The following is a 72,089-nucleotide window of genomic DNA, read 5'->3' on the forward strand; positions in this document are numbered from 1 at the left end:
AGATGACATTTGTCTTCGAAGCACTTGCACGTGAACCTGCTCAACCATTTTTGGTTGGCTGCAGCTGCAGTCGTAAAGCTTTGATAAAATGCACCCTTCACTTCTGTCACAATATCACAAAATTTTATACATTACAAGTCCCGAAGGCCGTCAATGTCGGGCTCTACATTGTTAGCTTTATTCTGAAATATAACCATTACTATTCAAAACAAAATAACACCAAGAAATGGTACGAGCAGGCTTTGCCACCTCCGCTACAGTTTCTTTCTTATCGTATCACATAACTTTGGGTACATGTGCTATGATAAGAACTAAGTACAATCACCAAGGTGATTGAAGTTATTTTAAAGACACCCCCTGCACATTCTCACGTAGCTATACCATAGTTTTGCACCGTAAAACCTCGTACATTCTGGGTTTCATTCATGTAATGATTGATATGTGGGGTTGAACGTCCCAAAACCACCATATGATTATGAAAGATGCCGTAGTAGAAGACTCCGGAAATTTTGACCACCTGGGCTTCTTTAACGTGCGCCAAAATCTGAGCACACGGGCCTACATAATTTTCGCCTCCATCGAAAATGCAGCCTCCACAGCCGGGATTTGATCCCGCTACCTGCGGGTCAGTATCCGAGGATCTTAGCCACTGACTAGCCTGGCGGGGCAGTTTCATTAATGGAAGTGCAGTTATTAGAACTGTTGAAATTACCACACGAACTTAATATACTATTTTTGGAGGGACGGGGTTTAATGCACAGAAAACTGTTACGCTCGCACCACGCAGACCCCGCAACAGCGTTCAAGCAATATATCGATTGCTTTAAACTATTCCTACCAGATTGCACGCATGATCCGTGTAGCCCAGGTTATTCTAGAACTGACGCGAGCATCGGTGATAATGCTGTAGTCTTCTACGATTCAGGTATTAAAGTAAGCTCGTTCCGCCGGTGATCAGATTAATGACGGCCGATCACAGTATGCGCAGATATCAGTGTACAGGGCACATTTTTTTTGCAATTTCATTTTGATTCTCTGGCCACAGGGTAGCCGTATAAGCAATTTTGTAATTAACAGTTTTCCTGCACCTTTTTTCACCGTCATTACCATGTGACGTGGCCATATGCATGCCAGCTAGATATAATGTCTAAGTCGAAACTGAGGTTTATTTTGAATACAATGTATATGTAAAATGAAAGCGACGGACATTTTTTATTCACTTTGAAAAAAGTACCCACGTAGTGCTCCTGCAGTAAACATGAGCATGCTCGTGTCGGTGTCGGGTTCATTGAGGTATATGCAAAAACTGAAGGCCAACAGCTGCAAAAAAACAGAAACTTTAGACACAGATTCCGTATAAAGGCTAATGTTGTACAAATGAGCAGTGTCTACATGATGCATCTGCCTACTCGGTCTGAAAAGCTTTCGTGACCAGTTTTAAACATTTTTTAGGGGTTTGCAACTCATATGTCTTTGTGGTATACTTGTGCGGTATCCGTGCATTTATTCTGCCACCAGACACTTTCTGTACAATTCATACAAATCACCTAACAAATATCTTGAAGTTTTATTTTCTTTCGCCTTCATTTTTTCATACTATTTTATTGCACAAATGCTGCCAACAAATAAGATAGTCAGGCCGTGGATGTTATTGCCGTCCTAGAGACTGTTTGGGGTGCTATATTAATGGTATCTGGACTTTATATATAGCAAAGCTACTTTGGAGTTACAAATAGCCTGAACACGACTGAAACAAATGGGCAGAAAAAGAGCTGCGTGCCCGATTGCAGCCTCTGTAGCCCGTAGCTACACTGCTGTTCGCCGAGTCGCGAATCCGCGCTCGCCTTTCCGCCACAGCCAGCGCATTCCAGCGTCACTTCGCCAATGCGACACCGGCGCGAAACGGCAACAACTGTCGAGCGTCGAAAGGAGCCAGGCGCAGCAGTGGAGCCGCTTCGAAGGCCGCTGAATAGCGGCGGCGCACAACTCCAGGGGAGCGCCGAAAAAATGTTTCGCCGTAATCGGATTCCACTCGTCGTAAACGGCATCATTTTTTGATCAACGCGCCGGGCCTATTGCCTCGACACTCGCTGCGACGTTGTTGCGAGCTATAGAGAACGCGCTGCGCTCCCATATAGGGAGTGAGTGGTCGTGTTTTCCAACTCGCAGTAGCGTAGACAATAACTTTCTCGTGTAGGTACGTTTTGTCAACAATGTTGTTTTGTGTAATTTCATGACTGTGTACTTTATTACTTTTAGTTTGTACTTGTTTCGTTAAGATCAATTGAGCAACCCTCGCTGCCTGTCTCTCGATGAGAAACAAAGGTAGCCAACGTCACACGGAGACCAAGTGAACGCAGAAGCAAGGTGTTCTAACGTGGAGCAAAACGGGGTTATGCTCATCGACGTGCGATTACAGTTTTCTTTGTGGTTTTCATCTCTGTACGTCTATTTATATACGTTCTGTGGGAACCATTCTGTTGGATATGTTCGGGCACAAATTTAAAACGCGTCGCAGACGCGTACGAAGAAACGAGAATTGAGACCACTCTGCTAGGGAAGGTGCGTGACCGGTGGTGCTGAAGAACTCCCGTTTTTACTCCTCTGTCGTAAGCGCGCTGCTGGTCCTCGCGCGTCTCCTTAATACGCGGTCGGCCCATGCTTCAGTGGACGCCAGTTCCAACGTAGACTCAATCAACGTGGTGAAACATGTACAAACTGCTCTTTAACACTTAAATTCGTTACTTCTTCCACTGCTACCTAAGCGCATCAGGAACGACGATAGTTATAGCGCGAGAACAAAACGACGACACAGAGACTCTGTGTCGTCGTTTTGTTCTCGCGCTATAACTATCGTCATGCCATACCAGCTAGCCCAAGCTGCCACACGCATCAGGAACATTGGTTCAATATTTCGATACACACATTTGAACTGATGAAACATTTGGTGTCCTTTAAAAAATGTAGTGGAAGAACTAATGCATAAAAATTAGTTCCTTCTGTTCTCTCTGGAGGGCACTAAAAGTTATTGCACACGAACAGCTCTGCTCAAGAAAGAGGAGAGGCTATTGGTTACGACAGTGCTACTTAGTTGCATGATTCCATCAGATGCCTCCTGAATAGACAGGATGCGAAATGAAACAAAGAGGCGCGCGTTGCAAACAACGTTCGAGATACGTTTATTTACAAACACTTAACGCGACGTATAAGGCAACAGTCTTCAGGCAACAAATGTAGACCCCGCTCTACTTTAAACATTGAAGCTGTCAAACCAAACACAAGCCATTCGTTGAAATATGTTAAATAAACCGTACGTGGACAGCAAGAATGAAATATGTTGTTTTTTTTTTCAGCCGTATAGCCGTTATATGCTCGCTTTAAACATTGTAGAGCCGATTAGTTGTCAGCATGACGAACCAAACAATTCACCTGGTTAATATCTGGGTCTATTATTTGTTGTTTTCTGTCTATATTCGTATGTTGTGATGTCATTTACCTGATTTACTATTTAGTCCACGCTTTGGCTATTGTTGTGAATATTGGTTCGAATAAATGACCCTGCTTTATTTGAGAATGATTATAACTGATATACGCTCACCTTATGCTTGCGATAGCAGAAATATTTTGAAATAATATAAGCGTTTACATTGTCAATCTATACATACAAATCTGTCTCCTCGTACAAATGCAGTGTTACGTCAGCCAAACACATCAGCCTTAATATAATTAACAAAATCTTTTGTATTAGAGTCACACATTATGTAAACAAGAGTCGTTTTAACCATAGTCCGCCCTTTCCACGCCATAGAAAAAACCGGGTATTAACTGCGAACAATGTGCTTATAACGTTTCGCTCTCTTCACAGGTTATTATTTTGACACATCGGTAACTACACGCCGAGCATACGAACTCCTTTTGTTAAAGCATATAACTCGGCGCACTTCGGAGCAGTACTTGAACGCTGGCCTGATCTCCTACTTTCGAAGCCTTGCCGTGGTTCACCACAATGTTCCTAGACATCTTGTCACCCTGGTTGTTCTTTTTCTTCCACTCGCACATTTGACGCGTGCTCATGTGCGCCTTGCACATTCTCTAAGCTCGATCGCTAACGCGCCAGCTTGATGTCGGCGTACGTATATAGTTCTGGTTTGGCTGAGGTTTGTTCACTTGCAGACGCTGTCGTCCGCTCGGCACTGCCCATCCGGCTCGGACAGAAACAACACACCAGTCTGGCAGACACAAAGTTGAAACACGTTCTTGTACGGGCTCCCCGATGACGCCGGCAGCGGAGTCTTGAGGTTCTGGAACACGATGCGTTCCGAGTCTAAGAAGATCTGCAACGAAAAAGAACACACAGCAAAAGGAAGGCGCATTTTTTTTTCGCTTTTGTAATTCACATTCCCGGAAAACAAATAGGCAGTAGAATTTAAGTTACCACTTTGTGTCATCTTAGGCTTTCGCCATTGTGCATGTCCTCCTCTCTCTTTCTCTATTTCACATCTTCCTCATTCCCCTCTCCCCACCTTTAGGGTAAAAAACTGGACGTATTTTAATTAACTTACCCATGTTTCTCATAATATTTCTCTGTCTTCTGAATACATTACGAGTCGTTATTTTTTTTACTCATAACCAGGAGTTTAGAAGTGATCAACTACTGAAATTATACAATACAGCATTCGTTCCTTCTCATTCATGTGTTTTGCACTGCCAGTCACTCCTTTTTTTTCTCTACTGACACAAACACCTCTTCCCTTTCATTATTTTACACCCTTTTTTCGCCTTCGCAATCACAGGGTAGCAAAGCGGCATCTTCCTCTGATTAACGTTCTTCTTCATTTTTCTCTTTTTCTCTCTCTTATTCCTTAGCAGTTGCAAGAGTATTTATTTTTAGACACGGCTCTGCTGCACTTTTGAAGGTATACGCTACAAACATGCGCGGGGAGTGTTCTTTTGACCAAGACTTTACCGAAATGACCACACTGACATACATTGCGCCAGCCTGGATTTTTATGTACAATAAGGTTAATAATAGCGACGCTTCTCTAACGATGTGGGCATACAAACTGATTTGACCAGCTTGAAAAGCAATGGGCATTACCATAGTGCTTACCTCGCCTTGTCTTGACTGGAGAGTAAGGTTCCGGTGACAGGCGACACTGATGTCTCCGGCTTTCGACTCCACAAGAACGCCTTGCGGTGCCTCTACCTTTAGTCTTCGGGTAGGTGACTCAAGCCTAAAAAGTATGCGTTGACAGTTCTAAAATCAAACGTTTTTTTACGCTCTTTTACATGCAAAAATTACTTTGACATTTCACGAGTATGGCTTATGTCTTAAGTCTAATAATCTGATCTCTGTCAGCGACCCGTAACTTATGCTATCCATGACGTCATTTAATTGCCTCTCACGTAGGAAAACGTCAAGCAACGCAGTTACACACACACACGAAAAAAACGAACGCGTGTTTTACGTTGGTCCGCCAAAGTATATTTTCCTAGACTGTATTTCATCGCATCCCTGTTTACAGTCCAATGCTTGAAAACTTGAGTTGCCACTTTCGATCTACGCCTAGTAAATTAGATATGACGTTAGGCACATGATGTTCTCTTTTCTTGTTTATGATTGTTTGTGAACTGTACGTGAACTACAGTTGATAAGGCACTTACTTAAGCTGCTTGTATGTCTCGGAGCGAACTAATGGTGTCTGCACCGATCCGTCGAACCTTACGCCTCCAGGACCTGAAAAAGACAAGTTGAAAGGAACTGCTTAGTTCGTGGTGCATTTTCAGGAGGAACCTACGTGATAATAGCCCCCTCATAGGACAAATTAATGAAACATAATGATGTAGCGTACTTTACAGCAACGCTTTCTAGCTCGTTTGACAATGCGAAATTCTCGTTTTGATGAAGGTCAGCATTTTGGTTGACTTACTCGTTAATTTTATCGGCTTTATCTATACGCCAATCACCTTGTTGGAAATAAGGCACACATCACACAGATAACTCATAACCTAATAAGCAAAAGATGTTGTAAAATAGCGAGTCGCATGCATGGTTACAGACATCAAGTTAACATAGTGGCTTCCTGTGCGTCATTGTTACTTTCGCAAACAATGACTGATATCATACATTCATGAGGACATATTTTATTTAATGTAAAAGACATGAAACAGTGTTTTTTTTTCTTTTTTTTTAACTCGGTCGAGTGCTATGTAGTGCTTCTGTGGCAGCCACTTGCGAATAGAAGGCACAGGCTATTCACGCGGAGCTGCTTCCCATTTCATAATAAACGGCGTGGCTTATCGAGCAGAATAACAAAAAAATAGTAATCTTAGCAACGTTCATTATTTACCGAATCACAGGCATGATAAAACCTGTTTTCAAAAATGAGTGAAATGCGACAAAATTTTTGCTCTAATGCACCCTCTGTGGATGAAATTTGAACTAGAGCGGTGTCTAGATGTTTTAGTACACCTTATTTTGGTATTCCGATGCTGAATTTCTGCAGGGTATTCTTCGTTTCTATATAAGCAAGCTCTATTCTCGCTCGTAGCCCTCAGTTTGAACAAAAACCCCGAAACGCGGCCCAACTCCTATCTTTTCAAAAGAGAACAAAATAGTGCGGTAATCCTTACCAGTGACTTTTAGAGAGTCCGCTGCCACCGTAACTTCATCATCGGCAGCCCGAAATAACAGCTTTCCCCTCGAGTCACGAACTCTAAACTCGTCGGCGAAGGCTTCAACGATTGAATTTCCTGTAGTAGACACGACAGACCATACATTGTGTCACGGATTAGAAGTAATATGCCTGCAAACAAAACGCAGGTATACATATTTTTTTCTATTTTTGCTTTGCTTCCCCGAAAAATAGCCAAATAAAATAACGGGAAACGAGGACCCGAATGCACCACGTCGCGCACACTTTTGACTCCTAGCACATGTAACGCCAAACCTGGAGAGGCCACGTCCTACAGTTTAGGAGCAACGGTAATAAACATAACAGTTGCAATCGAAGGAGTTATCGCATTTACAAATGACGCAATTTCCCATTGGTGCCACTGCAAGCATAAATGAGAAAATCGCATAAAGAGATCGGTAATTCTAAAAGGACATGTTTACGACGTCTGCTCTGACGTTCTTCGCTTTACCCTTTTTTTTCATCGCTACAATCCAACTTATTTTTCATTGCAATTTTCGTTTTAACTCTTAAGAAAGTGTGCGAAGGTACTGCTTTAAAATGAGCCCATAAAGGTTCTTACGCCTGAAGATGGCATGAAACTGACACTGACAACCAATGTATATTTTCATAAGCTCAACTATAGCCTAAAATATTGGCCTTGCCGTTTTGTGACGGACACTTCGCGTCAATCATTCACTCAATCGAATTATAATGGGGCAGAAACTACTTGACGTATAAGTTCTTTGGTCGATGATTCGATACGTGCATCACGACAAATTTTGCATTATCATGGAAGCAGAAATTTGCGTGGGTTCCCGCTTAACAAACGCGTCACATGCGTGTTCATGACAGTTTCTATGGCTTTTAAATATTTTACCGTGCTGAGCATTCGCACTGGACTGATTCGCTGTTTCGTATTACTACTGTCTAGACGACGACACCACCTTAATGTTCCTACAAAACTGCGAAGTGTGGGGCAACATGGCATTCCTAAAACTGAGATATTAACGCGAATGAAGCATAATTATTCTGCTGGGCTAAATATAAAGACTAAGATTTTTTTAGAAACGATATTTTTTTCATACAGTAACTACAAAAACGCTGATGCGCAGCCTCATCTGCATGCTGACAACATTCGTTATGGATGCATGCATGTGCTCTTTCTTCATACCACGTAAAATTATCGAGTACATTAAAGAAACAAGATAGCACAATAAAATCGATTCGTAGTGTTACCGCATAATGTTGCCAACATTAAATAGTGGGTTAGATATTGAATGTGCTCACCTATAAAAAGTCTATTAGAAATCTGCCCTTGATTATTTCGGGCATTGAGCGTAATGTTCTTGGAAGACTCTATGTTGAGGGGCTGTTCCTGTAAATATAACAATCATTTGAACACATTCGTAAAAAATTTTCACGCAGAAGGAAGTTACAGAACACTTTAAAAATAACTAATATAAGACGTTCTTGACTGAAAATGTTGATCGATACCAACGTTTATGCAAAAAAAAAAAAGAAAAGCAGGGATTCATGTCGGGTTGACAGTACAATAAAGAGGCCTTCGACAAGAGAACGCGTCCAAACGTCCATTGTAGCGACATTCATTCTTTAGGAACAGTGTGCAAAGTAAAAATATACATTTAACTAGATTGCAAAAAAAAAACAAGAAAGAGAAAGGGAGCAATAACACGTAGGACACTGACCAAAACAAAAATAAAAATTAAACAAGCTAAACAAACTAAACAAACAAGCTTTTGCTTGTTTAGTTTTTATTTTTATTATTATTTTATTATTGCTTATTATTATTTATTATTATTTTTATTCAAGCTAAAACGTCAAATTTTGTTGACGTTTTCTCTTCAATGCGGAAGCTTTGTTCACTTTAATGATGCAGAGGCAAGTTGTAGGTTCTTTTGTAGTCACGTGTGCTCAGATTTGGGTGCACGTAAAAGAACCCCAGGTGGTCTAAATTTCCGGAGCCCTCCACTACGGCGTCTGTCATAATCATATAGTGATTTTGGGACGTTAAAAACCACATATCAATCAATCAGTAAGTCAATCAATCAATCAATCAATCAATCAAGTTGTAGGTTCTTATGTACTTTTCAGAACATCACGTGAGCATTGCATGTACGCTAGAAGAAGAGTTCCCCGAGCCCCGCAGCGGTGGTCTAGTGGCTAAGGTACTCGGCTGCTGACCCGCAGGTCACGGGTTCAAATCCCTGCTGTGATGGCTGCATTTTCGATGGAGGCAGAAATGTCGTAGGCCCGTGTGCTCAGATTTGGGTGCACGTTAAAGAATCCCAGGTGGTCAAAATTTCCGAAGCCCTCCACTACGGCGTCTCTCATAATCATATGGTGGTTTTGGGACGTTAAACCCCACAAATCAAATCAAATCAATCAAGGGTTCCCCGACTTCTACTGGATGTCTGATGTGTCGTTTGTGTCTCCAGCGACTTCAGATAAAGCCCCCGGAGATACAAAAGACACATCACACAATCAATAGAAGTCACGGAACCATTTTGCCATCGTACACACAATGCGTACATTATGTGCTTTTCTGAAAAGCACTTGGGCACCTGTAACTTGTTTACGCACCGTTAAAGTGAACAAGGCTTCCGTAGTGAAGTCGAAACGACTTTTAGCCCTTTCTAAGTTGCTTTCATACATTTACTTTCATACTTTTGCTTTCAACAGCGCAGTTAAGTTGACAAACTAAAAGTGTATACTCCCAACGACGTGAAGAAAGTTCTATTCCCATTCTCATCTCACGCATGCGGAGTTATCGAATTTGCTGCTTCCTGCGGCCCAAAATCTCGGCACGATGCGCGTGTTTCGAGTATGCGAGGCAGCGAATATAACACGGATGAGTTCACCTGCGTGAGTACACTTCAGAGGTTTGTTTTGTACATTCGATACTTCGTACAATTTATCTTCCACTCTCTTGTCTTTTAGTTAGTCTACTGCGCTCACTGACCTGTTCCGACATTGGCCACGAAAGAAAGTAACACAAGTTCGCGGCGGTCAACACGCTCAAACAAACCACGCGTGGGCGTGCTCTAGCAAACAGAAAACGAGACACGTGATCACCCGGATGCTTGTCGAAAGGCCTTACACTCACCGAACGCATTCCCGAAAGCAGGACCCACACCGGTCGTCGTTACCAAACAGAACATACTGGCGACATAAGAGTGCGCGCTCTCGCACAAACGCACGCACATATGCACGACCCGCAGGTTAAGGGCTTAATGAAGCTTGCGCGAGGTGCACCGTGTCGTAGGCTTAATGAGACCCCACTGATTGCGTGCCAGCCATTATTAACGGCACTGCCACACGGTGCTTTCTCTCTCCCTCTCCTACGCCCTATACCCTCTCTTTCTCTTCCACCGCTTCTCTCACACGCTCGCTACGCGCGCTTCTCTACAACAGGTAACCGGTGATGATCGCGGCATACCATTAACGCCTACGGGTCGAACCGAATGCGCGCGGTCCATGGGTGCGGGAAGACGGGGTGAGGGGGTGATGGAGGGCTTCGAAGGTGGCTTGCCGCGGAGAACCATTCGTTCCTACAGCCGTTCATGCCTTGTCGTCACGAGTGGTTTGCCCCACGGTCTATACGGCAGCCACGGTTCTTGTTAGGCGCGATTTGGAAACGTGCTCGGGGAGCGCCCTTCTCTACGCCAAGCATTCCGATATGCTAGTCCTCTTCGTTCTCTTCCTCGGGATGTAAATATACGAAATGTGCGCGGACCTCACAATCATGCGGGAAGGAGGCGGTTCGAACGAAGCGTTTTGTGCGGGCGTGTTTATCGATGGTTTCGTGCGCAGGAGACGCATTAAGTGTGTCGCTGAGAAATTGAGCTGCCGAGTTGCGGCGGCGTAAGTTTGCGTAGAGGAGAATGTGTGTGTGGGTATTTGAAGGGTATAATATAGTGGACCCAAGGAGGCATGTGAATGGGCGTTTTGTCTAAACTGACCCGCAACTCAGTTTCAATGTTCCAGAAACCACAAGTCCTAATAGGCATCCGTGTAGATTACGAGCCTGTAATTACCCTAAAATGCGACGTAATTTTAAGATCGCGCAGAAGTGTGCTACTTGTTTGAGAGACCTCTCAGGTATACAGACTGTACGCAGACTGACATAACAAAAAAAAACCACATTGGTGTCGGATATATGTATTTCTCAAAGCATCACCTAACTCTCATATATAGCAAACAAGATGGAAACGCTTACTTTGCAGCCCGGATGCGCACCTTAGATACGTCGTCATCTTTCTGTGGCTATATTCATATGAAAGACAATAAATGCTCAGGACACGCTCTTACCAAATATTTTGCCAGTAACAACCCTGATGACAACCCCCCCCCCCCCCAACATTACCATTTTTAATATTCAGCTATTTTTTCGCAAAGCATATTATCACCAAAACGCAGTGCTTTTACTGAAACCATGCCCCGATTGGAGCGAGCACACACAACCAGGAATGGCTACAAGCATCCAAAGTTAAGTCAGTGATGTGACCTTAAATTTCTCTTTCAAGGGGGTTCGTGGGCCATACATTTATTTCTAAGGTCTACGCTGGTTACAGGCCCTAGAGAAATTACATGTAAACAATGCTTAGCGAATATTGCTGTTGATTCAAACTTAGACGTGACAATGTCTCGTAACGAGGAATCGCACAGATGCGCACACTTACCCTCCTTGATCGTATTTGCGCAGCGTATAGAGAATTCAGAAACTCTGCTTCTCCCTCGAGCCGCACACCACGCTCCACTATGCGTAGTCGGCCCATGCCATCCTGACGATCAAACAGAGGCCGAGTAAACACAAGTGGGGACAACAGAACGTCGAAAATATGATTGCACTGATTAAAAAAAAAAAGCTGATGCGAACGTTTCACAACAAATCATAGCGCTGATGCGTCATGGAGACTCCACCATAAATTATATGCGTACTTTGTTCGCATTTTTCGTTACAACCTAGAGTGCAGGGGAGCACCTAGCCTTTGTATAATATGCACTCTGCCTTGAGGATGGCTCGACGCAGGCGCGAAGACTCGAGCCGAGCGCTGACATTTGACTCTGATCTATGTAATAACCGATTGTTTAACACTAATGGTTACTCCGCACTAATTGAGGGGGGATCGCATGCTCGCGATCCTGATAAGAAAACAAGCCGCATGACAGTATATAGGGTTGTATTGGAACTTTCATTCAATTCTTTCGTTTGGTTCTGGGTCATTATTATTTTAGTTTCCTGTTCTTGTTGGTATAAGGTTTGCAGTATAGCTGGCACATATCAGCTCTACTGAACTTTTGACGCAGTTTAATATACAGAGTCCTACTGTCACTTAGGCCTATCAAAGTTCAGTGAATGTTGTTCCCTCGTATACCAGTCGCACTATCATTTTTTAAGCGAATTACGTCCCCACCTCGACCATGACACGTTTGTTGCTATAGCGGGTGCTACAAAATCCCTCCAGCAGAATTTAAAAGTGCCCGTTTCAGCAAAGAGAGCACGCACTGCTCACTCACCAGGGAGAAATCAAGCACCCTGAGCACCCACACCGTCAGCGCCACGTTCATGATGACCATGGCGAACAACAGCGTGACCAGCAGGTACAGACAGCGCTTGCGCCACCCGTATATGCCCACCTGCATTCAGGATGCCACAAACAAAAAAAAACGTCATGTAATGCCCACAGGATTTATTTAGCTGGCACATCGCCGTTTGGGCCAGCCATTGTGCTACAAGACTCGATGCTGTTACACCCACATGAACACTCGTATACGGGTGACGTCAATAAATGTGCGAAGTGCGTGTGTTGCGACAACTGGATTGTAACTCTTGGATTGATTGACGATTGATATATATGTGGGGTTTAACGTCCCAAAACTACTATATGATTATGAGAGACGCCGCAGTGGAGGGCTCTGAAAATTTCGACCACCTGAAGTTTTTTTTTAACGCGCACCTAAATCTGAGCACACGAGCCTACAGCATTTTCACTTTCATTGAAAATGCAGCCACCGCAGCCGGGATTCGATCCCGCGACCTGCGGGTCAGCAGCCGAGTACCTTAGCCTTTAGAACACCACGGCGGGGCAGATTGGCACTCTAAGAGTGTAGTGCCAAAGCTTAATGTTGTAACTCTAACCAACCAGTGTTTTTTGTTTGTTTAAAGTTTCCACATTTTACTTAAATAGCTTAGGAGTTAAGATACTGGGTACGCTTTTACAAAGATTACTGAGTGTCATCGAGTCGCCGTTCAATCGAATTCATGAGCTGATATGTGTTTTCAGAAACACTTCATAAGTGATAAGGCTGCACCCACTGACTGTAACAATTATGAACAGGTTTCAGTTGTTAATCTTTTTTTTCTCGCGCAGATGTATTTATAGTTAAACTGACACCATAATCAGGCAGAACAGAGTGCAAAAATTGAAGTACAAAGGAAGACTGATCCCCAAACTGAGTTTTCGTTTTGTCAAATTATGGCAATAATACTCTAAACTATGCTCAAACTTACGCAATATTACTTCGGTGTTGAAGAATCAATTACGTTCTGCCTTCGCTCTTTCCTTAGACGTTCCTAGAAATTACAAGTTGACAGCGAGCACAATGGTAATGTACAAAGTTATTTGCTGTTTAAAAGATGTCATTGTACCATGTGATTACTTTCACAACGCTGGTGGTATAGCGCAGTAATAAATGCTTAATCACAGTATTAACCAATGTACCATAGTGCCATATGCATGGAAGCACAACATACTCCTTCTTGGGACTTTTTGCGTAAGGAGCCCGCTGCACTGGCCCAGTGGTTACGGTACTCCGCTGATAAACCGAAAATAGGGGGTTCGATCACGGCTGTGGCTGTCGTTTGTCGATTTAGGTGGAATTCTAGAGACCCGTGTGTTGTGTCATGTTATGAATGTTAAAGAACACCAGATGGTCAAAATTTTCAAACACCTCCACTGCGGCGCCTCTCAAAATCACGTCGCACTTCTAGGACGTAAAACGCCAGATATTATCGATTCGCAAACAACTGCATTTCAGCTGTTGTGATCTGATAACGGGATCATGGGCTATGCAGCGAAAGTGTTCCAATAAGTTGAATAACTTCTTTGAGAATAACGTGCACATAAAAACCTGTTTGCACAAATCCGTTTCACCCCTGTCTTTGTGGAATCAGTGTCATCTGCAGAGCAAACGAATATGATTTCCAATTAAAGTAGGTTTTGTAAACAACCTGCTATATCTCAGTCGCCCCCTCAAAATATCTTGTACATCCCGCCGGCAGCTATCAACAAACTTGTCTTATGACACCCGGGTGGGTGAATGGCATTGATGAAGACCCAAAACGTAATGGAAGCGGGTGCCGCAGTGGCGCTTGTCCGATGCGTACGACAGTTTCGTTTGGCCAGGCATCTAATTGATCATGCCAGTTATCTCCATGGATATCGGTCTATAAATTTTATTGCCATTAATTTCAACAGCCACCACACTGATAACGGCAGTCATGCAATAAACAATTTACGTTCATCCAGCGATAAATTGTTGCACCCGCCCTCACATTCTTGTTGCACCTGCCCTCACCCGTACTGCCTCAATCTACTTTGTTCTTATTTGCATGCAGCATGGTAGAACACTCAAGCGCTTGATGGAGCAGTTCTTCAACATTGCCAACGAATTTCTAACGAGAAAACGAAGCTTGGCTATCGCGTACCAACACTGATACAGAGCCCTTGCTAAGTGCGAACAACGAACTTGTATCTTGGACATTGGTTCATCTACTCACACTGCAATTCGGAAGGAGCACTCATTGAACTCCTGGGTATTTGTTCTTTTCAGTGCGGTTTTTTGTGCTTGAGGCTTACTTACATTGGTGCATATGAGGCCATTTATATTTGAAGAAAACTTGGATGACGCTTGAGCTTCGCTTTCAAGAGCGGAACGCAATAGTGCTATAGGACTTCATGCGTGTCGCCTCAGCAGTTTCTAGCGTGACTTTGGTTTTCGGTGCACGCTTCAACTATTATAACGAGCGTTCGCACACGTAACATTCGCCGTTTCAAACTATTTTACATTGCAAGTGCACTTTCGAAGAGCTTACTACGCCATATTTCTTCCTCTTGTTAATTAGGAAACAGTATACCCTTCGGTTACGCAAACGCGAATCTACAGGACTGTTTACTTTGACTGAGCGCTTATTGATGAGTGGCCCTTTTAAACACCCACTCGTTGTGCAATTCCTGTGTGTTAACGCCTGGCGTGATTGTACGCTCCTGCCAAGCAACAATATATACGTTAAAAAATCTCGTCTTATTACATGATATTGTATATTTTTTTTCGAAGCACTTTTGAAGTAATCACCTGCTTGCTACTTAAAAGGTTGGGTTCAGTTGGCACTCGATCTGCTTTTTAATATTTATCTATTTGTATTTATCTTGAATTATCACTTATAGACAGCATTATTTTTTCACTCACAACTAACAGTGCCGATGTCGACACGGGAACTTCAGCTATAGAAGCTCTTTAACAATATTGTGTTAATATCTGGAGTGCACTATTCTGACTAAGCATTTTAAGGCGGATGTAGAAAGTGCCATATGTGTCGCGCTTGTGTCACTCCGTCTATCTAAATGTAACCTGCCGGTGCCAATGTTAAATTCGTAAAATATACGTAGCGCTAAATGATCATTAAAAAATTTCTGGCTTTATTTGCCCTGGAAAGTATTCAGCACTATATTTCGATTAAAAATCCAAATATACGGTATTGTAACGACACGTTCCGATTTTCTAAATGTAACTGTAACTAGTTACTTTGAAATTCAAGGAACTTGTAACGGGAACTCGTTCCAAAATTGGGGAATAACTAGAAACGTTATTTCCATCTTGTTTTAGAGGAACGTGTAGCACACTGAATAAATGTTATACTGCCGGCTGCATTCACCTAAGATGGCTCGGACGAGAAAGCCATGGACACATAATTTCCATTCTTTGTCCCCTAGGTTTCACGTTTTGGCAGCGGCGAAATGAGCCTCCCGCGAGCACAGGTTCTTCTAAAATTTATAAATAACGCGTACGCTGCCGAGACGATGTGAACGAAGTTAATCCACAGTCATCACTCACGAAGCCACGAGTAGCGCTGGTTTACATGCTTTCTTTTCTTTTTTGTTTCGATATACGGGACAATTCGTGTTATTGCCGGTGACCTATTCCTTTTTTACATGCGAAGCAGCTGTTTGACTTGCTTGTATAACGCTGTACCTCCGTGCGTTTGCACGAACGCGCCGCAAAGTGCTCCCCTCGCCCCAGGTGCTGGAGCGGTTCCAAGTAAGTCACACGGCAGCTGTGCGTTGACGACACACTCCCCTCGAAGTGTGCGCTGACGTCACTCTCTCCCTAGCCTACCGCGCGCTCGCCGCAGTGTCCGCAGCTGCCGCCTCGTCCGTTCGCCCGCAACACCCGCAGCTACCGCCGCTCACTCCGCCACTGCGACTGCCGCACAGGAATCTCCAAGTGCTTACCGCAGCACCCGCGTTAGCGCCATTCAGCCCGTGAGGCCACCCACGCGCAACGCTGCTACTTCACACCCCATGAGGGTTTCCCTTGGGAAGATGGTGCGAATTGTTTTAGATATGTAAGGCTTCCACCTTCAGAAATGAACGGTGATGAGAAGAAACAAGAAAAAAGCGATACTCTATCTTCATTTACATATAATATGGACTTGAGCACAAAAGGGTGGGAGGGTGGGGGTGCAGAAGGGCAATGACTGTACCCGTGAAGCCTGTGTATGGATGATCGTACAAACGGAGTGCGCTTTCGTTGATTTCATGTCTTGAGGAAGCTTTGTGTGTTTTATTTTTCATTTTTATGGCTGAACACAATGACGTCTACACTTGTTTCATTGTGTCGACGGCTCAGCCTTCATCGGTAAAAAGAAAACTACAGAATTACGCCCCTAAGTAATGAAGTTCGTGATGTGTAAGAACTCAGAATTTCCACAAGCGTTACGTGTAATCGTGGAGTTTTTTTTTTTTTGTATGTGCACGTCTAGAATAACAAACAGCTGAAATAGCTGGTACGTGTACGAACTAAGAGACTGGGCATGTAAACACAAATACAAGAGAGAAATCAAGACTTTGTTAACGTCAACATTTTTTTTTTTCAGTTCCCTGTCGCGATTGTGTTTGCGCGCCCTGTAATTGAATAATGAGTAATTAGTAATTTCCGGCTGGCATAAAAAACACGCAATAAGAAAAAGGAGGGGATTGTTTTCTATTTCTATTTAAAAATATTATTTCCTGTAGTGTCTTTTTTGTGCGTCTGTTCACCAGCCAACGATCTCCATAACGCCTGGTACGAAAAAGAAAAAAAAAGGAAGAAATTCCTAATATCTGTTTTGCAACGGTATGTATCATAGTGCCTATTGTATGGTTGCAGATGGTCTAACCTATGCTATACACAGAATGCACCTGTAGAGTCTGACAGGAAAAACGAATTGAAACAAACAAACATATCCTCTTCCTTATAAATCCGTGTGCACCCCCGTAGCGATATCTGCCCAGCAAGCGGACATATAGTCACTCACCTGCTGCTTGTGTACTAAGGTAGTGACCCCAGCATCCTCGTCGTGGCAGGCGACGAGGTCTTCCGCCACCACGGCGTCGACGAAGAGGGACGAGCGGCGCTCCCACGCTGAAGGACGGCGCGGGCCTTCCCACACCGACGACCGGCGAGAGCCGGTGCCTGTTACCGACGGCGGGGTGACCGTCAGCGATGGAACCAGAGGACCCGCCACCCCGATCGCCGACCCGGACGACGACATGTTCACCAGCGGCAATCACCTGCGCAAGAAGAAGGAGGGCTCATTTTCTCAAACTACCTTCTAAAATATCTTCACACAGAATCAACTGCCTGTCTAATTATCTACCTAAATATTTTACAGCGAAATCTGTTATACCATCGCAAATAAATTCGCTTTTGGTGCCATAGCTATCCGCTGTCGGTGTCCTTAACCACTATCGCGCGACATAATAAAGAAACTAATTAATAAAAATGGCAGCATATCCACGGGGTGAATGATTGATTGTGGGGCGAAGCATCCGTCCGTCCATTCGTTCTTGCTTCCGTCCGTCCATGCGTCCGTCTGTGTGACCGTCCATGCGTCCATCCGCCCGTCCGTGCGTTCATCTGTTCGCGCGGTCGCACGTCCATCCATGCGTCCGTACCTGCGTTCGTTCATGCATCCGTCCCTGCGTCCGTCCATGCGTCCATCCGTCCGTGCAGCCATCTGTGCGTACCACCATCTCGCATCTTATCATCATATATTCCGCATATAGAAGCACCGCCATCCAGCGGACATTGCGAGGACTAAACGAGAGGTGGCACACGCACACTTTCTTACGGCTTGCGCTTCGTGTCTACTTCCCACCTTTAACCACCTCGAGTTCGTTCATGGTATATACTAGTTCACTGTATTCATGGCACTGTGGCTCAACGGTCGCTAAACCTTTCTAAAACTAAGGAGGTTACACCCAGCGAGTATAACGTAGCAACCCTTTCTTGTCAGATAGTGCTCAATGTACATGCCAATGGCTGCGAATGGAGAATGAGAGACAGGAAAATTGGGCTTGTAGTTAACAACGCACAGGAGAAATCTCCCACCGGCACCACCTTGCAGGTCAAAGCGTAAGACTGGTTACGCACTATGACTACGACGAGGGACGAACGGGTGCCGCTTTAAAGAGCTTCGCCCCTAAAAAACGCGGAGGACAGGTCGGGATTCGAGTCCGACACCCCTGCGTGCCAGCCCAGTATCCTACCGCTGAGCTACGCCGGTGCTACAAACTCCATTGCAAACTGGCCTTAGGCAGGCATCACGTCGGGTAAGAAACCGTTTTAATACGTGTAATAAAGTGTTTTAGAGTAGCAAGGGAACAACCAGGAGTAACGCAATGTGGACTGCTTAACGATTGGGTTGTCGAATGCTCCCACACATTACAAAAGCCTGCAGGCATAATTCTGCATCGTCGTCAGCCACAGCATCAACAAAATGCACATTTCTTGCAAGTTTGTAGTGGGTAGCACGCTCCTCTGAAGAGTGGCATAGTGGATACTTCCCTACTACACAAGAATTATGATGATTTATGGCGCAGTGGCTATAGCAGTTATCCAAAGAGTGTTTAAAAAGGGTTCTATAGAAAGGCCGCTCTTGTAGCTTTCACTGTGACTAGACTACGCGTTTCACGCAAAACTGGCGGTTCTTTATGTTATCATTATGACGTCACACGAGAAGTTTATTCAAGAATTCTGAAGGGGTGGTGACGTTCATTGTCCGTCTTTGCAGGGTTTAGGTTATAAGATTCAAATTGGGGCAAAGGTTATCTGATGATCTCCAACTCCGGCAGTGTAACCAACTAATCGAGGTTAACTGAACGTATGTCCATGACTCCCTCTTCAGCGCATCTGTAATCCCATGACCTCCGCGAACTCGTGCGCACGCAACCCGATCGTAGAGCCTTTGGCCTTAAACCCACCCGGCGTCATGCTGCTGGAGGAGTCACCTTTACTATGCGGAACCTGTCTTTCGCGCATGAATGATGCCAAGCTATCTAATGAGCCCAGAGACAAGTACAAGAGGTTCAATTGAAGAAATATTTTTAGAGGATGAAAAACCACGAGTTAAGTAAAGAGAATTGCGTCTTGTTTTCTTGAAGTAAGGCATTATCGGAACACTCTTGATGCACTACCGGAACAAAAATCTCGGCTGCTCACCCGCCGGTCGCCGGATCCAATCCCGGCGGCGGCAATTGCATTTTCAATGGAGGCTAAAATGCTGTAGGCCCGTGTGCTCAGATTTCGGTGCATGTTAAAAAACCCCAGGTGGCGGAAATTTCCACAACCCTCCACTACAGCGTCTCTCATAATCGTATGGTAGTTTTGGGACGTTAAACTCCACATATCAATCAGCCGAGACAAGAACGATGTTACAGAGGATGTGAATACAGAAGAAATGTCACAGGCATAATTTTGACTGGTATTTTGTAACTTACCAACAAAAAAGCGAACTAAATTGTAGGGCTTTGTTCGTTGTTTGCATTATTGGCAATCAATGGTGATCGAAAAATGCGCCATGGTATTCTGCAGTGCGCTTACATTTTTTCGTGCCATGACAAGCACCGCACGCTGGTATTTATTTTGTGGTGGTTGACTCACAATCAACAAACAGTTGTTTTCTAGTCACGTACTTAATTGCTAAGACTTGTGCCAGATTCGATTTACTTATATACCTGGCACAATAAATCTTGCGTGCTCCCTCAACTCATGCTATTAAGAGTGACATCCCGTTATCCCAGGTTACAACAAACGTACGTGACGCAAAGCATTGATTGATTGATTTGTGGGGTTTTACGTCCCAAAACCACCATATGATTATGAGAGACGCCGTAGTGGAGGGCTCCGGAAATTTCGACCACCTCGGGTTCTTTAACGTGTGCCAAAATCTGAGCACACGGGCCTACAACATTTCCGCCTCCATCGAAAATGCAGCCGCCGCAGCCGGGATTCGATACCGCGACCTGCGGGTCAGCAGCCGAGTACCTTAGCCACTAGACCACCGCGGCGGGGCGTGACGCAAAACATTAATAACTATGTACTTGTTCTTTGGTAATACGATGTTGTGGACGATTTCTTTCTGTTGGCGTGTGACTTCAGTAACATGAAAATATCATGGTCGCATGGCTGGTATAGTAATAAGAAGAAGAAAAAGAAGAATATCTGGCGTTAATACGATATGCATAGGAGGCATGCTGTGGTGAAGGATTTCCTGAATTGTCGGCCACCGGGGGTTCTTTAACGTGCATCTCAATCCATGCACACGGGCCTTAAACAAGTCGCCTCCATCGAAATGTGACCGCTGCGACAGAGATCTAAACCGCTACTTTCAGGTTAGCAGCCGGGCTCCGAAGCACTATCGATCGCCTCGACGGCTGAAGGTGTAGTGGGTAGTTAAGTATAGCGTATCGCAAACATACATGGTATTGACACTAATATATGAGCACTCTGTAGAAAATAAACGAGTTCAATTAACTCGGTTTGTCGATAAAACATTAATGAATAATTGTTTTTGCATTTCACTTATTTTCTGGACAGCTGCATATTAGGGGAATAATTGATTGCCCTATTCCAGTGATTAATATTGTATCGATCAGTAACGTAATATCACATCAAAGAAAAAAAAAAGCTACGCTTAAAAACGCATGAACTAAAAACCTTTCCTAGGGTGGTGCGCTTGTTGGGGCATACATGGCAGCGAGAGTAATGAAGAAATAGCGTATTAGGATAGAGAAGTGATTCGGTCATAATTATAGACTGCACGACGCTCATAGTAGCTCGGCATTACGGAGCATAGATGCATTCCGCGTTTCACGCATGCATAGTAAACATGTCGAACTATATATATTGTCGAACGCAGAAAATACAATCAATAAAAGCCGGTCATGGTACGAACTCGCCAATCATACAAACATAAACTGCACCACCATATCACGTATATCACTGGTTTGCAGAAAAAAAATTTTGATACAGGATTAATTTATTATTAATTTGTTCCGAGCGCTATCACAGAGCTAGAGTAGCGCTCTTTTTACGAAGACAGAGAGAAAAGAGGGGCACGACACTTCGTACGCTCGCAACGGAATCTATTTCAGAAAAACACCACCACACATGTATAAAGTGTTTTTTCTCTAAAAGAAATTAAGTTGCAAGAGCGAGTGTCGTGTCCTATTCTCTTTGTCTCCATAAAAAGAGCGCTACTTCGCCGTATTGTATAAGGATCAGTCATCAAGTAGGCCAGCTTTCAACCTTAATGTACAGAGTTTGATGTTTTTGATTGAAGCACAGAAGCTGAAATCGTAGTTTGTCTGCTCATTGGCATAAATTATAATAATATAGTGGTTGGCTGACGCGAGGAGTTACCGGCTCACCAACGGATTGACGAATTATAGTTATTTCTGTCTTCTGTGGCGCCGTTTTCCACAGCTCGATGTTCCCTATGCGGACAATTGGGCCAGTTGGTGATTCATGCTCGATACATACTACGCGGTCCGTGGACTGCGCATGGACGTGAACTGTGCTTGTTCATGTCTGCTTGTCATACGTGTCCTCTACCACGCAGTCTACATCGCGCAGCCGGAAACCCGAAGGACGTTGCGCGCTTCATGAGGAGCCGCTCAAACTGAACTCAAGATAAAGCAAAGCCTCGGGGCCCCATGTTATTACTATACGGCTGTAGGATACACCGAGCAATCGCATTTAGGCCTGCTGAAAAGGCTAAATACAGGAGCTACCATTTATGCCATAGCAAGTGCACTTGCGCTACACTTCCGCACCTGTGACAGCCATATCCTTTACCGATAAAGCGATGAGCAGGCCCCTATATGTCGACACAGTGTTGCTAGAAGAACCTCGCCTTGTAGCCGGATCAGCACCTGTCGTAAAGCCATAAACCAAGCTTGCAATGTATACCTCGAGGGACTCTGCTACGGCATCACCACAGCGCGAGATACACGGCAACAAACTTGCCCGATGGGACACAAAAAGCCTCCGCCCCAAACTGTCACCATCTTAAGGAGATTTACGAGATCGTTTTTTTTTTACTTCCCTTGCTTGGCGACAGCTGCGCCCTTCCGTTCTGCGCCATAGAATCGAATGAAGACCTCAAGAGGCGTTTGATATCCGATGTGGGCGCCCCGTTATCGAACGCGTCATTTACGACGGAACAGGAGAAGCTTTTATTCAGTCGGTTGCCAACGTTGAGTGGGAGTTTATACATGATTTGTGCGAAGACTGTAAACAGCACCAGGTCCTCGTTAATATTCGCACTCAACCACTACTCTCATAGATTGGCTGGCTAACGATTATTTCTGGTGTGGCACTCGCCGAACATTGACTTGGCTACTTCCATATGCGAACAAACAAAGAAGCTGCAGACGTCATTAGTCACAGCAAAAAGGAAAGCAAGAATGCCGATACAAAGGCTCGTTTAAATTTTTTTTCGTACCTATTTACTGCTCTTTAGATGACACAACCTTCATTAAATCCAGCAGATAGGGTTGTGTCAAAAATTAAGATTGTGTTTTATTAATGTTCTGTCAAAGAAACAAACAAAAAAAACAAGCCTTCGGAAACCCCGTTTCTTCGTTTACCCTATAGATTAGTAATCGACACGTGAGAATGGAAATACATGGCACAGGTATTTCACGGTGTCGTTAACTCTAACAAGCAAATATTAAATTGTGATGCCAATACCATCAGAGTGGTGACACACTCTTTCGTGGCATTGTTGTATGTATTCAGAACAATGCGAGCACTGTTCTAGCACGCAGACGAAGTAATACTATGGATCTTCAGTGTCTCTTCACTGTTTGAGTTGCACCTCTTCACCAAATGCACTTTTTATGTTTCGTAACGGTACAGCGGCCTCCAGAGGGCTTGAAGGAGTTTGGTTGATAAGTCAAGTGTGCTTACAATTTTCCCTTCAACTTCAAATAAAAAAATAAGAATGAGTGCATCCGTGCGCTGCCGAGTGAGTAGACAAGGGGTACCTCAAGTGTACCCAGTTCTCAATGGAGTCCACTACTGAGGACAGGGAGCCTGTCGCCACGCTGGTAACTTATAGGGGGCATCGAGATCGACCGTCGAGAGCGACTATGCTTCGGCTGTTCCTCGCAGGGCCTCGACTTCGATTGGAGGCCTCTGCATTTGGCTGTGGATCTAGATGAGTGCGTACCCGTGTCGTTTTCGAGAGCTCTACTCCGAGCTGTGGCGTAGGGCCCTCTGCGCCAGTGGAAAGAAAGGACAAACTATTAGGTGGGCATTGAGGAAAAAATCAATGCCTTTGTTTTTTTTGTTTTTTTTCTTTTTTTTTTCATTCGGCATTGACATAAAGCAGAGCGTGAAAAATAATGATGCTCAAAAATAAATGAGCTAAACTAATTTAGTATTATAAGCTAAACCATAAAACTAAGAATAAATAGAAAACGAAATAGAGATTGCGTAGAGGATGGCATGCTTCGCTTACAGTCTTTGTGCTTTCTTTGATTTTATTATTTGCGAAGCATCTTTTTTTGCGTACTGAAAAACATTTCCACCTTCGGCACGTATCAGTTGCCAAAATGTATGATCCTCTGTTAGCGTTGTTGAGTTGATCCAGGGACAGCTTCTGATGTCCCATGAGTACCAAATACTTTAAATCGTTAAACACTTTTTCTAATGACACGAACTTCTGGCGCCTATCTGATTGTTTGACGAATATGACGCGCTGGTCAGGATATGCACAACGTCACCACCCCGTCATGTACGTCAACAAACACCTCGCGTCAGACAGTGGCACATACTCAAGGACGGGTATGTGCCACTGGCATGCCGTTAAGTGCCACAGGTCAATTAGTATCTACCCAGAAACGGTGAGAACGCATGTCGGTAATTTTGTCGCGTAAGCGTTGGGAAAAATCTGACATCTGAACGTATGAATCATCAACACAAAATAAGGCCATATGGGGCCAGGACGAACCCGTACGCGAATTTGTTTTTTTTTTTGTGAAAATCATCAACGAGCGGAATGGTTTGCTGTCTGAACAAGTGTGCAGTAACAATGAAGATGTGTTTTTTCATGTTCGTAACCCACCTGCTGTAACGCCTCCGGGAAAAACGTGGTTATGTATGAATAAAGAAACAAATAAAGACATCGGTGGCGATGACCTGATGATTGCGCAGAATCAGAGTTTCAGCAGGAATCAAACCTCAGCATTCTGCATGGCAATCAAGCATTGTACCACAAAGGCACGCCAGGTCTCGGAACTACATTTAGAAATAGATCCTAGTGTTCGCGAAACGTCAATTGTGGTTTCAGCACTGGTTATCCAGGTTTAGGAACATTAAATGTGTACTTCTATGATACAGCCGTTATGTCGTCTCAACGTCCATTGTAGTTATGTGTCACGCGCAAATCTTCACCTATGTAACAGTGTTCAGGGCTACCGTACTCGCAAGCACCAGCGCTTCATATCAGCTTATCGCTTCTCTTGTTGCTAATACTCATGCGCCATTTGGCACCGTTGCGCAAAATAAACAAATGGTTATATAAACATGTGCAACTGTTCAACGTGTGTCTGTGCATGCAACATTTGTACTTATATTAAGCGTCATTTCATAACGTGTCACTCTATAAAAAATACAACACAGTCACCTTCCCTCAACATTCTTCGCATAACGTTGATTCCCAAAGCATACGTGGAGTCTGCCTAATTTTTTATACTGTTGGCTTCATGTGGTTCTGTCTAACAGAGCCGGTCTGCTCGATTCTCATACCTTATTTTGCTTTGGGGTGTCGTGTCGTGTGTATATTTACGTTCACCGAAACGCGAAGTAAGCACTCAAAGCGCACATCTTCCTCTCAGAATGCCTTTTACTTCGAATGCCTAACGGTGATTTAGTGAAGCATGTTCGTCCACTCTGAACATGTAATACTGAAGATCGAACACAGTTTTCAGGTTCTTAGATTTTTAATGTGTGCTAGAACACGTTAGGATCATGGCTGATAAAATCACCTAAAATTTCTCGCTTGCGAATGACTGAGTATCGGCGGTGATCGCTAATATATGTGCTCCTATCACGCCTTCTCTCTTTCATTCTTGCTTTCTCTATTTTGCTCCACGTTTCTCTTTCCTGGTATAGCGTCGCAAACCGGGTACAACTTGGTTAACCATGCTGCCTTTCCTTTACATTTGTCTCATCTCTTATGATGGTCTTGGGGATAGAATACTCGACGGCTGCCTCGAAGGTCACAGAATCGAATTCCGCCCACAACGGCTTCATTATCGATGGAGGCCAAATAATCTAGCCTTGTGTACTTAGATATAGGTGCTCGTTAAAAAAACGCAAATGGTCGAAATTTCTAGAGTCCTCCACTATACGAAGACTTTCATAATCATATCTTGGTTCAGGGACATAAAACCAACACCAATAATTACTAATAGTTTGCCTTTGTCTCTCTTTCTTGTAAACTGAGGTTATGATACCGCATTATATAAAGAACTAGACCACGAGTGGTCTTTGGTGTTTGCCCTAATATAAATGAACTTCCAAGGGGAAGGAAATAAGGTTACGTTACTCGATTCCGCGGCTACTCTTTCCACCTCCCATGCAAACTTTCAGCCGTCTCTTACGCCTGCCATCTCGACTTCGCGCTGTCCCATAAGCAAACGCTTCCGGAACCGGAGACCTAGTTTGGCACGGGACTTCTTTCTGCTGGCACGTAGGGTACGCAGCCACCGCACTGGCCGGATGAGTCTGTGTGTGCGCCCACCTCTTCTAGTGACGGTCGGGCTCGTCTTTCGCGAGCATCCTTTTACCTTGGCCGAACGGTGACTTCCAGTAAAAGCGTGCCGCCGTCATTTCCGAAATACGACGCCTATACTCCGCGCACTACACTACGCCGCGGGAAGTGCAGCTGATGGATCGCTTGGACGATTGTAACAGTAATCACACTGAACCAAAACGCCGCATCAGTCTTCTTCACTTTTAGCCCAGTCACCAGCCGTCCTGGAAAGGGGGGCTCATGAAGACGCGCACTTTTTTTTTAACATTACTTTTCTTCAATAGGTAGTTGTTTTCCATAAATTTCGCTGTGTGTATTTTATCAAGAAATCTCTGTGCTGTTCGTGTTTGCTTTGTTTCTTCAAGCTAAACCAAGCTTAATAGAATAAGTGTGTTGCATCTCAAGCCCAGAAGTCTTCGAGAAATTTCCGGTGTAATACTTTTCTGGCTGCCTTTAAACACCTTCGCCGTGACAAATCACGGATACATTTCGAAAACTTTAACAAATTAAGCAATCTCGTTTTGCAACTGTCCAAATGTCGCTAAAAACTTTGTCCGTGCACCTGAAGCAAAGATTTTATGCAAAGAAGGCTGCATTAAATACATAATTTTGCCAATCTTCTTCTTCAAAAAATTTTGTTCGGGTCGTGCAAATGAAGTGATGAGTTGATGCATTCGCAGCTGCCTTAAAGCTAAATGAATTCTAAATATTTCACGAAACTGCCTCGTAAGTTTCAGTCTCCTCCTCCACAAGCCACCTTTTCATCATTCATTTCATTGTCTTGAGGAAACCACGCTGCAATCTTTTGTTCGTACCCAAGTTTACCCTATTTTACTTTCTCAGTGGTTAACCTTCAACACCTAGTCGCTCACAATGGTCTTCAGAATTATTCACGTACGTCTTCTCATTGACATCCAGTTAAGTATACTTACGGTGTAGCAATATTTGAAATAAAATGTAGCGCTTGATTCGTAGTCGTGCTAACGTTCGTGCAGCGGGAACAGTTTTATCCACCCTTTTCTATTAAGCTAAGTTTGTTTCTGGCTCATAAAACGTCTCCACATGATTGGGTACAACACCTGGGACCATGAGAATACTTTAGCGAAACTTGTTATAAGAAGGCACTATATGGCTTGTCAAATTAGATAGGTGGCTGTCCACGCCGACAACATGGGTGGTACCAAAACTCGGACAACGCCATACGAGGTGCGAAGTAATGTGCTCGTGATGTCAAAGGTCACTTAAATATCCGAGCCCATGATGACCTATGACCAAGTCGCCACGGGACATCATCGCACGAAGGACTCATCCCAGAAGCATTGCAAGATGACGCCATAGGCAGAAATCTTCGGGGAGGAGGGGGAGTGCCAGTACAGTCGACTAAAGCATACAATCATGGCCTTGGAGTGTTCCTATAGGCGAATGGATAAAAGAGCCTGCAGTGATTTTATAATTAACAATAAAGTTTCTTTTTTATTATTCTTTACATAGAGATATAGTGTTGTTTATGCATATTGAATTAGACTATGTGAGAGACTTGTATTGGAAGTTATATTAGCAGGCAAATAAGAAACTTTAACTTCTATAGCTGAAACCACTTGAAGTGTATGGCGATCTCACCTGCGAAGATCAGTAGGAAGCGTCTTAAATTGCCCTTCTAAATCATGTTCTTGCTCTGCTATATCTCCTCTGTACTGAACGAAAAGTTAGTAGCTGTTCTCGAATTCTACCGGCGTGGTAAGTGCACGAATGCCTTTACGACTGCATTCTAGTCGCGTGCTCTCCACGATCTTGTGGGGGTTATTTTTGCCATTCCCGTTTTTTCTGAATGTATTGTCCAACCTCAATTTTTTACTCAAGAATAAAATTCCTGCTAAGAAGTTGTTGTTTTTTTCTTTCCGTGAGAGCTATCTTCTCGTTATATATATAACAAAGCCAAGCACGCGTTTCTTCTAACCACAGAGTTTACGCGCAGTCCACGTTCCCCGCAGTTATTCTCGTAATGAACCGGCTTTCCACGGAAACACCAAATGTGGCTGTAAATGTGTGAAACAAAACTTGCTCGTAAATGCGTGAGCCTCAGCTAACTAATCCGGACAGCTTTGAAAGGCGTACATGCCTCGTCGTGGATGCGTCTTCAAAGTGACAAACGATTTTTTTTTTTTGTGACTTGGCCTTCGAGGCCACTTTACCAGACGTTCTTTTTTTTTCTGTTAATCTGATCAGGGAAACATCTTCTTTTTTCGGTCATTCTTAAACACTGGTAGTTGTTTTTATCCCTGTTTAACAACAAGACAAATTCTCATTATTTTGGTTCCGTGCTCAGTGAAGTGCGCTGGATTTTTTCTTTTTTTGCTTCGTTAAGATTCTTTCAACGTCCACAAAAAATCAGGGAGGCAAGTGTAGACTTCAATAAGACGTAACTGCCTCGGCAGCCCATCGAATTCACGACTTCGTCTTAACTTGCACGAATTCACGGCCGGTAAGTTATCGCAGCTACTTGTAGGTCTGCCTGCCTGTAAAATGCATATCTTAAACAAGCATCGTTTATGCCCACATTGTTTTCTCCGCATCGCATATCGTTTTCCTTCACGAAAATAAGTAACATTAACGATCCCAGCAATTCACTACATTGCATCAAAATGCTTCTGACTACTGAGACCGTATCGAGACAAATGCAAATAAAAGAAACAATGAAAATGTTCCGTTCGATTGAGAATCAAAGCCAAGCTGTTTGCGTGGAAAGCACGTGTCCTACCACAGAGACACGGTGTGGCTTGAAACTGCTGCGAAAAAAAACACTATATGAACGCCATGTAATGGATGGAGTGTCCCGAGCTCCTGTAAGATTGCATGGCCTAATTCTAGTATTGAACCAGGCGTCAGAACGCGTGAGTTGTATCGAGTCAGTGTTTTAAAAGCCTCCTACCCATCTCAAAGCGCCCAGACATATGTAATTATATCGTCAGCTGCAAAGAAACCAACCAAGGAGGCATCTGCGTAAGTTTGCATGTTGTCTTACGGACGCGTTGCAGGCCATTCGCTCATTCGCGAAAGGAAGAGTTGTAGCGCAGTGGGTCCTTAACAACTGTAATTGCAATAGGCATGCTGGGATAGGTGGAAACGCCGAGTGTAGCACGCGCAGTGATTCGTTTTCTTACGGCACAGTCGAGACGTGCCAAGAACCGAATTGGCTTGCATTTGGGAAGGTGGTGCGCATGAGGTCCGATTACGATATCGCGTGCTACTGTTGATTGCGAGAAACTAGTGTCCTCCAAACTTTTCGTCTTTTTTTTCAGTTTTGGTCGAAAAGTGGCGAGTCGTGTGTCTGACCCAATTTCTGTGCCACGTACGTAGTAAGACTCTTCTGTTGAGTAGGCCACTGCTGAGTAACTATCCGAGGAGTTACGAATGACCTAGTTACGTACGGTTTCGCTGTAAAAGACATGACCCACGATAACGTGTGAGCGATCTGAAAAAAAAAAGTGGCGTGCTTTTTTTTCTCGCTTTCTGTTTATTGCACGATGGGAAGATACAAAAGCGCGCACAGCCAGCCGGGGTAAGTTTTCTCGGAGGAGCTGCTCCGAGCGGCCACTGCCCGTCGGAGCCTCGCCCTTTCTTTCTCAGACCACTCGACGCCTTCGTTGTTGCTTCGTTTACCCTTGGGACTGGACCTGGCTGATTGGTTCATTCGACCGTTCTTCAGTCGCTTACCAGCAGCCTCCCCCTTCTTTCTCTGGCGTGGCCCTCTATCTCTCACGTTTAACCTTACAGCTAAGTGTTCCCGGAGAATGTTCTCTCGATAATTTCGCGTGGGACAACCTTTTCGTTTGTTCGAGAAACTCTTCCTCTGATCTGCCTTGAAAAACGCGATTGAGGGGCTCAGAAACGAGTGGATTGTATAGCTAAGCTATAGTGACTCGGAGGCAACTTTAAAAAGGCCGTTCACAATTATTTTTGTGATTTCTAATGATTGTGTCAGCTACGACAAAGAAATTAAGGTATGATAGCATCTGAACGAGCGAAAAACGCTTAAACCACGGAAAAAAAGCACATCATGTGGTTCGTGTTATTTCATTTTGTTGCGTTATCGGATGCTCTATATGGGTCAGTACCAACAAACCCGATCCCATTGTTTGTTATATTAAGTTATTGGCTTTACGATGAAGAAAGGTGCGCACCTCTTCAGCTACTTCACGAAAATGCTTTTTTTTTTGTCACCTTGTTTTCACGTTGATAAATAGCAACTCCCTGCTGATGGTTTGAGGTTTTCATGGCCTCAATGGCTCAATGCGCGAAGCATCTAAGAGGTCTGAATAAAAAAACAGTACAACCAACAAAAGTGAAGAGGCCAGGCTGCGTTTCGTAAAATAGGACCTATTACACCATATTACCAGTGGTCGAACGCCGTTGCGTGAAGCTCTGTGACCAGAACTAAACATCTCAGCCAAAAGCACAGCCAGTGGGGCAAAGGAGTTGTTTGGGGAGAGGGGTGGGGGGGCTTAAAATTAACTCCGCCGAAATATATAAATTTTGTATCCGTATATATACACGTGCATGAACACGAGCACAGACATGCATAAAGTGTGGTTGCCCCCACCCTTTTCGAAAAGAAAGAAATTCCGGCTGTGCCTTTGGATTCATCTGAGCTACAGTTACAGCACGCTGTCTCAAGTCGCAGCGACGAGTATGCATATACCAATTCGAGGGCTCTGTTTCAACCCGTTCACGACCTCGTATAGAATCACGTGTTAAGCAATGCCAGATATGCCCAGTATACATGGTTCTACTAATTCACGACCATTCCCGCTTAGAAAAAAGATTATATCCATTTTTTTGTTTCTTTAAGGAGAAGAAATTTGCAGTTATACATTTTTCGATTAACGTACTTTCGTGCGTAGGTGCTGAGAACGTCTCTCTAGTATTCCCTATATCCCGTCAATCGAACATCCTCCCCCCTTCCTTTTTTTTTATTGCACTATCTCCTTGTATCAGGCGAGTGACTGCTGTTGGCTGACCACGGGGCATGCGAAAAATTTGTTCTTTGAAACGACGCTGCACGAAACGAGCAAAAGTCACTTCGGACGTCACCGTGGCCGCCACCGCTTTCCGCGCCCACTTTGTACGTGTCACTGCAAACGTCCTCGCTAAAATCTTGCATCCTTTTTTTGCTTGCTTCTTCCAGGCGCACCTTTCACTCATTCTTTTTGTTTCTATCGCTCGTATGCCTTTAGGGTTTCGTGGGCTACTGGAATCTCTGCCACCGGATAAGTCAGGACCGGGCGCCAGTCAACTCGACCCGACAATTGACGAGCTGCCCATCGTCCTTCTTATTGCCTGCCTGTCTGTGTTCGGAAGTGGGTGCACTTATTTTTTTTTCGTTTCCTTCACCGAAGTCGGGAGCGTCTGCAGCACGCGAACAAACCACCGTTCCCCCGGTTTGTGTGCAACGCCGTCAAAGTTCACAGTGCTTGCCGGGTTACTCTAACGTCAGCGAGAGTCATGCTATGCAGGGTGTCCCACGTTAATTTAGCCGGAGTTTAAAAATATGCCAGAGCACGTAATTACGACGCGACCAAATGCATGTTGCTCACCGTTGACTGGAGTTAGTAAGACTATTTTTTGTGTTCTCAAATACTGTTTATTTGATAAGTTTAATAAACTAACTTTTCAAAAAACGAAGATAGATAACAATTTCAATGAGAAAGTTGTAGATCGTTTTGCAAAACGTCCGATTACACAGTTTTGAACTTTATATCTGTTAGGTATTAGTGCTTTTCTGCTAATTACAAATTACCATAAAATACAAAAAATACCACGTGACAAACCCGCTCGTGCGCCAGTACTCGCAATGATTCTAGTGCTCCCTAACGTTACACGCACGAACGACCCCAGCATTTGCCCCATTGTGCTGTCTTGGCAGGGCTGTAACGATGGTGGTGGCTTTACGATGAACATGTTTTTCTATCGGCCACAAAAAATGATAACCGCTATGAGATCTCATCGCTGTCATGAACCAGTGCAAGGGAAGCGTATCGTTCGTACGTGGAACGTAGGGAGCACTAGAATCATCGTGCACAGTGACGCGTGAGTGGGTTTGTCACGTGGTATTTTCTTTGCATTTTGCGGGCCTTTGTAATTAGCAGAAAAACACTAATACTTGATAGATATAAAGTTCAAAACAATCTTTTTGGACGTCTTACAAACCGATCTTCAACTTTCTCATTGAAATTTGTAAGCCATCTTCGTTACTTCGAAAGTTAGTTAATTAAACAGATCTAATTAAACAACAAAGAGCACAAAAATAGTCTAACTTTAGGCAACAGTGAGCAACATGCATTTGGTCGCGTCGTAATTACGTGTTCCGGCATATATTAAACTCTAGCTAAAGTTACATGGGACGCCCTGTATATACTGAACGGAGCCGCTTCAGTGTGATATTTAATTAATAATTAGACATCCGTACTTAACGACTCTAGAAGGCTGGCCGTCAGTAGGTACCATATAGTCTCTCGGCGATGGTGCATAGTAAGTTTGAGTATAGTTCGCACCTAAAAATTACAGAAAGAAAAAAGTATCTGAAAGATGGGTTAAGCGTCATGCTGGCATTGTTATTTGTATTCATGAATTTTTGTCTTGATATTCTGAAGTCTAACAAGGTACCAACTAACCTATGAGAGAGTATTAATCTGCTGCAGCCTTTCTAAGCCCCTCTAATAGTAACTACGTCATGATCATCTTGCAGTAGAATGACAGAGCTCCGAGCTTCTTTCTTTCTTTCTTTCTTTCTTTCTTTCTTTCTTTCTTTCCTTCTTTCTTTCTTTCTTTCTTTCTTTTTTCTTGTGCTCGCATTTTTATTCATAACTGTGTCATTTAAATGCTACCCGCCAGTTTCTTCAGTAAGTGGCTTCAAATTGTCTTTTTTTTGACAAGCGATTCAAAGATACACCGATTGCGCAACCATACTGAAACAAGGCACTTTCTGTATAAAACATGCACATATAGAAAATTAAAATGCTCATTCAGGTGTCGTGAATCTATACAAAAAAAAGCAACGATAAATGAGAAAAAAAAAACGCGAACACTGAAAAACGCTTGTCAAACAACCTGAGAACAAATCGAGGCGAAGAAATATGCCTATTTAAAGAAACAGGGACGAAACAAAACAAAGGGTGCGTTCACACACGCGAGATGGGCGGAATTTTCTGCATACGCCCCACCTTGGGCGTACTTATTTTTCCGCTTACAGCGACCTCTCGCCGCCAGGTAAACCGGACGAGGCCTAGCGAGCGTGCACGTTGGCGGTTGCGCTTCCAATAACCCCGTGGTGCACAAGCGGCGCGGCCGCGAGGCAGCGACCGCCGGTGCTGACACCCGAGGTCGGAAGTCGCAGTGCCGTATGCTCGTGACAGGCCGCTGTCAGGGCACGTTTCCCGCCCGCAGCCGCGCCAATAGTCGTCGCGGTGATGGTGCCAGGAGCGTACGTCTTTTCCGCACAATCTATATATACTTCGCGCAAGCGTATATCCTTGCTGTTTTTGCCTCTTTATTTTTTCTCCCAACATTTTTGGCTTTTGAATAGTTTGTTTTGTCGAATTTACTTTGACAAACTCGACTTGTCGGGTGAGAAGAACGCAATTTTTAGGCTGTCACCTTAATTTGTACTGCCATTATTTGAAATGTTTTGGGCTTTGCTTGACTCGGGAATGATATCTTCTTGCGCTTTGTTCAGCGCACCGCGCTGTTATTACTCTGAACTGGTCTCGAGGATAATATTGCAGGCATAGGGAAAGAGTAGTGTCGAGCGATGTTGTGTCGTGCGACAATGAATACAAACGGGAAAAGTGAATTTCCCGTTCTGCGCGCACAAGACATCGAGAATTTTTTTTTTTCATTTAGCCTATTCTGGTCTCTATCATTGTCTTTCATTATAAGCTTTACCGAAACCGAGAAGAAGCAAAAGCGCTCCTCTCAGAAACCTATACGCATATCGCATTTATACTAAATTACAAAATTTTTACGCGCACGTCAATGGGCGCGATGCACAGAATCATGAGCCGAAGCAATTAGGATAATGTCATTTTCATCAGTAACCGATATATTAAGCGATCCCCTGGACAGCTAGCCCCATTCCGACGGAGATGAAATGTGCCTGCCAGATAATGGCGTGAACCCGGCTCAGGCTCATCGCCGGATGCCCCGCGGCGGTGTCGGTGGCAGCGTAACAAAGTGCCGAACTTTAATCAACGGCCGTCAGTGTTGTTAGACAAAACAAACGCTTGGCGCCACGGGAAACCGTCGACCTGGCTGGACCCCTTGTTCGTCCGAGGCATAGCCTGCGCTTTCTCTTGATGTATTTTTCCGCGACCACGTCCAAGACAAACACTGTCTGCTCCAGACCGTGGAGCGAAGGTCAGCGTATATAGTCGATGGAGCACCGCCGATGCCTCACAGCCGCCGCCTCGCTGTAGCATTTGTTGCCCTTTGGCGGTGACTGTGGGCACTTGCGCGCTCTGAGAACGGCTGCGTGTTATTGTACTATACTTGAGGCGCGCACGCACGTGGTGCCACCACCGCCGGTCTGTGCGCGACAAATTGAGTCCTGGCGGAACGACCAGACACTGCCGACCATCACCAACCCTGAGACGCTCGTGGCCAAGAGAGGTGGCAGCTACGGCCAGCTAAGATTCCGAGGAGTGAATGGGGTGACGGAAAGACAGTCGATTGTTTTGCGGTGTGTGTGTGTGTGTGTGTGTGTGTGTGTGTGTGTGTGTGTGTGTGTGTGTGTGTGTGTGTGTGTGTGTGTGTGTGTGTGTGTGTGTGTGTGTGTGTGTGTGTGTGTGTGTGTGTGTGTGTGTGTTTCGCTACGTGTTTACACAGCAATGTTCCATCTCCATTGTTTCCGTAAATAAGAACGCGCTACTCGCGCTATAAACTCGTCCTGTCCGATGTGGTATTGGCGAAGAAGGGAGCGAAGCAAGTACACAGGGATGACGCTTCAAGGAATTCCATCGAATCTGCGTTATGATGAGAAGACACAATGAAGGAAACTGTTATCTCAGTCCACTACAATGAAGTGATTGTTCTTTGACTTTGTAAAGCCCAGATGGCCCGCAGTAGAACAGCATGCAATATGTTTTTCCCGGTGTGGCGGCTACTCTGCGATTGATGCAAACTCTACAGTTCAATGTTCTCTGTTTCCACCCTCCTTACTCGAAGCTGTGTAGGAGTGACCAATTGTGCGTTTGGAAATGCATGTGTGTTTCTACTTACCTTTCCACATATCTCTGATTTCTTAGCTTTCTTTTCTTACCCTTTCCTCGGCACAGGGTAGCAAACGGGATCACTTATCTTTCTTTCAACCTTCCCACTTTCTGTATAGCATTTATTTCTCTCCTATCCAATCTGAGTCCATCGCACACACCGTACTTTATTGCATGCAATGTTCTCATTGTTGCTTTTTCGGGCAAACAGAACCACATGACTCATTTGGAACATGCTACAGTATACATATTTTCAATGCCGTTTACTTTGAGTGTTATGCTTGTCTTAGCATTATTGCCTTGATTCATGCACATGACATCCAGCACATTTCGTATATATGCTTAGCATGCTGGCCACGTCACTCCGAATACAGGTCGAGTGAGGTCGATATGGCTGTTCAAAACAAACGCAGGGCTTTTCCGTTGACAGGCCATAATTTATCCTTATCGTGTGATCCGGAATCTCTGACACGTGCTCAGGGTATTCAGAAAAATCCAGGAAAAGACATGAGTGGCGACGGCTGTTATAGTAGTATGAAAGGAAGAAAAGGGGATGTTGTCATCTATCCGTTTATAGCACAAAGCTATAATCGAAGATTGTCCCAAACTGGGATTCAAAGCAATTTCTTCCCAGATTCAGAACGAAAATTTCCTTCCTCCAATTTACGGGTTTATGAACTGCTGATTTGCCATGTTGTAAAGCCAGTCACACTATAGTTTTTTGGCGAAATCCAAGAAAAAAAGCAAGACTTGTTTCTGTCGTGTTTTCTCACCCTTTTTGCTTCATAAGGCATAAGACATATTCGTAAATTATGATTACCCTTTAGAACTATCTTGCAAATACTAAAGACATTGCAAAGTAATAAACTTGAAGGTAAAGATCAGCAGTTGAGCTCAGCATGTAGTGTCCTCAGCTATACAATTATGTGTCCATTATAAAGTCTCATAAAAGCAAGCCATGCGTACGAAAACTCTGCACTCTCTCGACTTGTAGTAGAGCCAAGACAAAATGAAAATGAAACCAGGAAAATGTTGGACGATACAATGTGAAAAAAAAAAAGAACATGTGGGGTTTCCGTTTGCATCGGCAAAACAGCGCCACCTGGTTCGAACTCGCTGACGCGTATCAAGATGGCAGGCACGCGAAGTCAGCACTTTTAGCTTCCCCTTTAATAAGCCACGCTTATCGCATACCTATGCAGTAACAATTTTAGCGAGAGGAACCGCTCTGCGAGCTTGTCTTCATTGTTACGGCACCGTTAACGCTTGGCACGGCGCGTTGTGCCCACCCTTCTTGAAACCGACGCAAGCACGTAAGCCAGCAGTTTCTCAGTAGTAGTGTAACGCTACGTGCTGGGACTGGGCTCACCCAGAAGGCCCAATGACACCACCCCACCGACCCTTCATCAGGGCACAGGTGTTTTGTCCCCAACCCAAGGTTCACCCCTTTCTCGTGCAAGCGAGAAGGCGGCTTAATTAAAAACTCGTTCCCGTCCCTGACCCTGCCATGAGTCGCGACCCGACTAATCATCACGCCTTGGCTGTGTGCACGTGCGTGTGTGCGTGTGTGTGTGTGTGTGTGTGTGTGTGTGTGTGTGTGTGTGTGTGTGTGTGTGTGTGTGTGTGTGTGTGTGTGTGTGTGTGTGTGTGTGTGTGTGTGTGTGTGTGTGTGTGTGTGTGTGTGTGTGTGTGTGTGTGTGTGTGTGTGTGTGTGTGTGTGTGTGTGTGTGTGTGTGTGTGTGTGTGTGTGTGTGTGTGTGTGACAAGTCCAACAGGGAAGCTGTCGCCAGAAGAGGGAGGTATGGTGTGCCAGCACCCTTGGCTACTGATATCTCTTTCAGCTCGGCAACTCACGCTCCAGTGCCTCAGGGGCAGCCAGTCTGTGGTCTAGGCACAAAAGTGCGCCCTTAGTAATAATGACTCGTCGTCGCGCTAATAATTGTGGCTCGACGGAGCGCGGAAACGTCCCGCGGCCAAGAGGCGGTCGGTTGCTTTCTCCTCAACACTCCTGGAAGAAGGCGTCACACTCGAGCGAACGTCCGTCATGGAAGCTCTGTCTTTCCCAATGCTGTTCCCTCAGAAACGGAGCAGTCGTTCGGCAGGCCGATTTCTCCGACTTCTTTCGGATCATGCGATTATGAGCTCGTTCCTACCCAGCGCGTCCGGTAATCCTTGAGAAATGATCGGGCGCGATGAGCGAGTCCAACTCCAGGCAGTCGTGCCGCACAGTGGCATACTGTGAAGCTACTTCCAGAGCACCAAAGTGTAATAAGTAAATGGGCTTCTCGCTTTGACCACTTGGAATTTATTCATTCTTATACCTTATTGCACACCGCTTAAAAGACAAAAACTTGGGAGACCGAGAGCCACACGAACACGAGCGCAATTTTTCTCAACTGAATTTATTGGACGGTTATATGACGCTTTGCACCTGTGTTCGTGTGGTTCTTCGTCTCCTAAGTATTTGTCTTTTGAGCGGTGCGCAATGACGTAACAAATTATATGTGCTTCTTGCGTAAGAGCATGCAATGCCTTATATATGTCCCGTTCATTCTTCAACTGTAGACCACAACTCATAAAATCAAATGCGCACCGCTAGAGGTCGTCTCAGACTTCCATACCTGTCTGAAGAGCATGGCTTTGTGTCCAATGTGCTCTCTGTGACCTTATAGGCGCCTGCGATAAAGAAACGATGCTTTCTCGGGACAAGAACTTTGACTTTGCTGAGATAGAGATGAACCCACCCCTTGTGATAAGTGGCGCAAGGCCTTGATCGTTGAGCGTAGTCGGCTAGTGACTGAATGACAGTGAATGCGATGCGAGGTGTCATGGTGCATTGAAGTGAACCTGCCTGGAGCTATGCGATGGGATTCGCGAGTTTTCTTTGTTCTCCTTCCTATTGCTTGAGTACATTAGTGAAAAGTACTCCCTGTGGCAGCGCATTGGCATGACTCACTGTTTGAAAATGAAGAGCCTACTTACACATAAACCAAGACGCTGCACACTTGAATTTAATATAATTTGGCGGCGCAGGAGTGAAAAGGGGCATTTTAAAGCAAAAGCTGCTTGTGTAACTGCAAATCTGCAGGACATTTATGCTAACGTGTTACTCTCGCTGGTATACTTGCATTGTACAGCCACTAAAAACCATGGAGTGGCAGCCACAACTCTAAATATCCTACGTTTAGTTCATAATTTTGAAATAAACAATTGCATGACTCCTCCATACATAGGCAAGTGAATCAAGTGTATAAGCTCCTTCTGTATAAACAGCAAAACGCGCACCAACAGCAATCGTCAATGCACCACGTCAGATAACACGTTAAAACTTCCAAGACGACTTACACGCCCATCGTCATCGCACACGGTGAGAGTACGTGGCGTACTTTGTGAATCTACAGCCATGCCAGGCTCGAGGATCGCTAACACGTTTGCAGTGATTAGGGTCAGACGTTTACGATCGCCACTACACCACTCGACGATCTCAGAAAAAATTTACCCTGGTGCTTAGCTACCTGTTTCTTTCTCTTGTTTTTGTTACCTATGCTTCTCTAATGTTTCGTCGTTATACGTCCATGCGTGGCGCTTACGCAGCGTTGAGGGGCTGCGTGTTATGGCAATTCACAACGACGCGCCTCCTAGAGCGCCCACCTGCCGGGAGAGATCGACCACTCGTTATTCATCCCCGCAGACGCGCGTATATAGCCGCTCGCTTACGACGCAGTCCGTCACGTCATAACGGGCCCCTGGCTCTCGAAAAACGCGCCGCGGTAACCAGGTCTACCGTACGTGTGCTTCCATGTACGCAAGTGCGAGCCCAGACCCCGTGGTTCTTCCCGTTCCAGGCGCGATTGCTTTCCGCAGGCGGTTCTCGCGTCGGTTGGTCTGGCAGTTACCGTTTACGACCGGAGCGAGAGAATAGTTCCAACGGTGAAGAGACCATGGCACCACAGGCGTATTTGATGCACAACAAAGCGGCGCAGCAGCTTTTTTTTTTCAGCTGTTCAAAAATAAGCAGAAAGTAGCATCGTGGGCATTCTGCCCGGACAGCCCGTATCGTGCCATGGGGAAGACGCGTTACTGCGCTGCGTTCAACACCGAATACGCGGGGAAAAGAAATAAGATCACGCCAGCTGCAATCTATGTGAGTGGTACAGGCTGTAGACGTCCAACTCAATGGCTGCTGACGTTTAACGTGAAGTTTCTTCACCATTCCGGAGGATTTTCTTAAAGAGAGACAGAGTAATGGCTGTTCCTGTGGTGGAACACCGCAAACAGTTCTCTAGAACTTGCGCGCACTAAATAAGCCCGCGTGGCGTGGCCATGGGCGTAAACAATGTGGAGTTGGACGATTCCTTCATCAAGCGCCCTAACTGCCCATCGCTTACGAACGACCCGTAAATCATGTCGTACACTATGTTCCACATTACGGTACCTTGTATACAGCTTGATGTCCTTTACACCAAACTTCCGCGCATACAATTTCTGCGCTATACTAGAATAATGGCGTAAATAGACTTTACAGACAGACAAAAGCACGCTCATTGCTATATCCCAAATGCATAGCTATGGGCATTTCAAATGCACACCTCGCACATTGCGAGGACTGGCACCAGGGACGGCTGATGTAAGCTGAGAAAAGTAGTGTACCTTCGTATTCGTAAAATATTTCACGATAAACTAACTTTTAACCCAGGCAGCTTCGACTGCTAACGGCAGCGGCCGCTTTCCAATAAAGGTGGTACCTCACGTATCACACTTTTAGAAGACATAAAAGCGCTCATCGACAGGGGGTTCCCGCTTCCTAGTATGTTACGATACTTGAGTGCAAGCGTGAAGTTCGCTGTGTCGTATCACGGTCATGACGATCACATTTAGAAACAGTCAAAATTCTGGAGGCCAATGCACCTAGATCTACGTGTACGTTAAAAAACACCAGATGGTATAAACTCCCAGAGCACTCTACTAGGGCGTCTCTGCGGTGCCCTCGCTTGAGTTACTGCGTCACTAAACCCCTTTATTTAGCCTCTTTATTCCCAACAATATCTGTCTCATAATCACATGGGGGTTTTGGCACGTGAAACCCCGACAATTATGTTTGCGACAGGGAAAAGTTCTCAGAAGGGTGGATCAGTGTGTTCTGCAACATGAATGAGTGCCATGTTTAAACATTATCCCAAAGCTTTTAGCTTACAGAGTCAGTCACAACATGCCTATTGCACTGGTTTAATTGTTGTACGCACCATCTATGAATCGCATAAAATTTCGCGCCAGAAAATGTCAAAACTTTAGCGTGACGTATCGAAAGTAAATGGCAAGTCGTTTTTGCATTTTTCGTTACCTGGAATGCCAGCGCAACACTTGTTCTGGCTCCTTAATTTTGCCGCATTTGAATGGATAACCTCCCTTCCGTCTCTATTGCCCTTCTTCGTTTATTCCTTCATTTTGCTGCAGCAGTTATTCGTGTACGACCCCTGGACATGCGTATGTGTACACGCATACCATGCGCGTAGTTTTCGGCGCAGCAATAGGTGGTGCTCAGTGCGTGGAGGGCATAGCTACATTACGCTACCTAATTGTATCACATACAGAATTTAACACCAAACGGCTACAGCATATGCTTCTTTTATATGCAGTATAATATATGTAAAAGCTATAGCTTAAATAAATAGTCAACCGCGAAAGATAATACTGACCGCATATGCTATGTATGCCTTGTACAGCATGCATTTCGGCAGTGTACATGCGGTGTATTAACGAAATATGAAGTGGTGTATTCCGACGTTGTTACAACGCACTGTAGTCATATTAACGTTGGCATTCGTCGGGAGAAAAGTGAAAATCTGGGCCCGTTGGTTCATGTTTGGATGCGAGAAGCAAAACTTTGAAACAAGGATAGAGAAGGCGCTTTCGCTCACGTGAGATTAAATGTGACTTTTTCTTAGTCCATGTCTCACTTTTTTTCCCCGCTGATTTTTCTCGCAATTATTCATCGTGAGTTGAGGCCGTCCAGAATATAATTTTTGTCAGTACACCACCTACGTCATTCGCGTAGTAGGCAGAGAGCAATAAAGCAGTTCCGAGATGACTCTTCTGACACGACTATAAACGAATAAAAAAACTTGACTTGAAACAACTGAGCCTTGTTTACAGGAGTAAAACGTCATAGCGTAATCGTACCCCGTTCTCACGGTCTTTCGCTTGCCTAGCCTCTCTCCTCTGTGGTCATCTCAGCCAGCAGGCCACGCATACGCAAACGAGAGACTTCGCCTCCGCACTGTTCTACACCAACTAGACGAAAGTGATTTCACTCTCGAGAAGGTATTGGGACCATAGGGCCACCCATCTCACGGTTGCGTAAAAACAACGAAAGCGCTGTTGCGTTTTCTCAAGGACACCAATCTGATTCGTCGTTAGTGTCGTCAAACGTGAAACTGCTACGCGTCGGCTTCATCAGTTTCTGTTCTCTTTTCTTCAATAACTTTCTTTCCACCTTGCCCAGTGCAACGTAGCCTACCGCGCTCAGCCCTGGTTACCTTCCCAGCCTTCCTTCTTATTCTCTCTCCGTCTCTCAACTAGGCTACGAGAAAATGTACATCAGTGCGCGCAACATCGGCCGTTTGAAACTGTCCTACGATGCACGCTTTATGCATTCGCAGTTGTGAAGCGCCCACTACGCCACAATTCATCATTATGAGAATCAGTGCCCCTACGTATCAGTAAGGCAATAATTGTGGCTGCACACCTAATTAATTTTGTTGCTGATGATAATGAGTAGTCATCACACAGTTCTTTGTATTGTGTGTGCCTTCAAACGACCCGCTCGTTATGCTATTCACACCGTGTCATGTCTGGTGCAGTTCTATCCATCTGCCACGCATCACAGTCGTTAATGGGCCTCATCACACTACATGACGCCCCTGAAGCCCTTTTATTTTTCGAAATGGTTTGGACTAGTCGCAGGGCTCTGTGAAAAAATTCCTGTTAGGGTAGCAAACCGAAGCCTTCTTCTGGTTAACCTCCCTGTATTTCCTTTATTTGTCTCTCTGTTTACCACATAGAATACCGAAGTTAGAATTTTACTCGTGATAAGGATTGTTTTTATTTGAATCTATTTGAATATTTCGCCCACGGACAAGCCGATTTCGTGCTCACAACCAATGACGCCAACGCCAACACCAGAATTATTACGAAACGCACACTTTAACGTGCGCTCTCGTGTTATAATATCGTCCTTGCAGCAGTTCCGGTTGCAGCAACGCGAAGCTAGTAGCCTTGAGCAATCGTAGCGTTAGTTAAAAAAACGAATAAAAGCATGAGCAGTGATCCCGGATTGGAGCGCGATATCAACAATTTTAGTTTAGCTATTAGTATGGGCAATCGCTCGAGTTAACAGCGCCACGGCATCACCAATCTAGTCACCAAAGATCATGTTCTGATGTAAGCGTTCGAGCAGAAATGACGCCATTGTGACGTGAACTGAATACGGTGAAAAGGAAAGTCGCACATGCATTCTTAGCCCTAGATTGACGGTCTTCAATGCGTGGACATTTACATGGCGAGTGTGTGTACCTTCGTTCGTGCATATGTGCACGAGTTGTAAGTGTGAACTGTGACTCAGTCGTTTACGACGCACTGTCTATGAGAAGCGTACCCGGGATGCGTTCCCTCGACTTCACACTCCTGCTTCTTTCTCTGAAACAAGCATCTCGCGGCGGGAAGAGCCACAAAGAGATAAGAATGTTACAAGCTTCTACGGACAGCCAGCGAACGTGGTCGTTTTTTCTACAATGGCTTGTTTGGGTATGCTCAACACCACCTAGATAAGTTCATCTAGGTGGTGTTGGTATGCTGCGCAGCCGACCGGCCTCGTAAGTCTTGACAAGAATGATTAAGTCGCTTAATCCTTTGCTAGCCTTCTGGGGAGATACGGCAGTAAGCTACCCATCCGTCAATTTGGCCCCGTTATGGATTCTTCCCCCCCACCTTAGTGTCCATGATCGGAGGAACATTACGTAAGTGAGTGCAACGACTCATCGGTGACCATATGTGTTATTGGCTGATGCTATGGCGGGTGGTGTCGTGTGTGTGATTGCTTTTCAATCAACAAGGAGCAGCTCTACTGAGGAACTAAAGGGACAATGAAGAGTGAAAGAAGTCGCTCTGGACCATGGGTTGATGGTCCATGCACCACGCTCGTGGCTCACTGAACTTTTACCATCTTATGCTGTAAATAGTTGCACAAAAAGTGCCAGTAAATCTTTTTTTTTAGCTTTTCCAACATTCCAGAATCGTTTCCTAAACACGGAGACTCTCCACGCTACCAAACGGAGGCCGCGTTCACTGCAGTTCTGGCATCTCGGCAGCTCACGTCTGCGGGGAGGCGTCGGTAAACAAGACGCATGATGTCCATGCGTACGCTTGTTTCACTTGATTAGCCATCTTGCAAATTCCGATAAGTATTTGACTTCATAATCAATCCAAGCAAGGTGGAGTGTTTGCGTGTTCCACGAGTATACATAAAGTCAAAGGAATGTTAGTCATCATATTTCGTTCAATATAGTTCAGATGTTTTTAAACAGCAACTTACTGCTCTTACATAGCGCAATTTGAGAGCATGGCCAGTTGTGTTTGTCTTTATATGTTCGGGCAGTATTCGCTTTCACGTAAATCAATGTAGAATTACAACATATTGAATGTTTAAGTACGTAAATTGAGCCAATAAATTGTGCATTGCTCATAATGGCGTATAAAATCAGCGATTCGTTACAACCATAGGCAGTGCAATAGAATGGTATAACGAAAATGTCGAACACAGGCATATTACTCGCATATGTTTGTCTGAATTTCTTTTGTTCCCTTTCGTTTGGCTATTATTGATACATTTATTATCTAAATACCGACTGGCCTATCATTCGCAGGTATCAAAGTTATGTCGCAAGCTCACGCACGCGAATCAAAATCATTTACAACGTGTCACTAATCAAACCAATCTAGGTATGGTTAACGCTTCAATATGCCGATGATTCAAGTTACCTTTACGAATGTTTTGGAAACTTTACAGTGCCGCAGATGAGCAATCAATAGGCACGATCGGGAATGTGTTTCTGTGATGTTTTTTACTCTACAAACGCGCGATGTAGATGAATAGAGAGAGAGAGAAAAGTCGAGTGAAAAGAAGAGAGGTTAGCCAGAAGAAAATTTCTTGTTCGCTGACCTGCATTGGGGAAGGTAAAGTGGGTAGAACAGAAATAAAATTTAAAAAGGGAAAGAAGAATCGTTTGATGAAAGAAGCCCAAGCAACGTGCTTCGCAGTCCACTTTCTTCATTAGTAAGTCCCATTTCAATCAAAATGTGATTGATTTATTGATTGATTGAGTGATTTTATAATGAAAGGAGGGAAATAGCGGAGATACAGTAAAAAAGTACGAAAGGCAGCCGAAAACATAGCGTAGCGTGCACCTTTTTACACGCCGCATACCGCGATAGCATCATCGCTTGCGGGATCGCTGCGGCTTCTGGCTGTGCGAGCGGCAGAGGCGAAACAGCTACGGCAGCCTCCCCTGGCAAGTCGCCGAAGATCGGCGGTAAGCCCGAGCTGGCAGTCTTCGTCGGCCGGCACAACGCGCCACCCTTAGGAACAGGAGCCCCCAAACACACACAAACACAGCCCGCGCCAGCTGTCTCAACCGACGCCCATTTCCGCTTGCCCACAGCCCCGTCTGAGCCGCGGCAAATGTGCTCTTGAGTGTACGCAAAGTGTGGCGTTTGTTTACGATTTACGATATCGCTGTTCCATCAACTAGAGCACGCCATCCTCGGCCACGGCCCTTTCTCTCGCTCTTTCTCTTGCTCTTTCTGCTTGCCTGCCTTACTGGCCACCCGCGGGGAGCGCGTTATTTTTGAACGGCCGTCAGGCTCTGCGCTTCTCGTGACGCTGTCGGCGCACCAAAATACGTGGAGCCCACGAAAATATTCGTCGCTCTCTGCGGCCAGCTATAGCAACCGATACGCGTGCTTATAGGTGGCACCAACTTTCTATGCAGATGAGCCAGCGCTTGTTGCGCAGATAATGAGCTCTCCTTGCAGTTATGGCCAACAAACATTTGCAGCCGCAGAACAGACCTATTTGTGTCTTGTTACCTTCCAACTATTGAGGACTCATATGCGAGGTTCAAAACGCTGCTTAAAATATTCATTCTTTAATGTGGAACCCATTGAAAAAGGACCATGCAAAGAACGAAACAAAGCGAGCACGAACTTACATCTTCTTTTTTAGAAACAAGACTGACCCTTAAAAGCACCACTGCCACAAGCATGTCTGGTGGTAACTAAACACGTGGTCGTTTTTGAAACGCCGTGATTCGATATCAAACTGACGTCCATGTGGTCAACAAAAAGCAGTGCCCAACAATTGGTCGCGATTCCGCTCTGCGAATATGAATTAGCGGCGAAGCTGTATCAATACGCAGATGATACAAGCGCGTCGTCTACGTGCTTCTTTTCCCTGTGTGCCGTATTTTCGTGCCCCTCTATTTATCATGAAACAACAACGATTTGCCCAACTTTTTACTTCGCCACGCTTGTGACAGATGGCGGCATCCCCAGAACTCGCTTAGAAATACTGTATATGCTACCTTGAGGTAGCATAAATCGCGGTGTTCTGGCGTATAGGAAAAGCCCCAATTGATTTTCCGTTAATTTGTTGTTTCTCAAATGGTTGTCTTCGTCCTTGTTTAGTGTTGCGCATAGAATGATGAATGAGCACCAACACGCCAAATTGTTCATTTTTTGCTTCTACTATATTAATATGTTTATAATATAGTATAGTCACCTGCTGAAGATTCAAACTGAAACTAAGAGCTATTTTCGCTTGCCATAGTTTCATAGCGTCGGGGGTTTATTGCTTGTTTTTTCTGAAATCTTTTCGTATTCACAGGGTCGAAGAATCGAAATCGGTATAACTCAAGTTCACAGAAACTTGACATTAGGTTGCATTCCAAAATCGACTGGGTGGTGCATGAAAGTTACCTTTCCACACGCTTCTTACAAAAGAAGATGCTTAATTTAGTGAAGCGTGGCTAACAACAATATAGCATTGATTGATTTGTAGGGTTTAACGTCCCAAAACCACCATATGATTATGAGAGACGCCGTAGTGGAGAGCTCCGGAAATTTCGACCACCTGGGGTTCTTTAACGTGCACCCAAATCTGAGTACACGGGCCTACAACATTTCCGCCTCCATCGGAAATGCAGCCGCCACAGCCGGGATTTGATCCCGCGACCCGCGGGTCAGCAGCCGAGTACCTTAGCCACTAGACCACCGTGGCGGGGTAACAACAATATAGCAAAGGGAGAGTCAACATGTTGGACGATGGTTTCATGGTTGTAATTTTCTTAATTCCTAAAACATGTGCAGCGTGCGTTTGTATAAAAGATATTCTATCTTGAACGGAACGAACATTTTGTCCTGGTCAAGCATTACCAAGCATCCCATATTTCAAAGGTGTCTTACTCAATGATATACAGCGCAGTTTTTTTAATGGTTTTTTGAGGTTAGTCAAACTTTTTACTTCAAAACGGGTGACAGCACGCTGAAGTGTTTGCTAATAGCGTTTAAAAAATAAATTGGCAGATTACACGCACCTGGGAATTGACGTTATGCGAAGCGTGCGGAGGGAAGGTGACCGTGTTGCTATCTTTTTATTGGGCGTCACGCCATGAACTGACGCTAAATATAAAATGTTTTACGCACAGACATATGTTGAAGAGTTGCAGATGTTCATATAACCAGTTCGCACGTGAGCAACGATGCCAACTCGAACACGCGTGTTAGCAACACCAGAAGCTGATATGAAGCGCTGATGCTCGCGAAGATGCTGGCTCTGCACACTGCTACAAAAATCAACTTCAGCGCATGGCAACTAACCACAATTTACCTTAACCCGACGTGACGGCTGTATCAAAGGAGCGCATATTCAATGTTTATAAAATTGTGTAGGCAGCAGTGCAATCACTATTGACGTTTCACGAAGATTGGCGACTATTTGAAAGGTAGTTCCTAGATCTGGCGTAGCTCTGTGGTAGAATGCTTGACTGCCACGCAGAATTGCTGGGTTTGACTCCTGCTCGGGCCCTGAAATTTGTTATTTGCATTCGTCAGGGGGTCAATACGGCCTATGTCAAGTTTTTCTTAACACTGACATTTATTCCATGACTTCGTTGGGTCAACGCTACTGATGTCGGGTATTGATTAACGCTGACGCGTTAAAACTGCCCGTGTGTGTTCTCGTCGTTCCTGGGTAGATAGTAAGTGTTAATCATATCTGGCACATACCCATATACCAGCGGCACATACCCGTCCGTGGGTATGTGCCACTGTCTGACGGGAAGTGTTTGACGACGTACGCGATGAGATTGCGACATTATTCATGTCTTGACCAGCGCTTCAGATTCGTCAAGCCTTCTTACCCTCCGATGCTAATTTTGGTTCACGCCAAGTTAAGGGGGTGACCACGAGAGCACCCAAACCTAAGTGGATAGATAGATAGATAGATAGATAGATAGATAGATAGATAGATAGATAGATAGATAGATAGATAGATAGATAGATAGATAGATAGATAGATAGATAGATAGATAGATAGATAGATAGATAGATAGATAGATAGATAGATAGATAGATAGATAGATAGATAGATACGCTCAAAGTCACCGAGGTACACTAAGAAATGTTTCGCATTTCATAACGTTGCTGCTGTTTTCATTCGTCTACTATTGTTACCTGATTGTTTCGTGCCTGGTACGCGCAGAATGTCGGGCGTGTGCGTATGAATGCTGCGCTTTATCACCTTCTTTTTCATCATTACTGGCCTCAGCGTAAGCTCTTAAATCTAAAAAAGGTCAGTGGTACAATTTATTTTACCTAAACTAAACTGGCAAAAGTTGTAAAATCTTGGTGACAACTATGCTGTGATATATTTATATGTAGAAATGCTTCTTAAAAACATTTTATAAAAAAATGCGTGTCTATCACGCGGAAAACATTTTGCTGGTATAATTGTATGAATCATAGTTTGGAAATTGGGCGCGCCTTATCTAATCAATGAGACATGTTTGTGTAAGGCGAGAAGCAGTATGTATGCAGCAAGGTGCCGATAACAACGCTGAGGACAACAGCATAAATGGTGCATTTTATGTCCTGAAGCCTTAGTTTACGTACTCCTGTCAAGAAAGGTTACGTATGTCTAAATAGAAATAAAGACAGGGAGATGAAAAGAAAGTGAGGTTAACTTGAGAAAAAATCACAGCATATCCACGGGGTGAATGATGACGAGTAGACGAAACTTCGGAGAGAATCGTTCGTAAAACCGTGAATATTCCGTGCGCAATTCGCCCAGTCGATCATGATCTAAGGACATCATGAGAAACACTATGTGAGTATATATAGAAATCAACTTTTATTTGTTCTTAGAGACGATAGATGGCTTGCGATGTCCCTTCATTAGGACGGCTTTATGGTCCGTTAAATGAAGGGTGAGCGGTTCCTGTATTGGGTGCAGTGGAAAATTTGCAAATACTGGGTAAATGCACGTTCCCCGGATCGTGGTTGGTTTCATATTGTCATACCATATAAATCTCAGTGCATATCTTGAAGCCACATGTTGAATTAGCCAATTATTAGTCGTGTCTGCGATATCAACGTTGAAATCACCAACGAGTATGAACGGTGCATTCTTATATTGCGTTTAAATTTTGTCACATGCAAGCATCATCAACTACAAGTACCGCCGTCTAGTTCAACATACAAATACCACCATCGGTGGCACATACCCGCTCCATCAACTACAAGTACCGCCGTCTAGTTCAACATATAAATACCTCCATCGGTGGCACATGCCCGCTCTAGAGCGGGTATGTGCCACTGGTTACTGCGTAGATTACCAAACAACCAACCCCATTAGATGTACGGATCCACGCCCTAAGGAGCTTCGCTCCTAAAAACCTTCGATCGGCTACATTGTAATTGGGAAGGGCGAAGTAGATATAGGAAAATATAGGAGAATGAGAGAGCAAAAGAGTCTATGAACAAGCTGTCACGAAAGCCGCAGGATACCTTATATTGTGCAAAAGCGTTAGCTATTACTGAGTCTAAACAGTGAAACTGACGCTTTCACTTTTGCAGCAACCAGTTGCTATTCTATGTGACACGCGATGACGGGTAACAACAGTAGCAGCGTTATGCCTTAAAATCTATATTGGCAGATACAGTATCATGTTGCGACTTCTTTTGAAGTAACAAGTTTGACTAACCTTTTATTAGTCTAATATTTTTATCACAGCTGCATGCCCAGGATAGATGTCTGCGTCTGTTTTTAATCAGCACTTGTGATTGCTTCGTGAAGTTTTGAAATACACCCTAAAGTGGTGCGTACTGTACTCTGGTTCGTGTAGCTCTATTGAAATGGAGTCGTTTTACAGGTTTGATTGCTCGTATTTTGCAGTACTGTCGTATTTTACTAGACGCGTTTTCTCCTAGGAACTAAACCAATAACTTTCAGGTGTAATGTTTCGCGAAAGCATGTATTATGAGAAAATTTTACTGACGCCCGTATGGGTGGTGAACAATGATGTCGCAAGAATGGACGTTGTGACATTGGTCGCAGAAGGTCTGTCACTCCACCGTTTTTGTGGCATATATCTTCGTATCTGTGATGCCTTTTATTTATTACATGTGTCATGTTTTTGTGCCATTGAGGGCTTCAGTTATTGTTGTTTCAGATTATGTAACGCTCACCTATGCTTTTTCATGTGTGATGCTCTCAATTTTTCTTCAGCGACTAGAGCACTTTCTTGAGTGCAATAAATTAGTGTACATGAATATTAGGTGGGTATTAAATGCAAAGCATTTCTTAGCCAACTTCGGCGAGTTTGAGCGCATCTATCTATCTAACTAGCCGCTTTCGTTTGGGTGCTCTCGTGGTCTTCCCTTAATTTGGCGAGAACGAAATCTATAGCCTGAGAGGGTGAAATAGTTTGACGAATATGATGCGCTGGTCAATACGGGAATAATGCCACAATCCTATCGCGTACGTCGTCGAACACTTCCCGCCAGACAGGGGCACATACCCACGAGCTGGTATGTGCCGCTGGTATGCGGGTATGTGCCACAGGTGATGGACACTTAGTATTTGCCCAGGAACGACGAGAACACACATGGGCAATTTTGACGCGTGAGCGTTAAGCAATACCCGACACCGGTAGCATCAACCCAACAAAAGCAAAGAATAAGTTTCAGTGTTAAGAAAAGCCAAATATAGGCAGCAATGACTCCCCGACGAATGCAAATAATAGATTACAGGGTCCCAGCAGGAATCGAACCCAAACATTCTGTGTGGCAGTCAAGCATTCTACCACATAGATAAGCCAGGTCTCGGAATAACTTTTCGAATAGACGCTAATCTTCATGAAATATCGATAGTGGTTGCAGTGCTGCCTATCAAATTTTATAAAGTATACATGTGTACTCCTTTAATACAGCCGTCACTTCGGGTTAACGTCAATTGTGGTTAGGTGCCATGCTCTGAAGTTGATTTATGTAGCAGTGTCCAGGGCCAGCATCTTCGCGAGCATCAGTGCTTCATATCAGCTTCTGGTGTTGCTAATACGCATGTTCCAGTTGACATCGTGGCACAAGTGCAAACAACTGGTTATATAAAACATCTGCAACTCTTCAACATATCTATGTACGTGCAACTTTTTTACATATATTTAGGGTCGTTTAATGACGTGTCGCTCAATAAAAAAAATTGCAACAGTGTCGCCTTCCCTCCGCATGCTTCACATAACGTCGATTCCCAGGTACGTGAGATCTGCCGAATTTTTAAAAATGAAACTAGAAATATGTTTTTATGCTCGGTTCGTGATAATATTATTAAATAGAAATTTGCGTCCCAAAATGTAGATATGATAATGAGAGATGCCGTTGCGGAGGGCTCCGAGAGTTTCTACCACGTGGTGTTCTTTAACGCGCACTGCTATCCCACAGTACACGAGTCTCTGACATTTAGCCCACGTCAAAATGCTACCGCCGTGGACACGGTTATACCCGTGATTTTTCGGGTCAACAGCCGAACGCCATACCACTGCTCCACCGCTGGAGGCACACTTTGGCCCTTGTCAAGTGAAAAAACAAACAAAAATTAAATAGTCAGGCGCATTGCCGTTCTGCTTCGTACTTGGAAGAACAGTCGCGCAGTTTGTTCCGATTATACAGATTTCGCAGAGGATCTGGTGATATATGGTGTCGGCTAAGCTTTACTCGAGGTTCATGAGAATAACAATGCAGTCTACAGAGAGAGTAAAAGTAATTTAATGAGTACCTCGTAATAGCATAGGCTTTAGCCTACGCCTACCTGAGCGTTTCGGAGACGAAAAGACACCTTTCGGTAGAAACGGACATTTTGTCATACGTTACAAGCAGTATAAAATCAAGAACAAGTACGACAAAACCTCAGCCACTGACAAATGGCCTTACAAATCGCGACCAGATGGCAGATAACTAAGTCAGTCAGTACAACACGCGTATCGTAGCCACATAGGAGAATTTTTGCAAGGCCTAATGATTAATCTTACATAAGTCAGTTACCTAACACAATAGATTAGCTAGCAGCCTTCATTTCATTTACTTGTTATATGTAGTTGATGCTTCAACGCTTAGGAGCCTCGACGCATATTCAAAAATGCTCCCACGTTTGAGTTGTTCGTAAAAAACAATTGCCGCCAGTTCTCATCATGTACATACATCTTCAGAAGTGACACTCTTCCGAAAAAAACACTTTGCTTATTCGTCCTTTCTGTGTAGTTGGCTCACCATTGTTAGAAACCACCTCAGTCACAGCCCGAAATTTTTTTCCATTTTATCTATGGTCTGTTACCTCCTTGTTCGTCAACATAATAAGCCTTTACGTTACCAAAAGGTACTGTGTTTCTGCCTGTATAAATTCACTATACGTTTATGAAAATGGTTGCACCACAAGGGGTATTGGCATAATCACTAAACTCTATAATTTGATAATTTAATATCATTATTGCACTACGAGAACTTCTGAAAAGACTCCAATCAATTTGATTTTGCTATAACTTCGGCAGCCTAGTGCGATATAAACCTGGGTACTTCCACCTTCATGCGTTGTTAGGTCAATTACAATGGTAATTTCATAATTGTTTCGGCAAGAAGGCACTGAGAAAACTAGTAAAACAAATTGACTTCCATGTATTGCTGACGTTTGTCTAAAACTCATTGGAACGTTCTACGACTTTTTCGTAGGAAGTTATCCTTTCGGTCCAAAGAGATTTAAAGACAATGTGAGAGGGATGGTTTCGTAACAAATTATTTTTCACGACAAGCGACTGTGTTTGAAACTGCATTGTCGATAATCAAATTTGAAGATCTGTGTGTTTAGAAAAAGTGGTTAACGATTTCGAGTACTTGGTTACTCTACTATGGGAGAGCTGAAAGCCGTCCCGATGACCTACAGATAGAGACAGGCAAGGTATATACGCGTAAACTGTAGATATTTGCGAAATAATCCACCAAAGTTTCGGGACACGCGAGACGCATTAAAATGAACCAATGCGCTCTGTATAATAAAATATACCCGCTCAATTGCGTATACTGAGACCGCTTGAAACCAATTCGTACCTCGAAACACTACCACTGCTTGACTTGCACTTACACCCTTAAATCTAGTCCATCTCGACGTTGCTGCAACTTCTTTTACTTGATTCTACAATTCCCTGTGCATCAGAGTCAATATTTAAGATTTTACGTCCCAGAACAACGATATAATCATGACAGACGCCGTAGTGGAGGTCTCTGGAAATGTCGACCACCTGGTGTTTCTTAACGCGCACTGATCTCACACAGTAACCGAGCCTCTAGCATTATATTCCTATCCCGTGCATCAAGTCACGAGTACGTTTGTTCGGCAGTGTTTTGTTCTGTTTGCGTGGTTTACATTGAATTGTCGAGCGTACAAGCGTAATTAATTATACATGCACATACCGTTTGAACTGCAGCGTAAACATCGTATGTGACAGAGCATAGGCTTGGGCGTGCTGCAAATTCATTTTACTATTTCAGCGCACTGTAGAAGCAAGACGGACGGCAGAATGACACAGAGACCGCGTTAACTTCAAAAATGTTGTTCATAGGTTGAAGAGGAATGCGCATGTGCGTTTGTAAGTAGTTAAAATTAAAACGTTTAAGGTTTTTTTTTTCAAAGACGTGTACAGCTCGGTTTACAGAGTGGTGACAATGAATTTCGGATAATATACTAGTATGCGGGGATAATATACTAGTATGCGAGATCATTAGGACCGGAAGTTTGTCTTCCTGATTATCTCTCAAACTAACATATGCTAACCAAAAATCATTGTCATCATTCACGTGTTTGACGCATGTTTGAACAAAAAATGTAACTTTTTCTAACAATTCCAACAAAAAATCTAACAATTGCGCCTGCGTGCCCTGTTTGTCAGCCTATATATTGCCGGGCACATGCTAAAATACATCGTATGTTTTTAGTTAGTGCCAACTCCTTGTTATTTTGTCCTCCGTATTGTTGATATAGTGCACTAAAATAACGAAAGAAGGCGTGTTTTTGCCTTGTTTCACCATGTTACACCACTTATGGTGTCACCCACAGATAGTTCAGTCATTCAGCTTGTGTTGCAATAGAGTAAGCAGAAGCTCTCATCGCTTCGTATTAACGGGTTAAACTGCAACCCAGTGAACATCTTAACAAAGTACTACACTTAAAAAGTGGGTATCACTCAATGTAAACAACTGCAACTGTTACAATGAAAATACTTATGTCACCTAAAGTATTGTAGATTATGCTTACTTTCGTACCATCTATTCCTCTATAAATTCCGTCATTCAGAAAGATTCAGGACACTTCTTTAAAACCAGTAAGGCTAGCAGTGACTGACACACATGCGATAAGAAGTTCTAGACGTTAGACTACAATTTGAACGACGAGACGCTGTAGTGAATAGTTAATGTGAAAGTCGTTCTTGTAAATGTACTTTTGTACGATTAGAAAGCAGTCTACAGTGTCCATTCACATGGTAATATCTAGCGTGATCTCAAACGAAGCTAGAATATCTATGAGAGACTGGCTATATTTGCGATTAAACTGCCTAATGTCTGTTTGGGTTGAATAAACTACAATAGAGGAAGCCCAGTCACAACTGGTCGAATGACGTTTTTGTGTACCTAAACTATTCCGTATCTCTTTACAACGTGCTTCAAAAGACGTCCACGCTCTGAGCTTTCCAGTACTAGCAAAGGGTCGGGACCTATATGCCAACGCAGCTGTTCTGCCGGGAATATTTTGGTCATTAAACCGAGTCCTTCATTCGCAAGGCAATGGACAAATGCACTCTTCTTCGCCTGTTGTTCTGTTTCTTTACGGCAGCTATAAACGGGCCTGTCCCTTTATCACTAAAGCTGTGGCATTTTAAATGTATCAATGCCGTGCATCCCCTCTTCGAAAATGCGCTGTTGACTGGCAACAAACTAGCGTCCAATCCTCAGAGGGTAAAATGAAAACTTTACTTTGATCCACTACATCAATCCCTTTTTCAAAAAGAACGGATAACGTCAAAAACACAGCACACAAGGGCAATGACAACGACACCTGCGTGATTGTATCTCTGTCTACTGTGTGCTGTGTTGTTTCGCGTAATCCTTCCTTTTTGGAACAGTGCACCAACAAGCCCCTAAATGTTTACGACTATACAAACCCTACGCAGGTAAATCTCGCTGATATCTTGCAATGCAAAGATAAGACGGGCGCGAGAATGGAAACGTGGTAGATTGTGAAGGAAGCGTGGATCGCTTACCTCCGTAGTCGGCTCGCCATGTATATTCTGGCCTGGGGCACAGCAACAACCTAGCGTTCCCGAAGAGAGCAGCTCGCAAGCTACGAACGGAAGCAAGAACAGCGCAACGGGCCGCGGACTTGGATGCCTCCGCGCTAGAACCACGTGGCCGCGCGCGCCCGCGCGCCCCTCTTCCTCCGAAGACAGAGCCCGAGCGGCGTATTTAAAGTCCGCCAGCCGCGGGGGCCCCTTCGTTTTTCTTCGACTCTTCCGAGGCAAGTTTCAGGCGTCCGGCTCGCGTCGCGCGCTCCGCCTACCGCGCACGCTGAGCGCCACCGACGTTCATTGGCTGAGCGGCACCGGAGCGGCCGCTCAGCGCGCTCCCGGGGCACACTATATATATATTTACGGCGAGGGCTTCGCTTCTCGCTCCCGACGCTGGTCCGTCAGTCGGGTTCCTCCGGTTCCGCAGAGCCGCATCACCTTTCCTTCCGCTCTGGAGCTCACCGCTACACCAAGTGAAGCGTGGAAAGACGGAGTGGAAAGGCTGCGTTGGCAGACAAAGGGGGGCGAAAGATAGGCAATATAAAAGAGTTGTGATTGAAGCTTTCAAGCGGGTCATGTATAAATAGCGAAATCGTAGAGCATAAAAGACCTTCCTAGAACCATACAGGAACACGGCGGGCTCACTAAATCGGAACAGGGTCCAAATGCGCATGTCTTGGAAGAAATGCAGAAAAGCAATACGCACTCCAGTGTATTACCACAGTTGAAAATATGTCTATAATCTATGATTGCGAGTAAAAAAATATTGACCAGGGATTTCAGTAGGGGTGGAACAAAAATGCTTCTAGGACAAATACAATGTGGGAGTGTCAGTATGAATCGCTTGAAATGATTATATATGATAACTAACGAAGTGATCTTGTTACATTTTTTGTGGTGCATTAAAAAAAACTACGCAACATGAGACGCGCGTCAGTACTCAATTTTTTTACATTTTATTTTGCTTTGATGTGTACCATTCTTGTCTTCGTTTCTACCACTCTTTTTGTCGATGCTTTGTTCTTTTCAACCTTTTGTTTTTCCCGCAATAATATTTTCTGGTTGTTCAATTCAATTTATTCTCTGTGACATTTTAGCAACAAGCTTTGTCGCTAATTTCGTCTTTTTTCAACGCCAATGTGTGACACTCCTTTTTTTTTTGTAAGTTGGCTCTGCCGCATGCTTACTAAGAATGCAGTAAAGAGAGAGATACAGGCATTGTAGCAATAGATGGCCGTTTATAGAATTTGTTGCGCCACTAACGTTGCTCAGCTCGGCAAATAATAAAAGGTGATTAACGCTGGTACTTTTTGAAAGGTGATACCCGGCCACATTCCTAATAGAGGTTTATTAGTTTTTCGGTAAGAGTTAGGAGCAAGAGCCCAAATTGCCGTCAGAAGCCAGGAGAAATAGCGCACATAAAAAAGCTGGCCTCTCTTATTATGGCATATTCATCCCTACACATTTCTTAAAAGAACAAAGGCCTCGTGACTTGTATAAACCTGCAGAGTATGAGCCTAACTTTTGGCAAGCTCCTGAGTTAGAAACAACTGTTAAAAACGGGAAATCATGAGCCGGGGCAGCAAATCTGTCGCCGTCTCCCCTCCACCAGGATTATGAGCTTGTACGAAAGAAAGAACAAAGAGAGAAAATGGGTTGATAATAAATACTTCTGCAATGATTATTTAATACCTGTACATTTGGTAAACATGCTATCTTTTAGCGGTATCAGTCCATCGTAGACTATGAACGTTATTTTTGATTGTTTGTTTAAACTAGTCGTAAGTTGTATGCCGTTGCATGGTTCACAAACGGGCTTGTGCCAAAAAAATTGGGTCTACCCGCAAACAGAAATTTTTCTGGGATTTTTTTTATTAATATTGCTTGCCCGTATGTGCAATGTTCCTGCGCTGCCCTCAGTGTAGGGGCTCATAGACTCACAGGAGAAAAATAGGTACTCAATTTTTTCACGCAAAGTATGTGTCCACACGACTCGAATATGTGAACAAGATTTTGCAATTGGCCACAATCTGTACAATTACCCCCCACACAAACTTTTGCATAAACACTGGGTAACCAGTCAGCCAAAAGACTGGAAAACCTAAATGTATTTCCGTTTGTTTGTTTCTTCCTTCTTTCCTTCGCATAAGTTTCAGCCAGTTTTGTTTGTTATGTTTTCTACAGACACAAGACCAAAGGCTGGCAGGTTACATTTAAACAGCCGCTAGTCAAATTGATGACCTCAGTGATATACGTTGAGCGTTTTCTGCTAAAGCTCGTAAACACTCGCCGCGAATAGTTGAGAATGCGTCCAGGAGTCGATGGCGTGAATCGAGTGCACTGAAAATGACGAGGGGGCGTCGGGGTATTAGGAGACAAGGAACATTAGTGGATACTCTGCAGATGCCTTCGGGGTATAATTGTGGGTCATTAATCGGAGTGCCATTAGGTATACTAGGATGGCTCCTTCACACGAGCTGCACCTTGCCAACAGCCGCCCGCCTGGAGCCAGTGGCGCGCATTAAATGACTGGCGAAGTTCCAGCGATGTCTGGCTGAAAGGCCGTTGCAATATCGGGTCATTTGTTCGCCTCCCAACCTGGTCGATGTGCTACCCTTCGAATAGCAGAAACCCGCTCGTGGTTCGAAACCAGCTGGCGGTTATTAATTGGTGATCATTGCTGTGAATCGTCAGTTGATGGACTTATTCTCACACACATATATGTGCACAGGTGCGCTGCTTCATTCCTTGCCTTCTTGTTCCCGCCCGATAATGCAATTGGCTTTCATAGACCAAAGCTTACAATCATTGTTTTTGCTTTGTTTAGTGCGTCTCTTATATTCACTGAATCCTATAGTAATGTTAGGTTTATTATCTCATTTGTCGTAATGTTGTCGTCGTAGTAATAATACTACTATATCAGTACTGACTATGATAGTAGAAGTGGTAATAGCAGAAGCAGCAGCAGTGGCGCCGCGAACACTGCCGGGACGAAAAGTAGTCATTCCACTCTGTGAATGGGGATGATAATCGCAGATGTTTACCACACAAAACGGAGGTGGCGCAAAGATCCTAATCATAGTCGATCATGTGCCATGAAACTAAATCCGAAACTTCTGGACAGAAGGCCCTTTTAACAGCGAAGCTATTCTTAGCTGTGTTAGGTTGCAAGAGAAACCAGCCCCTAGCAGGTCAGCTCCCTTACAGTACAAGGTGGAGTCCTTATTCGCGGACCTATTGGCTGTGGCCGCTGGCCTGCCACGGTGGATCATGGCTGGCAGAGGCTTTCAAGCCCGGTATCAGTGGTAACGCTGGTGGGTATCCTAAACTTGTATGGGCCACATAAATTGCGTAAATCACACCACTCACCACTGGTCCTCGAAATATAAAGGCGACAGTTAGCCCACCATATGGCGTGCGCGTTATCATAGTCCTCCCGCTCTAACGTGATATATTGTTGTTATGAATTCTGGTAGCAAAGACTAATGTAATAAACAGCAAAGATACAACGAATCTAAAACAGCCTGTGCGCACACGTGTGTGCACAGGCTGTGTGTGTGTTTGCATACATGTATGTATGTATGTATGTATGTATGTATGTATGTATGTATGTATGTATGTATGTATGTATGTATGTATGTATGTATGTATGTATGTATGTATGTACGTACGTACGTGTGTGTGTGTGTGTGTGTGTGTGTGTGTGTGTGTGTGTGTGTGTGTGTTTATCAGCGAGCGCCTCTTTGTGTATGGTATAATGCGTCGTGTTCTCTTGTATGTCACATGCACGCGCTCAGGTTTGCAGCCCCTGTGTTCCTTTCTCTATTTTTAGTGGACCAGAGGGGAGTAGTGGGGTTCAACCAATTTCAGAGACCCATGTCTCTACTCGCTAATAAACGGAATGCCACAGCCATAAATAAGTCCACTGTAAAAACCACCTGTTGTGACGACAATCAATTTTTCGGTCACGTTCATTGTTCTTCGGTCATGTTCATCGATGCACTGAAACTCGGGAGTTAATCATATTAGCGTGCAAACACGAAAGCGTGTTCTAACCGGACAAAGCAAGCTGACTGACCTGGAGCTGAAGGCGATGTCATGACAGCGCCCGGTTCACAAGCTCTTCTGTCAAGAAAACAGATCGCGATAGAGCGAGCCAACATACGCACGAACCAACGTACATAAATTCAAGCGAAGCTTTCAATAGGCTTCGACAAACGTTACGTTGCCCCGTGCGGTCGACGCGCTTTCGTTCTGGGCCGCATGGCTGAACACAACACCTGTTCTCGGTCGAGCATGAAAAACTCGGAAACGCCGATCGGTTTTGAACAATCTGCGGAATGCTGGGGGTAAAACACCGCAGCCCGGTGACGACCATTTGTCTTGGAAACCTTGCGGCTGGCGTTTTGAAAGACGGCGTATGTCCTTTCATCGCTTCGTTCCTGGGCGCTGTAAACAGGGTGTTTGTTTCAGATTTAAGAATAGTGGGCGGGCGTATAAGCACACTGCAAGGGTGCACGAGTGTGTGCGTATGTGCGCGTTTTGTCTAGGGACAACATCTATTATAGTTGGTTTCAGAATGGTTCTGCCTGCAAAAATGCGTTAGCCCACAAACGCGTGCCTAAAAACGTCAATTAAAACATTTTTCTTACGAATTACTTTCGTGCGCCTGAGTTTTGAACTCAAAAAAAAAAAAAAAGAGAATCATGATCGTTGTCCCGTAAATAGTATGACTGGTAGAGCAAACCATTACAGCTTTTCACTAATGAATAGCGGCGTGACTGTTGTCTTGCTGAGGAGCAAAATGAATTGTTAATTAATTGTTCGATGATTCAAATAAAAAAATACCTAATCAATTAACAATATATCTCACTTCACTATACTTCATTTTACGCCTGTATTAGCAAGAGGCTAATGCAAACAACGTGTCACACGCTGCATGAAACGGGACTGCAGTATCTATATTTCACTTAACTGCAGTCGAGTGAGGCTGAATTTTCGATTGCTTGGATAACGTGAGACATTTTCAAGCAGCAAATACTGTGACGTGTCTAGCTCACCCATACAGCAAGAGCTGCAGGTTGTGTATGCAGCGAAATATCGAAGTATGGGACCTTGCATTCAGGTCTGTAATCCAGCATGGTTTACTTCCTTAAATACTGATCAGCTAGTTAATGAGTCACGATACTTGATTAAACAGCGCACAAAAGGTTGCACACTGAGAACACCGACAAATAAAATGACGCACACACAAACGCTGTTTGAGAGATTTTATCTGTGTGTGATTGTGTCGTTTTGTGCGCTGCGTCATCAAATATTATGGCATCGTGTACAGGCCGAGGTGACGGAATTTCTTCCAGGCAGGAGGCACGAGTTTGGTTTTTGTATTGCCTTTCGCCAAAATGTCGCGCTGGCGCACTTATAGGGTTCACAATCGCAAAAGAACAACGTTAGCTCTTGCTGTTATTATTATTATTATTATTATTATTATTATTATTATTATTATTATTATTATTATTATTATTATTATTATTATTATTATTATTTTACCTGAGGAAACATAATTGATTGATTGATATCTAGGGTTTAACGTCCCAAAACTGCCATATGATTATGAGAGACGCCGTAGTGGAGGACTCTGTAAATTTCGACCACCTGAGGTTCTTTAACGTGCACCCAAATCTGAGCACATGGGCCTACAACATTTACGCCTCCATCGGAAATGCAGCCGGCGCAGCCGGGATTACCTGAGGAAACATAGAAAACGAAGATAAGTGAAGAGAAAGAGAAAATAAAATACGATACGAAGTACACAGAGCTAAACGAAAATAAGTAGTCACACACAAAAACGTCTGTAAACTCGTGGTCAAACCAGTTCTGTTCAAGAATGTTGGCAGGGCTCGGCTAGTCACGAGGAGCAGGACACCCTCGCGGGGACAGGCTATCATCAAAAGTGGTGCACTTAGGTCGAATCAGTCCATATTCCTTGATGAGCAGTGCTTACTGCATAACGAACGTGGAACGCTCTAAAATCAGGTTGTTCTATTGTCTCACCGAGGTCACCCGACGTACATCTAAGGGACTTTTCACAATTCTTTGACGATGTATACGTTCACGCAGCAACACGATGGTGTCAATGCTGTGCTATTCAACCGAAGGGCCCAATTGTTTAGCCTGACGATAGTTAGAGCGTGAGAACAGAACGACGACACGGAGACAAGAAGGACACGGAGGTCTTGTCTCTGGGTCATCGTTCTGTTCTCACGCTATAAGTATCGTCATGTCATACCAACTAGGCCAAGCTGCCACACTTTCAAGTGTTTAGGCGTCATTACGCTGTGATCAAATATCTCTTGATGATGATGATGACGATGATGATGATGGCCTAAAAGCATGGCTTGCACTCACTCTGGGTTATTGACCAAGAAATGAGTAATTAGATAAAAGGAATCACATATTACTTTTAAATCTAATGAATTGAAGTAGAGTCATCTACGCTGCGCTGCACAGGACAGAACATCATGTAAAGCAATCGAGCATGATTTTCGCCCGTCGAATGCTAGCGTCCCTATTCTCTTACTAATGTAATCGATCTTTTCCGCAACTTTTTTTTTTAGCACGAACACCTGATTTACGTCAGGGTGATATTTTCACCGTGCCGTAATGTCAAAGTAACACTAGATAGGCCTAAGCTTTTTCCAAGTGCAAAGAACCGTCATTGCGCGATCGCCCTTGAGGTTGTTCTGAAATACAATTTTGTGGCGCAAGCGTAGAGTTTCAACTTCTCACGAATAATGCGTGATCTAGAGCTCTTTGCGCCTATTTTTTGTTTGTTTTCGTCCATCGAGGTCGCTTGCATCTTGTTATTGTACATAAACCACTAGGTCTAAGATGACGCTGCTACAGTGATTTGTGTAAGCGCAATTCCATGCATGCAGCGCTGCAGCAAGATTCCCGAGGTCACTCAACCTTCAGTGAGAAAGCGCATTTGATTGGTACATCGAGCATTTTGTTCGAAGGATAAAGAAAAGCGCGATCAATGAGAGATCATTCACCCACTGAGATCGATAATTGGCCATCGCCAGTGCTCTGATCCCGATGGACTTTACCAATGTATATAGCAGGCATTGATTTCACTCACTAAAAGGCATTTCGTGCTTTGTTTTGACGTCTTTCTCAAGGTCTATTCACTCTAGCACTCGTGTTTGATTTTGCGTGCGTATGGGTCAAGTTCCCGCTGTCTGTGTGCACAATACATCATACAGTCGTACGACCAAGTAAACTGATTGCATATAGTCAAAAACGCAGTTCACTTTTAGCACAGCATGAAGCTTATACAAGGATATGGTGGCAATCGCTAAACGTCCTTTTTATCGAGGATGAGTGCAGTGCGAGGAACCACCATGTCATGTCTCTCTGCTTGTCCTTCAAAGGCCAAGCTCCTTTTACGAGCGTTGAACAAGCTCAGTTTTTACTCTTGTTGCTCAATCCAATGCGTCAAAAGTGCATTCAACTTTTGCGCTTTTCAAGCCAGGTCTCAAATCAACTGCACGTACCGGGAGCATCTTTTACGCGGTGATAACGTTGTCAACACTTTTCATCTACCAGGTCTCCCCCTTCGGATGTTAAGGAAAATCAGTGGCGGTCAATAGAGCAAGAAACGGCGCTATGTCGTTCGCTGCTACTTGCCGTCCACGTCGTTCACAGGAAAGAAATCGCCGGTACGGCGCTGGTCGCTAGAGGCCAGCCGGCCTTGTGACTCATTGTGAATTCTCGGCTCGGCTTTTATCCTTCGATGAGAAAGAAGAAGAAAGAAGAACAGCACGAGCGAGCCAATCGCCCCTAGAGGCCGTGATCTGAAGACGTTATATGGCGGAGGGGTCAGCCCGAAGGCTACGCAAGGCTATCTGCTGTTGGGGGCCACGTTTTCAACGAAGACTCTAGTGAGCCACTAATCGCCCGCGTGGAGGAGGAGACGACAAGCTTGATGGTAGAAACGCACCGCCCAAGTTCCGGATGGGGCTGCAGCCATTCCTCTCGACAGTTAAGTCACACTCTTGCTGAGACTCCAGTCACGAAACTCGGCGCGAAATTGGGCCTGTTGGGGTTGCACTGTTGTGTATGGGTACGCAACAGCAAAACAGCAAGTGACGCCGCCTTACTTAGAGTGAGAAAGCATGACTTTCGATTGAGGAACAGTGACTAACTCGTACAAAGCGTCCACTTCACGCACACTCTTTCTACTTCAACATGGTCACCAACCCGGAAGGCATCTCGTTTTTCTTCTTGTCTCTCGTCAGTCGAACCTTCACGTGAATGCAATTTGAGTGTTCCGGAAAGGGTACAACGAATTTATGTATGGTGGTGTTTCATAAGAACAAAAGGGCGCCGCTTTGCCATTAAAAGTCATGCATATATATATATATATATATATATATATATATATATATATATATATATATATATATATATATATATATATATATATATATATATATATATATATATATATATATATATATATATATGCATGACTATGATTGATATGTGGGGTTTAACGTCCCAAAACCACTATATGATTATGAGAGACGCCGTAGTGGAGGGCTCCGGGAATTTAGACCACCTGGGGCTCTTTAACGTGCACCCAAATCTGAGCACACGGGCCTACAACATTTCCGCCTCCATCGGTAATGCAGCCGCAGCAGCCGAGCTTCAAACCCACGACCTGCGGGTCAGCAGCCGAGTACTTTAGCCACTAGACCACCATGGCAAGCACAGGACCAGGTTAACTGGCGGAACATGGGAGAGGCCTTTGTCCTGCAGTTGACGTAGTCACGCTGATGATGATGCATGACTATATATATATATATATATATATATATATATATATATATATATATATATATATATATATATATATATATATATATGTGTGTGTGTGTGTGTGTGTGTGTGTGTGGCTACTTCTCTTGCACAGCAGTCGTAATCGCACATTAGATAACAAATACAAGGCTATGCGAAGGTACATAGCACAACACTCACGCACTGAGTCCAAGTTTTTCAATATAGAATTATGTCGACACTTTACAAAATTCGGAAAAACACAAGTATTCAGGCAAGTGAAATGTCCACACAAAACATGAAACCTGTCTAAAATGTCAAAAGTGATCATGTATCTCGGGAGCAGTCTTTTAAATACTGGACTGGTTTCACAAAAGTTTTCACAAAAATTTTGTTGCCAAAATGTAAGCGCAAGGATATTGTAGTAAAACATACCGGTTAACAATAACGGGAAAACATTTTCTAACCTTGGATTATCCCTTTTGACATGTTTCTGATTCTCTCAAAAAGTGAACTACTGCACGCGCAGTCGGTGCTTGAATGCTTTCTTTTGGACATGGGCCCAAGATTTTCGCTATTGATGAAGGTCGCTTATTCAAAGAATGCAGTTTTTGTAAAAGCTTATTTTGAGGTAAATATTATTTATTACAATGTAGAAGAATGTGCTCAACGTCTTCTTCAGCTTCTCCTCATGAGCAGGTAGGACTGTCAGCTTTTCTTATTTTATACAATGAGCGCTTCGCGTATAGGCCGTGCCAAGTCGAAGCCGATATCGATGACTGTTTCTACAGAGCGGCTAAGCTTTAACAGAATATTAACTTCTACACCGAGATCAATGCTACATAACTACCTTGGTATTTATTTTCTGGATATTTTCTGAACGCAGGGTTGCTTATTTGCTACTTCTGCCACCTAAGTCGACCCGTTCTCCTCTGTTTTCAAAGCTGCACGTCTCAAAATCAGTATGGGTATTTCGCACGTGGGCAAGGTGTAGGTTTCTACGCCCTAAATGTGGGCTGAAAGCAATAAGTTTGACTTGATGGAATCAGATTAAAACGGCGTTTATTGGGACTATTGGTTCAACAAAAAAATCAGAGGGAAACAAAAAGACATACGTCCAAATTCAGGCAAGTTAAAATGATAAATAGTCATGGTAGACTACCATGGTGAGTAGATGCGGGGACGAACAAAAAAATATTGGTGAAAGAAGAGAGGTAAGGAAAGAGTGAAGAACACAGTTAATGTAACAAGAGCAAACGCGTAAGCTCGCAGGTAAAGCAAACAGGTAATAAAAACAACATTTTCCTTTGGGCATCAAGTCGTTCTACGATTTCTGAGCGAACTGAAACATTAGCTAACATTGTATAACCAAGAAAATCTGGTACCTATGCTTATTGCTTCTGTTTTTGTATATTTAGAAATAACTATTTTTTATACATTCTGCAGAAATGTTAATATTATCTGTCTTTTATTGTATTGTTTTATTTGTAATTATTGTATTGTTTACTTGTATTTATTGCACTGTTTTATTTGTATTTTTCATGTATTTACCCACTCCCCTCTTTAATGCCTTGTTGGCGCTGAGGGTATTATAAATAAATAAATAAATAAATAAATAAATAAATAAATAAAACTTCGTTGTATCACGACTATGTGTACACTGCACGCTAGCTCTCGTGTCTGCGGCTGTGGTTGCTTATGCGCGCTGTGTGAGCGAACCATCTAGTGACGCGTAACGTGTAAGAAAAAGGCGATGCCGAACGGTGGAGACAGATGTCGCGACCGGCTCAAGCGCGGGCCTCTTGTTCCGCGAGCAAGCTACCACGAAGCGAGTGTTGCGACCGCGGACCAAGAGGCGTCAACGTGGCCGCTGATTGCGTACAGCGAGGGCGGGAGTTAATGTGGCGACCCGGACGTCCGGAAGAAGCATCCTCCTTTGGCCCGCTACCGGAACCGAGCTTTGTTTTCACGCTGACCACGCACACAGGGCCGCATCGCTGGCCGCGTGGTCAGACTCGCAAGGGCGGGTGATCTCGCCGAGTGACACGCGGGGCGGAAATAAGATGCTGGCCGTCGCATGACGTTATTTCCGATTCGCCTGGCCCCTTGCGCGCCGCTATAGACGTGGCAGGACGCTGCAGGAAAGCCACGTTTGCTCTCTTTTGCGCGGCTGGCGTCTTCTTTAGCACTCGAGCAAAGTTACCGAACGTGTTGTTTTTGTAAGAAGCTGCAGTTAATAGTGGGCTTGACTACAGATCATAGCTGAAGCAAAAGAGAGAGACTTACGGGAAGTAAGAGTCAAGGATGGACTCTAGAAGACAAACTATGCACTATTAATACAAGCATCATTACATTCCACGTGGTCATTACTGCAGCCTATCTTGCCGCCTTTTTGTATAAGGTGTAGAAACTTGTTACTTTTCGTAACGCATTAACTAAATGAATACCAGCAGATAATCATGAGGCTTCTCAGTGGCTTGACCATTCTTCTGAGCATTAGTACAGCTATCATTTTGGTTGTTTGCCTTGCTAGCTTTGTTACGTTATGTATCGTTCGTGTGTATCTGCTCTGGATGACAGTAAGCGCTTCGATTTGTTAACGTGCACACGTTCCATGTTTGGTGAGTGAACAACACGGCACGAGCGTGATATGGTTTGGGTTGAGGCCTAAATAATGTAAGGCTCAATGAGCGCTCATCATTTTGGTCTACACTCACAGAATTCTCCGTTAATGACACATAACAGTCCTCGCCAAGTACCCGCGTGGTTAGCTAACCTGCTGGTATAGCTGTTGCGTACGTCAAATAATCAGGTCGACCAAGGCACGCTCTTCTCAATGATTGGCTGCGTAATTTTCCAAACAAAACAGTTTGTGTTGATGTCATTTTTCTTTTATATCCAAGTATTTGATTTGTAATGTGAATGGCGGGGCGGTTATCCGGACAATAAATATCTAGTCTGCTACTCTCCCCTGAGTGAGGGGCAAGGAATAACCAAAAGTGCTCAGAAATGTTGTGTGCGTGTATACCTTTATTACGTCCTGTAAAAAAAAAACTGATTCTTTATTAAGCTTATGCCTGAACATCTCTTCAAAAGTATTACATGTGGTACGCCGCCATATTTTGGGAAGTACAGAAGCCAGCATGATAAGAAACTCGGCAACATAAATTGAAAGAAAGGCTGCTGTTTTTTTTTATCCTACATTGGTAGATGAAAGAGAAGCCAGGAATACTCAGACATAGCAGAGCAGTAGGGCAAACGCGTGATTAACTTAAAGCATCTGAGAAAAGTCGTGAATACGTACGTTAGTGGTGTACGCACACCAAGCGTAGGAACATTAATTGGCCGATATGTCGTCGTGATAAGTCTGTGCCCGTGAACGTTTAGTATGTTTAGAGTGCAGCTGTAGATAGTGGATCAACATTCTGCGCTTTCGAAGCAATTCAATCGACGTGCAGCTAGATGCCTAAACAAGACAAGGGGCATTGAGAAGGGGGTTGGGGTGAAAAGGAAGTTAAATAGAATAATATAGGATCTCTAGGTTTCCTGAATGCTTTGGGGCAGTCAACATTGTACGATGCACGACGTGGGTAGCCTTCTTCATTCAGCCAGCCAGCGTTCAGCCAGGGAATGAGCTGGCTGACAACAACCACCTAGAGTGACACAGTGCTTGCCTACTCTTTCGAGAGGAGAGAATATACAGAGGAAACGAAGAACAAACAAAAAGTTATAAATGAACAAAAGACGTAAACAGCACCACAAATAATTAGGAACACGGAAAAAAAAACATCCGTAAATGTAGAGCCAAATCAGTTATGTTTAGGAGTGTTAGCATGGCTCGATGGGTCTGGTCACATTCAGTACAGCCTCTCGAAAACAGGCAATTCTTGTAGTTGTACAGTCGCTTTCAATTACTCTGTAATGATTCGCAGTTAACACTGCGTAACACATGCGGGGAACTTTAATATGACGTGTACGAGTGCCCCACAGTCCCCCTAGAACATGCGCAATGGGCTGCCGATACGTCCATCGTGGCGCAAGTGTTCATGCAATAATACAGATATAACCTGTCGCTTACGTAAAAACAGCACGATGAGGCAAGCCACGATAAGTGATAGGACGTTTAACTCGCACCAAATTTCAATGCATTAAAGATGACGTATCCATGACAGATTATAGACATCTTGACGCTGCTCGGGTGACAAGATGATCACGTTATCAGAGTACATTTAACGCGACAGTGCCTGCGAGTGCATTAACAAAAATCTATACCATTCGGTGCGGTTTAGCGTGTCCGTTTGCACGTTGTTTTTAACTCTGGATTATCTGAGGATAACTTAGTGCTTGAGAGCCCCAGTCACAGAGCCATACAAAAAAAAAATTAAAACGAACGATGGAGCACGGCGTGTTTGATGATGTGGCGCGACGGGTTGCCGTCTTCCCTTCCTTTACGCGAAAACACAGAACTGAGAGAAGACCATCGTTAGCTTAATTGGCGGCTGCCTAGCAGATCCCGTCAGAGCATGGAGAACGTCTTCCGCTCCATTGGCAGGGCCGTCACCTAGGCTTCAATGTCGTTAATTTTACTTCCCGCTGAATAAACTTTCTCGGAGTCAAATCGAGTAGTTGTGCATCACTTATCTACATATTTTTTTTCACGTGGGAGGTAGAACGAGGCGTTTAACACACGCATTTGACTAAGCCTTTTTGCAACCATGCAGACTCCTACCCCTTAATTTATCTCGAGAAAACAGGATTTTCTCATGTTCAGCTGCGTGGCGCTTTTCATTTTCGAATTGCCTGCTGAGTTCCGGATCGCACGTCAAAGGTGAGTCGCGCGCTGTGGGCTTGGCGAACCGAGTGACAGGTACATGCATGGCAATTAAACCATGCACTCAGTATTAAAACTGGCCAGGAAGATATGTGACGCAAGTATACCCACAGGTCGGCAAAACTTGTGGAGCTCATCCTCGAAATATATTCTGAGCTTTAGACTCACTCGGACTCAGACTTACGAAAATTTTGCTGAGCTGGACTCACTCGTACTCATACCCACGAAGATTTTCTTCCACCGGACTCGTTCGGACTCAAACTCACCAAAACATTACTCAATCGAACTCACTCAGACTCAGACTCGCGGGTAAATCTAAGACTGAGTGAGTACAAGTAAGTCGACTCAGGAGTTCATTAGCCTAGAATTAGCTTGTTCGACTTTGGTGTGAGTTTTCTTTAATACCGGCATATAACGTAACAGGTGCTTTTCTTAGCTCCGTCATGACACAACAGCTTCGAAAACAAGTTCTGGGTGCTTGCAAATGTGTAAGTTCATTTTTCTCGAAAGAGATCGCAGCACAAGATATATTTACCAAGAACTTCCCTGGAAATTTTCTGCAAGGCACCTCCCTACGTAATTCACGCCTCTAATAAATAAATATTGAAATGGTGTACAAACGACAATGCTTTGCAATAGTTGTTAATATATGTGAGTATTGTCGCGGTCTTGTGACGTGGACGAAATGAGCATACTTAGTGTTCAGATGAAAACTGTTTATTTGGCCGTAGTTGTGGCCCGTAAACGGAAAGCCTCATTACAGCAACACACAGACACTGAAAACGAAGAACAGTGCGTTGGCCGTCGATAAACTGACAAGTGACGATGCGAGGCAGAATTTATGCAAGTTTCATCGAATATTCTAGCGCTATCGCTAGCGGTGGCGTTCCAGGAGAAGCTGTTATATTACCGCTGTGGGCGTAATCGCATAGGAAGGTTTCACGATTACCTTGATGGTTCTTCAGTCAATGGGCGTGGTTTAGCCAGGCAGCACTCAAACGAATTTCCTTGTATACATATTCCAAGAACGTGTATTACTTCTGCCTCCCTGATTGGTATTTCATCCAGCAGTACTTCTATTGGTATTAGGTCTTTTTTTCTTTTCGTATCTCGCCAAATTTTTAACTATTTCAGTCTTTTCTGGCGAGCATTGCCTCCCTGCTGCGGTCACGAAAGCTTGTATTTTATTTACGGCCTCCTGGAGGGCGTTCTTTTTGTTCGCATAAAACCCACCTTTTGTGCATAAGGTGACATCGTCTGCAAGAAGAGCTGTTCGTATACCTTTTGTATTTTCCAGCTCACATGCTAGCTTTCTCAGGCCGATAATAAATAGCATAGGAGATAGCATGGCTCCCTGGGGGTGCCTCTGTTTGTGTAGTCGAAGGTTTCAGATGTAACCAAGCCAAGAGATATAGTAGCTTTCCTGTTGTGAGAATGACCAGTCATAATCATATATTCGTCGGCCACAGTTAATTGATTCGACAAGTGTAATTCGGCGATAAGGAGAATTGAGAAAGGAGCGTGGCATTGTAAACGCAAATCAAGGTAAGGCTGATAGTAATGTGGAAGATGATTAGATAGTCCGTATGCCCAAGCAACGCTTAAAGACGCTGCTACGCTTGTCGTGACGTATGTGGTCACAGTTTCCACGATAATAAAAACCACTCGCTATGGAGAGGGCGATCACCACTTTGCAGAATGATTACGAAGACATGCACTATCATGCAACAGTTGTGCACCCAGAACGAACGACCAGGAGTCCCTGATGTCGATGCGGATTTTTTTTTTCACACATTGGTGCAACATCGGCGAACATAACAAGGGATTCGGCCGTCGTACCGATGTGCAACGCGTTCGCCCCGTCACTGTAGTTCACCTTATGTGACTGGACCCGTCACTATGGTCGATTTTCACCAGGAAAGTGGAGACAAAGATGAAAAGCTCGTCAGCTTCTGGTGTTGTGTCTGTGGTACAATGAGGCTACAAAACGCTGCCTGCTCTTGTGATTATCAGCACTGCGGGATAATCCTTACCTATCGGGGGCTCTTTCAATACTTAAATGCATGACCTTTTTTCATAACATGTCATCATCACATTGAAGCCACCAAGGCAGGCAGCAAACCCGCGACCCAAATCAGAGAATCTCAAACCTGTAGTCGCTGATTTATTGCCGTGCGCGACAATCTGATGGCACGTAATTTTTTAGGAACACATTTGTTGAGTATGAAATTCTTATTAAAACAACGAACTACAATAAATAGGCTCATGAACTTTGACTAAGAGCCGACATTGTCGTGATATGTCTGCGTTAAAAAGAAAAGAATGCAGTATTTGGTTGCAGTACGAATTATGAGTCCAATATTCACACTCTTTTTTTTTTCGCCTTTTCTAATTGTAGCGTGAGATAAAATGAGTAACCGCAATATTTTTTTATATAACGATTGCTATCCGTCTGAAGCGTTTAACACTTAAAATAGCACAAGAAAAGGACAATTGAAGTGGGTAAACTAACTGATGAAACAAGTTAGTTCACTTGATCAGGGGCGTAGCTATAGATGACACACTGAACTCGTGCTTGTCCTCCCCCCCCCCCCCCCCAAATTCTGTTTCTCCATGGCATACAGAGCGAAAAATAACCCTGTCCCCCTTCCCCGAAAAAATTTTCCCCCATGCCCCTGCACTTTATTATAAAATTCCGCAGGTTTCTTTAGTGTACTTCGCCATCATGATCGGGAGGAAGGATAGAGGAAGGCCGAGAGAACATGAAAGAGTGTGGCCGGTTCGTTACACTACGTTAGTGTAACTTTACGCAGGAATTTAGAAATAAAAAATAAGGCAGAGGGAGAAAAATAAAACGTGATTCTCAGACGCACGTGGGTGACTCCACTCGCATATAATTGCATCAGCATGGTAGGCATCGCGCACTTGAAATTCTGGTGAAAAAACCCGTATCACTTGTCAGGGAAGGAAGAAAATTTTAGATGACTCGTTTCTTTGTTTAACACTACTTCAAAAAACAACCTGCTGATAATGCAGAGAGAGAAGGTATAGGGTGTGCTGATTACTCTGATTTATTGTATGGTAATAGGTATATTATAGGTGTGAAGAAATAAAGCGTACTAAAAGACAATCTGTATCAATTTTTAAAAGACA

At 44.1% G+C, this 72,089-nt stretch overlaps 1 protein-coding gene across 1 annotated transcript; it reads right to left on the reverse strand.

Moving 5' to 3' along the window:
* Positions 1 to 3,739: 3,739 nt before the first annotated feature.
* Positions 3,740 to 55,460, reverse strand: LOC119159483 (zeta-sarcoglycan-like). Its single transcript, XM_075891679.1, has 9 exons — positions 55,241 to 55,460; positions 17,275 to 17,530; positions 12,216 to 12,335; positions 11,378 to 11,479; positions 7,965 to 8,052; positions 6,634 to 6,753; positions 5,665 to 5,737; positions 5,111 to 5,234; positions 3,740 to 4,334 (listed from the first exon to the last, which is right to left on the reverse strand). Exons 2-9 carry the CDS (start codon positions 17,509 to 17,511, stop codon positions 4,164 to 4,166), a joined length of 1,035 nt encoding a protein of 344 aa, XP_075747794.1. The 5' UTR covers positions 17,512 to 17,530; positions 55,241 to 55,460; the 3' UTR covers positions 3,740 to 4,163.
* Between the last annotated feature and the right edge of the window lie 16,629 nt (positions 55,461 to 72,089).

Source organism: Rhipicephalus microplus, chromosome 1 (assembly GCF_043290135.1).
Source record: "Rhipicephalus microplus isolate Deutch F79 chromosome 1, USDA_Rmic, whole genome shotgun sequence".
In the NCBI taxonomy this organism is placed as follows: Eukaryota; Metazoa; Arthropoda; class Arachnida; order Ixodida; family Ixodidae; genus Rhipicephalus; species Rhipicephalus microplus.

Excerpts from the sequence above, each read along its gene's own strand:
- LOC119159483 (XM_075891679.1), bottom strand. The coding sequence starts at position 17,511 with ATGTCGTCGTCCGGGTCGGCGATCGGGGTGGCGGGTCCTCTGGTTCCA. Across the intron at positions 12,336-17,274 it reads CCTTAGTACACAAGCAGCAG|GTGGGCATATACGGGTGGCG; the intron begins GTGAGTGACTAT and ends TCCTGAATGCAG. Across the intron at positions 11,480-12,215 it reads GGGTGCTTGATTTCTCCCTG|GATGGCATGGGCCGACTACG; the intron begins GTGAGTGAGCAG and ends TTTGATCGTCAG.